Consider the following 72,089-nt stretch of genomic DNA (forward strand, 5'->3'; position numbering starts at 1 on the left):
TTTGTGGTTTTGTCTGTTCTTTTTTTTTTTTTTTTTTTCGTTTGCGATCTGCGGCAGCAAGATCAGCCAGGGCTCCTTCCTCCAAAATGAAGGTTGAAGACAGTATTCGCCAAGACATCATTTGTTTACAAAAAAACAAAGAAAAAAAAAACAAACAAACACACGTTTAATATGTATGTCAGGTTGAACTTGTAGTAGGGGATAATTTTTATGGCTGTACTCGTTATAGTCTATATTCGAGACTAAAGATTTATTTCAAATCCATTGTTCACAGAAGTGTTTCGGAGTGAGCTTTCAATCAGTTTGTCATAAAAATATCCCTAAGGTGTGACCAATACTGCCAAGAACATGAAACCTATACCTACCAGAGGGCAACACATTCCTTCAAGTGCCGAATTCTGAAACAGTTTCAAGGGATTACTTACAGTATGCAGTGACACAGTAAAAAAAAAAAACAAAAAAAAAAACATAAGCTTCTATAGGTTGGACGCATTGGACAGTATATCAATATTTTGAATCTTTGATATTTTTGGGGGTGTATTTTTCCTTTCTCAGGCTATAGCTGGACTAACAATCTTCCCTTACCTTTGACTTTAGATAAATATCACATGTTCTTGAGAGTAGCGTTGCTATCATATATATATATATATATATATATTATATATAAGAGAGAGAGAGAGCGCGCGAGCACACACACTAAACACTCGACAACAACAACAACAACTGTTCAAACGCACATACAACCGAATGACACTGCATACATTACGTACCATGGTTGCCCGTTTTCTAGACTTACACCGCAAACCAAAAACTGACCGAACGTTCGACGTAAAAAAAAAAAAAGAGATTGAAACTGATAACTATGACCATGAAAATAATGTCTACCCAATTCCTAGGATCACACAGAAACCGAGTCCGTCAGTACGTTTGAAGAGGGGGAAAAGATTGGAAATGATAAACAAAATAATAATTCAGACCATCAATCTGTACATCTTTACCCTTACCAACCATAATGTTATGGATGTTCATTGAATTATCAAATCTCAACGAGGAAGTAAAACCCAAGCTTTTCCCTACTTTTGCCGCAATTTTCTTTTCCTTCCCTATGAAATGAGAAAAAAAAATCTGTATCTTTTCCCTCGAGGGTAAATCATTTTCTACTCAACTCTCATCAAAACCGTCAAAGCATTACACATCAACGATTCTATTTGAACTGTCATCCATGGTCATGTAAGCCCAAGAAAATATCTCTCCATTCCATATCCTCTAAGTCAACTAAGTCATAACCCTCAATAGGAAACTGCCACGTCGGCTTTACTTTGACGCAACTCAAAAATATGTGTAAATAAGTTTCCGGATTGACAAGAACTATTATTCATGATTATCAGAAATAAGAAGGTTATCATTCACAAAACAAAACTTTAACAAATGTCTTTATGACAGCGTATATCATCCCGTGTTACAACTGTAAGTGAATTTCCCTGTGTTTACCCAATGTGCTTCTTTATATGATATTAAATAGTCTTGTTTCTTTATCAGGAATATCGTTCTTCCTTTCACCACGTTTTATTTCAAACTATGCAATTCTTGAAAATTTGTAACAAAGTACGCAGTAATCATTTTTGATTTTATATTAGAACATTTGATATCGTACCCGAAATCTTCAACTCTAATATTAGTTGATATATCAATTTGCTCAAATCTTACGCTTCCTATAGAATATTTCAAATTCTCTTGAAAAAAGAAACATTATAAATATCAATACGCTCACACACGTACAAACACACACACAAGAGTACTAGTATTGTCTGAAAAAAAAGAAAAGAAAATAAAGTCCATCTTATAGGAGTTGCTGCACCAGTCAGTCCAATACACCTTCCACATTAAACAAAATGAAACACAATCAGAATCTTTTTTTAAAAATCTACAAAAGGTTCTGCGGCTATGTTTTGTTAATAACACTACACTATCTACAATCTCTGCGCTTAAAAGATGAGGTTACATCGCCAAGATGCTCGCTTTATTCTGCTGTTGTTACAGGACGCCCTCTCAAAGGCGTAAGGGGCACTGGCGTAATCAGGAAGATTACTGACTTTCAATCGGATGCCTCGAGTTCGAATCTAAGCCCTAAGTCCTTCGAGAAGATGTACTCAACGGTTACACGACATTCCTCCTGCGGCGATTGTTCCAGTCTTATTTTCTCCCCGGACTTAGGGTTAGGGTTCTGATAGGTTTCTAGATTTTGTTTCATGTGACGATTAGGATTAGGGTCAGCGTTATCTTTTATTTCATAGGAGCACTGTCGTAGGAGCAAAATGTCATGGATCCGCACTCACCGTGTCTGTCTGAAGTCAGACACATAACTGGGTATCTAACAAGGTAAGGTAATAAATGTGACATATTACTCTTGTCTGCTTGTAGAGCAGTGACAACACTAAAGAGACTACTGCATGGTTTTGAAAACATATCATTATCGTCAGTCATTTCACAAGGCCAATCAAAAAGCATGCGCCCCTTGCAAGACTTCCCCTACGTGCTCAGGATTGTAAATGCGCTTCTCCATTCTCGTCTTAAGTCACCAAATATTGAGTACCTCCAAGTACCAGACCTTCTGATAGTCTTATCCATTCCTTCTCAGTATGCTGTCAGCCAAGAATTAGCACACACAAAATGGAGGCGTTGATAACCGTGATGTGGTAACCTTTTCTTCAGCTGCCTTTGCCTATCTTCTTTCCACTACAAGTAAATAAAGGATCATTCTTGGATAGGTTTGTCGGAATGATTGTACTAGCTCTCCTAAATCGAGTCAAATTTTACCGTCCATTGCGAAACCTACACATCTTTTTTGGCAATCCCTCGTATCTATTTTATGGCATTTTCGAGAAATTCGAAAAACAAGTTTCCATCTTTGCAACACTACAATCATTCTTGAAATTAATCACTTTTTTACATGACACGCCAACTGCATGTGGGTATAATGCAATTCTCTTTGTATTCGCACACACACGCACAGACAAAAACACACATGTAAATTGTTAAGTGAGTCATTTTCAGACATTTCTCAAGATATTCGAAATTTGATTTACCAACAATATTGCTGCCTTCTTTAGCATAGTTTTACCAGAAACGTGTTAACTCGATGAGCTTATGAAACCATGCACGTGGTATTTCGGTAATATATGTATATATATATATATATATATATATATAATAATTTTTTTTATTTTTACAATACATGTATATATATATATATATATATACCGGGTGTCCCAAAAAAAGCGGAACGGTGGATTTTCAGTACCTTGCTTTCTAAAAGTGATATATTTTTTGACATCATTAAAAAGAGCATTTGCCGCAGAAGACAATGATACCAACATCATTAAATTTGGTTCATTACTTTTTATTCTACGTCAGTTTCTTTAAATGCAGTCATTTTCAAATTTCGCCGGATTTTTGCGACTTAAGAGATAATAATTTGAGTGCGACACGCGATCCATACGGTGAGCATTGTGTAAGCTCGGTGATCCATGTCAACAAAAGATACAGCTTTCACATTGGGCGCGGGCCAGGAAAAAAAAACAGTGTGTGTGTGTGTGTGTGTGTGTGTGTGTGTGTGTGTGTGTTTCCGCGCCCAATATGAAAGCTGTATCTTTTGTTGACATGGATCAATGAGCTTACACAATTCGCCGTATGGAACGCGTGTCGCACCCAAATTATTATCTCATAAGTCGCAAAAAATTGAAAATGACTGCATTTACAGAAATTGGCGTAGAATAAAAAGTACTGAACCAAATTTAATAATTTTGGTATCATGGTCTTCTGCGGAAGATGCTCTTTCTAATGATTTCAAAAAATGAACTACTTTTAGAACGCAAGGTACTGAAAATCCACCGTTCCGCTTTCTTTGGGACACCCGGTATATATATATATATATAATTTTTTTATTTTTACAATACATGAATGTATATATATATATATATATATATATATATATATATACCCTATAACTGAAAAAATCATGCTATTTTGTGTCCTGACGGACACGTGGTATTCCCGAACTAAACAGCAATAACAGGTCATTTCATTGTTAAACTGGCGTGCACAATATTTGAGGAAAATCTGAAAAAGGAAAGAAACAAATATTTGCTCCATTTAGACGTTCAATATATATCTTCTCATACACCAAATGACTTCTGGATGTGTACTTAGATCTCTTACTCCCAAATAACTCTTGATGTAACAATTGTAAATAGAGATTTCTTGTAATTTTCGCCGAAACAACTTTTTCCGTTTTTTTTTTTCTTCTTCTCTTCTGCCTTTTATGTCCCCGGCTCTAATGGATTTCAACTTCCGATTGAATGTTGTTGCTTTAATGGCACATACAATGATACAATAAGACACACTCACACACAGGAATACACACTTGGGCTTAACTTGCACTCCAAAGTCGCTCTTTCGCGGGAACCACTCACTCTCACAGAAAAAAAAATACACGTATAAACAGTAACATTTGAATTTTGAAGCAAGCGTGATGAATCAAAACAAAAAACAGACAATAAAACAAACAAATAAACTAGACAGAACAGTGTTTTCAATGATCTTGGAAATCTAAGGCACATAATTACGAGGATGTGTAGAAATTGGTCTCACATAGAAAATAAAGTACATGTACAGTTATTTATCTTTACTATTATACATAGCAAGACACAATCTATATCCCTGCTTAAAATTGATCAAATTCTATTTTCATTATGTTCTCTACAATCGGTCGTTTTACTCAAGACCTCGCATAGAATCTTACCCATCTTCTCTCAAAGAATTTATTTCTCTCCGTTCCTTCACTTCAACCCGTTCTTTCTGTTTATCACAAAGATCACGATCATTTACCTATTTACAAATGTAGCTGTTAACTGGTTAAGAGCACACCGTATACGAAGCCGCAGAACACCTACCCGTTACCAACTGGCAGGGTTATCACTGAACATGACAACTATTCGTAACATCGACGACACCATCTTTAAAAAGCACGCAATCACTGAGGTTTCGTACAGTCTCAATGTGAAAGAAAAAGTTACTACATGTATAGGAATGTAGCTATATAACGACTGGTATGCCCCCACCATATCGCATTATTTTCCCAATAGGCAGTAATAGGTCTGCAATACATAATGTCACTGTGTGACAACAATTTCGCATGATTTGGTAAACAATAATACATGGTAATTATACACATTTGTTGTTGTTTTTTTCATGAAGATAAGTGCACCATCTTTCAAAACATGGGAAACGGGTGAAATTCAATATATTTGACTTCAAAAAATGATCTTTAGCCCCATGACCACTATAAACTTTCCGTACGTAATCAATTCAAAGTACTGCATGCAGCACCATACCAAATATGATTACACTGTAAACAAGCAAACGTGTACATTTCATTCAGTTCCATGCAGGGTATGGACAAAACAGTGAAATTTCAGCACAGTGTAATTTTAGCATCTTTACCTGATCATAGACCTTTGACCTCTGACCTTACTACCCAAAACCTACAACGACAATCAATCTCAGGCAATTTGTAGGACCTACTAAGTTTAATGAAGATACCTGAGCCATATCCAAGATATGACGGAAAACAACATTTCAACATTTACTCGTACCTTTGACCTTTTACCTTATGACCCAGAACTTTCCTCAGAGAATGGTAATGTAATAATACATGTATGCACTAAGTGTCATGGAAATGCATATAGGTATTGCGGAGATGTAGGGGCATGATATTTACATTGTGACAGTTCACACTGACATCAAGTTTGTATGTCCAAAAGTTGATATGAACAGCTACGTCCGCTCATACATTATGCCACGTTTCGTTTGGATATATCAAACCCTTCGTCTACATGATCGATTTCGGACTGCTGGACGGACGGGCGACACTTTATGGCGGAGTCATAACAAAAAACGATCTTAGGACAAGTAATCACATGTGCTTATGATTAATCAGGGCTTATAGGTATTTTAGGTAATTGTAAGTATAACATTTACCTGATGTTAACATGATTGACATGATAATATTGTGATTTACACAAAAATCTTGCAATGAAAGCCACTCTAACTTTGGCATTATATGGAAAAAAAAAACCACTCTGTGTGTCTAAAATTGGCATTTTTACACAAATTACTATGTTATATATGTCATGAATGACTTCCGACATCAAATTCACAATAAAAACAGGAAGACAAATAAAGCGTATTATAACGTTCACAGGAACATTTTTACTACTTAATGATACAGAATCAAATCACCTGTATTTATATTTACAAAAGACTTCCACATTCCTGAGGCACGTAGAGTTTCAGAATAAAAGTATGAAAAGTAAAAAAAAAAATGCAGAAATCAAAGCAAGACAGAATTTTATTAAAAAAAGTGAGAAAAACTGTATCGAAACAAACCATTACGTACATAATGTGTCAAAAAGATTCCATGCGGGGCATTTTCAGAAGAATTCGGAAAATGAGCCATTATACACTGCAGTTCACTTACAGGCGAAGATTTCCAAGACACTAACGTGCACATCGAGTACACTATGAACAAAGTAAGAATCACATTAGTAACACTTGTGCAACAGTAATCGACACTGTTATCTTTAGTGAAGGTTCAATAAATATTGAATTTGAAACATGATATTTTCCTTTACACAATTATCCTAATCATTTCTCGATACTACTCTTTATGCTTTATAACTGACTTTTATTTGAATATGCAAAGTACTGTACTAATATGAAACGTCACATTAAGTTTTCATTCTATTTTACAATCACTTCAGATACACTTCATCACTTGTAAATACATATCACTAACACAGATAATCTGACCGCTTGACCGATGTCTGACCGCTTACTACTATATAGCGTCTGCTCAAAACAATGTTTAACACACAATACTGAGCAGTTTCTAGCTGAAGTGATTGAGATCATTTTTGCATTTCATTTTTGCATCTCAGTTTTCCAGTTACTGTACACTCGTGCGTCAAACTTTCATGAAATACATGCAGCCCCCCCCCAAAAAAAAAAAAAAACATAGCTATTTCTAGCTATCTTATTGTTGGCGTTGATATCTCTCAAAAGAGGAAAATGCATCTTATAAAGTTCAGCTTCCAAGTCACCTAAATTGTGTACAATAAAAAGAAGATATAAACCAGTTGGGCCTTCTCCACAGCTAAGCTTGATCAAACAGGGTAATCCTGCCATTTTCTTGCAACTTTTGGACGTTAAAATGACCGTTAACCCTATTCCGGGGGAAGGGGGGGGGGGGGCATAAGCAGCCAGCATTATCAAGTTACCAGGATCAATAGAGGAGGAAATGTCATCGTGGTTTAGGTTCACGAGTCTTTTATAAAAGAAAATCCTCAAGAAATGTGAATGATAAATACACACAACAAACATATGGTGTCGGTCTTCGACCCTGTAAAAGGCTGAACATTATGGGCAGCTTAACCAAGTCTATTGCAAGTCAAGAATTGACGATAATACAATGTTGGTACAAATCTTGAACAACAAATTTGTCAAGAAATGTGGCCGGAATAATGCAGACAAGCAGACGCTAAAAAGTCGATCATTATGGTGTGCATAATGACGGAACAATTTTAGCGGGTGCGCCACTACCAAAAAGTTATAGACGGCTAGATGTTTTTGTCTATTTGTTTCATTTCATACATCTCCACACCAAATTTGAGTAACATCCGTCAAAAAATAAAATCATGGCCACATGTTCGCATGTGGCAAATTCGTACATTGAACGCATTGGAAACGCCTTAATTCATACGATAAGCTCTAATAAAATATCCACAGTACAATATTTCAATAACTACAGAATTTCAGTGCCAGTCGCTGGCTTTGAAGCCTGTAAAGTGGTATTCCAGGGTTTATCCATACTCCTAAATTCCCAAAGTACCCCAATCGTTTAATAATCAAACCCAATCACACCACTACTCCAATATTCCCACACCCTGTCGTCGACAGGTTAATCAGCAATGTTGGTTGCATGTATAACCTAAATAAGTGCCACCACTCTGTTCACACGGGGCTACATGCATAGGTATGTCCCTAAATTGTCATACACTCACATTTTCAAACTACATTAATAATAATTCTCAATCGTTTGCAATTATTATATCCTTTTCCAGCTATTACAGAAGTATCACTGCAACATTGTTCTTGACACTAACATGAATGAATAACATGATACATTACATATCGATGCACACCATGTCGAATAGCGGAAACAATGTTTAACATAACATGGCCTACATCGTGATACCGTTACATGCATTATGATAAAATCAGTAATTGTTCCTGGAAGTTAGTAATTTCCAATAAATACAGCCCACAACGAGGATAGCTGCAAGGCAGAAAGATATACCCTACAGGAGGACGTCCTTTGTCATTTTGATACGGCCATGTCATTAGTACTTGGGACCTTACTGTCAATACTTTAACAATCAATCCTCACAATATCAGACCTGTCTATTCTGAGAAAACCAAGTAAAGTTGAAATTAAGTGCAGCATTTTACAGAGGCTCAACGATTTCATATCAGTGACTAATGCAGACCGCTGGTGAAAGCAATGCTTGTGCCTTCCACATGATTTCATGGCAACCATCGATGACAAAGGCTGTTTTGCTCTAGCATTTGTTTTCTCAGGCCTTCCTTGGGTCACTCTAAATAACTACATTTTATGCTTAAACTCAAAACTCCTCAGACAGGACACTTTACACATGTAGCTGTTGAGATTTTGCAGAGCCTAATGGGTTGTTCTTTATTACACTGCTGACCACATTGTATCACAAGGTGGCGCTGTTAACTCAATATCAACGGAAGATGTGAACACTGCACATCAAATTCCATAACAGCAGTGATCGGGTAAATGTCGTCCACATCTCAAACAATTTGCAAACTTTAAGATATCATTTTAAGTAAGCAGCTAGCAGTCAGCACATGATGGTTATGTCTTAACAAAAGAAAAAAAAACCCAACAATAAACATATTCCGTCAACGTGACTGCATTCATTTCCCGATTATTGTTACTTGCTGATAATAATGCCGGAAATTCTGTCCACCCTACATAAAAGTATCTGATCTCCATTTGCGCAATACAATGCTTCAACCAGATATTTTTCAGTTTTTTGTCATGAGTGTCTCCATAACACGAAATATGTTAGACTTGTAAGATAATCATATGATAACGGTGATCACGCAAACAAAGGCCTCGTTATCTCAGATCCAGAGTACGATTCTCATTTCTTTCTTTCAGTTCAGGTTGAGATTGTTTATACCCAGAAAATTGTATCAGATTTAGCATGACATTTTTCAGTAACAACTACCTGTCTTCCCACAATTCATTAAATATTCCTTCAAGGTTTGACTCCTTCATGGCTTCCTTCAGCTTTTCCATCCGTTTTGCAGTCGGTGTCTTCGCTACAAAGATGTTGAGTACCTCCAAATAAGCTTCCTGATGATTGTTCAGATTCTTTATAAGCGTATTGTCAACCTCGGCGGGTTCCATTCCGAGTAGAATGGAAAATGTCTTGTAATCTCGGGGTGGCAACTTCTTCGACAGTTTAACCAACTTTTCGTGTGTCAACACTTTGAAACTGAAACTCAAGTGAACATGAAAAGGAAAAATATACAATATCATTTCTGGAGGTGACACTATTTATCAGCATTTCTTGTATCCCATGAGGTTAAAATAACAACAAATGTTATGTAGAATTGAAAGCACCTCTGGAATTGTATTCGAATACCTTATTTTGGTTGGATCAAAATAAACAAAACGAAGGGTTGCGTTGCCTATTTGTATGTTCAATTACGATCATTTATTTTTTTTTTAAATGACACATGTTTGACTCATGGGCCTTTGCTGAGGCCCGCACGATGTATTAGTATATTACGAACATTTCCATTACCTCTTTCATCCATCCCCACGTTGTTTGGTCAGTGGTCTCCCTTTTTGTTTTTAATCAAACGAGATGTCAAGAGAATACACTGCCACATTACTGAAATGTGTGCAGGCAACAAAGTATATACACTTACGGAGAAACAGCAGTCCCGCCATCTGCAGATGGGAGTGTTGCCGTTGGATTTGGGTTGGTATTACCTGTGTAAAAGGACGGTGTTGAAACGATTTTATCAGTATACAAGACGGGTGAGAAATATTGCGTCATCAAGGTACCTTTTAAGGGACATAAATAGATGAAATGAACTGTGAGATTACTACAGTCACGTCATTCTACAGAATCGTAAAACTCGCCCAGAATGAGGGACGTCGACCCCTTTTCAAGACTGAGAAGGGAGGGAGTGCCAACATTGGAGGGTGTAGGGAGTGAAACGATCGAGCTGGGAAAGGGTATGGCTGAAGGGTATAACCCCCCTCCAGCCATACCCTTTCCATCCAATCCTGGATGAGGAGACTACAACAGTATATGATGTATAGCATAATGACAGGGAACTTGACTTACCTCTTTTGGAAAGCACGGGGTATAATATTATTCTCAGTTATATCAATAGCAATTAAAGGGCACGTGCTATGTTTTTACAAAACATTAAATCTTAATGAATTTCCTTTACATTTTCTTAACATGGTTCTTCATGTGACGCTAACTGTAGTTTGGATGGTTGCACCTAACTGTAAGAATTTGTAACCTTTTAACGGATTGACCAATTATCCCCAAATTTCACTGTGTTTCATTAATATTGTTTCATTCACCCATTGTATACTTTGGTTCCATTTCAATTTAAGATTGAAAAAAAAATATTCACATTCAAATTGTTCTGCTCGTCATTAAAACTGGATACATAGCACGTCCGCGAAACAAAACATTTAGCTCGTTTATCTATTAATGTGTTCATCACATTGTCCTTCTGCATTCGTATGAGCTTTTTACAGGACGAGAATCACATTGTTTCACAAGGTAGGGTAACTCTCCATTTTTATGTTAAGTCCTAAAACACATTATGGTGAGAGATGTTCCATGTGAAAGGTGCATCTTTGGGGAACATTTAAGGTATGTGTTCTATTCTGTTTTTCTGAAAATATTGAATACACACAAGAATGTACATGGTTGCAAATGTATATAAACCATTTATATGATATGACAGAATTGGTTTGAATGTATTAGTTAAATCAAATCGAACTGAATGTTTTTTGTGTTTTACAACGAATATTTCGCAGATATTCAAAAATATTTCACTATCACTTACTTCCGAATTCCGCATTGAAGAGGACATTTCGCTTTCCATCAAGTGTTACTCGGATCCGGCTGTCATCAGGTTTGTTTTGGAAATTAACCGTGAAATAGACAGCCATCTCGGTGCCAATAGACGCTAGTTCCCTCTTATTCAATTTCTGTGAGTTTATAAAACATGGATGTTGATGTAATCCGTTGGACAGGTAAAATGTACTTATTCCCCTGGAGCAATTTCTTCATAAATCTTAATGAGCTGTAAATATGTCACCATATGCACACACACACACACACACACACACACACACACACACACACACGCAAACACAAGATATGCACAAGACATGCTTTACAAAACCCCGTGAACTCAGGAAGAAACATTGCAATCGAACAAAAAGTAGGACAGGTAAGTAGATACCTTCGTCTATGATACAACAATATGATGCTCAATAAATGCTACACCAACGGCAATTACAATCCAACAGCTCATCTTGGAAAGGTGATTCTAAAAAAATGTACAGATTCCAATCTTTTTGTATAGCCCTGTCACACACTTTGTCACAGCGCCCAAGTACATTCAGTTTGTAAAGGGATGATGTACTGAGATATGGTTACATAAGATATCAAGCAGCTCCATTTCGTATTGGCATATTAATTTCAGAAGTCAGTAAAATGTTCAGCTATTTTCTTACGCTACTTTTGCTAATGACTCATATGGCTGACAAAATTCCCGTTATCAAACTCCACCAGATTTTCTTATAGGTAGCATACCTCTTTCATCTCCTCTTCGCCATTCATCCGACACGTCACAAGCAAATCCTCAGTCTCCCCTGACAGCTGGAACTCGTGGCCCACAGTAAGTTGTGCGATTTTTCGGTCGCTCTCGTGCTGTTTGTACTGTTCAGACTGAACCAATACATGCAAAGTCGTTATCGATATTGACCAACTGACTAATCACGGGCACTTGCTTTGACAAACTCAATTATTACCTGACTGTATGAGAATATAGTGGTCACTTTCTTGATGAATACAGATTCATTATTTGATCGACAGTTCCAACATCGATAGTAACCTCAAAACGTACTCTGACATAGTGGAGTTGATATTTACGTGTAAAGCATGTCCAAGAAGAGCAACCACTCCTGCTGAAAATTCAAATTGCTCAGAAATGCATAATGACAACACGGTACAAACGCATGCATCCCCTGATCATACAACACGAAACAGTATGGTATATTAATACTGAAGTGAGATTAAAGTTTGAAAACTGACTAGCCCTGGAAGGTCCCTGTCAACGTTTGTTTGTTTTGCTGTTTGTATTTGTGTTAACTTATTTTTTTTTTCTACCTGTCCATATGTTCAATTTTACTCTAGTTATCGATGGGAACTTGATAACGGTACGGAAATGCACTTTCAGTCAACAAGTAAACAATGGATTTATGACTTGTCGAGATATCGTATATACAAGAGAGTGAGCTGAACTTGTACAGACTCTCCATATCAGATATGGAGATTCAAAAGGTAATTAGTTCCTAATGAACCGTTGCGTCGCGAAACAGTTTTGTGAATGCTTCCTGGGATGAAGCCTGCGGCACCAAATTTCCCGTTATAAGAGTGACTCATCGTGCGTGTTGCCCTGCGCTCTATCATATTTATTTGTAATTTCTAACGCATTTCATATTGACATTCATTCTCTATTGGACGGGTCGAGAAACTTTTGCAATCTGATTAGTCGACAGCCGTGCATCAATTTGTATGAGCAATACTTTCATTAACTATAGTCATTGCCACACGCGCTAGGGACAGCAACCTGTACACATCCTATCGCGACTAGTGGAAAAAAAGTAACTCATTTTGCAAACCTTCACACACATAGCATGAGTGTTGTGTGAAAGTTATTTGCTTCAGAATGGTCTCATATTCAAGCAATGTGCAGTTTAATGTTTCCAGGTTAGCATGTCTGTACAGTGACGGGGCGATCGGGAAACATTAAACATTAAATTCCAAAAATTTACTATATAAACCTATGGCGGGCCGAGCAGGTAGGATGTGAGACGTGGTGTCCCCGTCCCACGTAAGGGAGTTTTAGCACTTTTAGAATTGAAATGAAAAGTTCTGGTGCACACATTTAGTGGAATATCAGGGAAATATCATTGTTAATCCCCAAAATTCAGTCTTTAGGTTGGGCCAAGACGGGAGAGTCCCGTATAACCCCTCTCATACGAAGGAAATCTTGCATTATCCTAAATTTAATTCTCCAATGTGATGCATACTGTTGGTGGAATGTTACAAAAGTATTCAATCAAAATAACTTTAAAAAAAAATAATAATTACCAGATATTTTTATGCATTCTGTAAACTTCTGTTAGCACACATAACAAAGTAGTTTTACGATTTGTTTTTTTAATCCATATCCATATAAACAGACGTCTCATAAGTTTTAGGTTTTTTTTTTAATCGTTTGTGAGGAAATGTGTACACGCAGCACCCCTGAATTATCACAATAATTTAATAACAAACAATTCAGAGGTAATTTGCACTTATATTTCCTGCCGACCCATCCAAACCTATGCCTTATTTGTATAGTACATGACAAGTCGAGTAAACACCGCGATCTTATCGGATGAGAGATGCGTGTTGATCGTTACCATGGTTACTGGCCGCACGTTTCTTCATCGACTACGATATAGCCACTGTAAACATACTTCCCCCACTTGTAGCAAGAGTTCTCTCAAGCAAGCAAGGAAGGATGAATCAGTAAATTTCGTCCAACAGAAAAATAACAAACAAACACACAAACTTGCTGTCTACAGTAAGCCAAAAGGAAATGAATTTTGTAATTTTCCATCACGCTGCATGATCAAAATACATTATGGATTTCTCGCAAAAAAAAAAGCCCCAAAGAAATTAGCAAAAAGGTGCCATGTTCTTTAAAATAACAAATGATGCACATGTGTTTTCACGTAGATGTTTTGCACATTTTTTCGCGCGTCCGTATGAAGACTGTGCATGAGGTAACTACTGAATTTAGTCCAAATCCATCTTTATGCACACAATTCCTGTAGACGAACTTAGACCTAATAATTTGCATACTTACTCATGGTTTGCATCTTTGGCATGCCAAACGAAATACGCTCTTATAAATGAATATGTATCTTAATTTGCAAATGGTCGGTAAATGTTGGAAATACAACTTAAGTTAGACTAGTCGACATAATATCTGGCGAAAGTGACACATTAAACATGACACACTTGTCTTCCTGTACGCCAGAGGTAATAGTGTGCATGTGGTAACTATGGAATATAGTGTCAACAGTCCATCAATGTAACAAAGGAAAGGTTGTTCTGCTTAAAATAGCAGAGAGGGACAACACCTTAACACACATACTGTAACTGGCTCTGCTGGTCTTGTCTACATAGTTCAATTCGTTGACTTCTTGTCTGCAAGGCCAACAGCCCACTAACTGTTGGACAAGCCATGCAGTGTATAACACTTAATAATACTGGCCACATCATTGTTAGAAAGACAGAGAGTATGAATGCTCTACCTCCTTCACACCCTGGTTATTTTTGTAGAAGCACACGTCTAACACAGGGCAACGATCCGTGGGCATTTTTCTCGGTAAATACGGCATACACAACAGTTGTGTGCCTTGCACATACAGCCAGTCCCAAACTATGGCCATAAATCCCCTGGAAAAATGAGTCAGGAACACTTCGAATCGGTCTCCAAGTACATTGAATGATTCAGATGTTGTCTCCTGTCCCGGCATCCCCCCTGTAGAATTGAAATCGACGGAAAAACAAAACAAAACTAATGATATTTGCTTGAATTCCGTACCGCGTATAGAATTGAAAAAAAAAGGTTATGTCAGTCCATCATGCTTCATACGATACACAATTAGTCTATAAAAATGGTCTTCAATATTTTAAACAGAATTTTAGGACTGCTATAATCTCTTTTAATCAATGTGATGCAGGATAAACGCACTCATAGGCCGAAGTTACGTTTCCTCTCTTTTTATTCCGCTAAAAAATAAATAAAAAACACTGTGTTTGGAGTAAACAAACAAAACACAAATGAATATTTACAAAGTTACTGAAACACATTCAACATAGAGAAAGATAAAGACTGTAACATGTGTTACTGCACCAAAGAGGTTACATGTACTGTGAATAACAAACTGAACGTATGATGTTTACTGTACAATACATCATAGTACGTAACCATGTACAAGAAAAGAATAATTTCAATGAAAAATTCTCAGCTAAGCCAGCTATCAAACCACAATGCATCACTGCATAAGTCCATATGAAACAGTGTATGTAAAGACTATCAAACCCATCATTCACTCAACAAAAGTGAAGATAACAAACTGACAAAGCAAAAAGAATATCATGTCAACTAGACTTCAATATCAGTAAACTGTAAACTAGGCGTTAACAATGTTTACCAATACATTATATTCAATATTCCATAATGATTGTATCTTTGTAGTGTGACACATCAACTAGTCCCTCTATCCAAACACTATTTCCCATTTATCATAGCTAAATGCAAGTAAAGCATGAGAAACCATTGAAACAGTAAAAATAATCATAGCTCTGGATTGCTGTACAGATAATCCGACTGAAACATAGACACTTAGTGTACAGAATTGCATAAATTCTACTAACTGTCTACAAAATGTATGTTCACACCAATGATCTAATAAATCAACAAACATCTTTATGAGACTCACCATGGCTACCTAGCCTGTGCTCATATATATATAATATACAGTAACTGGCGTGGATGTCCAGTTACAGAACTACGAGAATTCTGCTGGCTCCATGTTTGCAGAACCTTTGGGCAGCAGATTTTCTGGGCACATTTCGGGTTTGAGGAGATGCTGAGTGGGAGATGTTCACCTTGGTAGAGCAGCTAGAACAATGGCAAATTACTTGGGCCTTTGTGCACCCACAAAAAACTCTCTAGCAGCTCTTAGCTGGCTTGAGATTAAATATGTAAATTAAGCTACTTGCCGACTGCTCCACTCTTGATGATGGGGGGGGGGGGTACATATTAGGAGGGGGCATCTGCAGGGTCAAACATACTGGGGACAACTTACTGCTAAACTTTTGCAATGCTACATCAATATTCAGCCATTCAATTGAAATACAACGTTTTAATGGTCATTCGTTATCTGACCTTCAAATGTAAGTATTACATAGATGTCATTCTGGCGCTGCATACGTTCCCCACATTTATTTTGTTTGTCTTTTGTTTTTGTTTTTCTCTTTGGCAGCAATCTTAATAGATTGCTTCTTTGAAGCAATTTTCGTAATCATACCGTCCCCTCTAGCAAGAGGCCAAACACTCTGTCCCTCTGAAAGGAAATTGTAGGACATAAACTGGAGGTCCCGTGTATGAGAGAGTATAAACAACTCATACACGTAAAAGATCCCGCTTTATTCATTCATCGCAAAGAGCAGGATGTTTAACCCGGTGAAATGGTCCCACCTCACATCCAACTGGACCCCATGGAAGACTAGCTTAGTGTAGCTGAATGTAGACTATCCATCCATCTTCTCAGATGGAAATGAACAAACAAACAAACAAACAAACAAGGTTTTATTTGTGCCAACCTACTTCAAAAGAAATTCTCCTGGCTGGCATGTTTGGTTGAAGCCGTGTTTTGTTCGTGCTTCGATTTTACACTTCACCCCGACATCGTCCAGCATTTTACGGATTGCAAGAAAGCCCTTTGCCAAAACCATTGAAAAAGTAGGGTCAAGAGGAACTTTATCAATAGTATCGCTTTACGCCTATTGGCTTTCGAATGTTACCTCAGACTTTACTGTTTACATTGCCCAGAGTTGAAAGATGCGGTTTGTTGTGTGTGCTGCTTCGTTTATCGAATGCATAATAACAGTGTTTACCATGCCTACACACAGGTCATCATTCTGGCTAACTTCCATACGTATCTCTTACACTGAATCAAGATTTAGTTATGATGATCCTCTTCTTGTCCTGTCCGGGATACGTGACCTTCCAAAAAGCTCATTATTTGAGATGGCAAACGCAAACAACAGTTAATTACAACTGCAAGGGAAGGCGTCCTTTCATACACATACTGTTAGATTGTTAGTCAGGAAAATGAAAAGACTTGGCTCGTCTTCGTAAATCAGTCAGGTTAGATGGTCATCTCACAGCTTTGTGTGTGCTTCCGATGTGTCACCATGCAGCCCACCAACAGCCAATAGTTCCGAACCTACCTCTGGATTTGCTTTTCCTGCATTCTCATAGTCTTCTAGAGAGCCACAACATCCGGAGTGAGTTGGAACACGCGGAAAACAGAATCGAAAACCATGTATCTGGAAAAGTAATAATTTTGAGGTTTATAGAAGGGAACTCCTCCGCCAACAGCCACCTGCTACGGGGACTAAATTGCATCACTCACCCTGGCTGTTGTAGCTGCTTGCTATACATAGGACAGGGGCGGATCCAGGAATTCCGTAAAGAGGGGGCGTGTTTACAAAATTAAAGGGGGGCGCACGCACCCCTCCCCCCATTTTTTCTTTTTTTTTCTTTTGTTTCAACAAAAAATAAAGGGGGGCGTGCGCCGATTGCGGTCCTCCCTGGATCCGCCCCTGTAGGATCTCGTGTACATTATGTCTCCTGCTTCGTATATGAAGGAGATTTCCACAAAACATTAACGGCCTGTTTAGAATACCGACCCTGACCTTGACCTTGACCTTTGCCCTTGAAGAATTTCATCAACACTTAAATCATACCAACGTTTTAAGGTCAGGTCCCTGCTATGGTGTGATTTTCATGGTCATGGCTCAAAACCAGTGAAAACTGTGGAAAGTAATTGAGAGTACAGCTACAAAAGTATTGATGACGCCGACGACAAAAACGACGCCACAGGCTATCCCGCTTCCGCGACGCAAGTGAGAAAATGAACGCGAAAAACGAAATTACAGCCATATTTCCACGAACCACAGAATCACCATCATACCTGATGGCAGAAGAAGGGCAGAGGAACCAATGCATATTCCACAAAGGAAAGGAGAGCAAAGGAACCAGGCCACCGTACAGCGTGTCGGAACAAATGACAACCTGGACACTGCAATGGATGCATATCGACGCCTGCTCCCATAAACAGAGAAGTCGGGCGCCAGGACTGTCGATGACCTGGAGGATAGCAAACGAGTCTCTTCCTGTGATGACGAAATAACAGGTGATCTGTCGGAATGAAACCATTTATTACTTGTAGACGGTGCTCAGTATAAAAGAAGTGGAAAATGAAGAGGCATTCCATGCATACTGCTATTGGATGACTTATATTTGAATGAAGCACTTGAATAATATTTACAAAAGTATTCTGGAGCTTGATTAGTCACGACTGACCTTGGAAGGAGCTAGCTTTTCCAGAGGAGGTAATCCTTCTATATCCAGATTCTTGAGACTGTCCATCATCGAATACCACTGCTATGCGCCGACCAATATTAACTGGTTTTCCTGTTATTATAGAACAGAACAAAATAAAATAGAATCGGAAAGAATTGAATAGAATAATAAATTTCCATTTGGGGTCTGGAAGTCCTTTCATCAGTCACTGATTTTCAAATGGACCCTTACAAGGACAGCCCCCCCCCCCAAAAAAAAAAAAAAAAAAATCTTACGTAAAAAGGCATGCAAAGAAGAAAAAAAATAGACTGAAATAATTCTGTATTATTTGTAAAGCGATTATCATCCTAGGGACTGGTATATTTTTACTGATACAATCTTATGCCGTAGATGTCAATCCTTTGTCTCGTTACTGTCTCAGTTTTCATGGCAGCAATTTTATCCATACACAAACACAACACCCCCACACACCCCACACACTCACACATGCACACACACACACACACACACACACACACGCATGCTCACAGATACACCTCTCAAGCGCCTCGACACATGTTCGAGATACAGTAAGAGGTTGTTTCCTCGTGCGTGGTAAGAATGGGAATTTAATATCTATTTTAAATCGTTTTGCTTTATATATGGAAGGAAGTGTTTTTGTGGCTGTACTTGTAGTGTAGTAATTGAATTTGTTCTGTTTTGTGTATGCATGTTCTTTGATCACAAGTAAGGGCATTTCAGCATGAACAAACACGCAAAATGCACGCACACATAACAGCATACACATTATATACACACATGTTTAAAGACACATCCCTCACGCTCCTCAGCAGATGTTTGAAATGCACCAAGAGGCATTTTGTAGCAAAGTATCGGAATGCTATGTATATTTTTATGCATTCTATCTGTATGTGTAAAGAATTTTATAATTATATGATTATAGCCATGTTCAGACGTTTTTTTTTTATTGTTCCATATTCCACATTTCAACAAATACATAAAACATAAACATCACAATACAAAAGCCTGGATGAATTGTCACGTACAGCTTATAAGACAATAAAACATGTGAAATATGAGGAATCTACATAGAAGCATTGCTTGTAGGTTGTAGATTCCCAGATGCGGATGTGAGATTATTTCTTACTTGGGTATGTAATTAAAGGAATGACAATTTCTGAATTGGAGAAATATAAACGCCAAAAAGTAAAAAGAAAAAGAAAAAAGAAAACAATGAAAACAATGTCCGCGGCACAGACTTCTTGAGTGTTGCGTGATCACCCGAGCGAGGTACAAGTCAGATGCAGTGTACAATAGCAGAGATACCAAATGTGTACAAAGGAAGTTCAGGAGATAATACAGAAATCACGAGCGAGGCACATGTTACATAATCGATAATGTCAGTAATGTGAAGTATGAAGAGAGAATATCGAGGAGGATTGAAGAATAGCTATAGATATGAATTCAGAAAAACTAGTTTAAGTTTATGTTTAAATGAATAAAGAGACTGAGATTGGATTATTTCTCTATCCAACTCATTCCAAAATTTAGGTCCTGTAGTGGTTATTGTTTTTAAAGCAGATACGGTTCGTACAGGAGAAAGATGAAAATAATCTTTTTGTCTAGTAGGATAAGAATGAACTTCAGTATTTTGACAAACATCGAAGAAAACACATCGAAGAAAACACACCGACGTATTTCTAGTCGGAGTAAAAATTTATTGCACGGCAATTAAAATTCAAATTAATGCACATCTTACCACGACCCTAGTAGCCACATGGCGGTCGTGGGAAGAAACTCCGACCAATTTATGTGCGAGGGTCGGTGCAACTTCCGAAAGTGGTAGCGCCGCATTCGTCGACCATGGGATTGTGTTTTTTACCAGTGGCATTTGTCTTCTCCATTCTTGTTGACTGAAATTTCTGCATTTCTGCATTTAGCTTCTTCGTCGTAATCGACTAGGTTAGATTGCACAACACGCGGACTTGTAGTCGCAAAATGTCAACATTGCGATTTGACCTAGGAAGTTTTACATAGGTCGTAAGGCATGTAAGTTCATAGATACTCCGAGGGCTTGTCCGCACGGGTAATTTACTCCGACCAGCTAGTCGTGGTAGCGAGATACTCCTGAGAAAACTCAGGAGTATCTCATTCGGAGGAAGAGGTCGTGGTAAGTTCCTCCGATCGAAGGAAGTTACCACGACTTTGTTCAGACGGGCACTATTTCGACCTATCCTCCGAAGTTACTCCGACCAAAACTGCCTCCATCTGAACACAGCTTAAATTTGCAGTACAGGTGTACAGGTATCAGAAAGTATTGTTATATCTATGTGTATGCATCACGTCGTTTATGTAAAATTGTGAGCAATTCAGCAATCTCACTGCTGCGAGTCACGATTTCGATAAACATGAATAATAATAATAATTGAAAAATTAAAGATAACGTATACATCAAATCAAACACATTGAAATAAGTTGTACCGCAGTGGTAATAAGATTGTAAAAACAAATTAAGGACACGACCAAGAAAAGCGGGAATCTATGATAGTTTGAAAAAATCTTATGTGAATTCGAATTCCTTATTGTAGCTAAAATCAAAGTAAATAAAAAGAAATAAAAAGTAAAGGGGCTCACAATACAGTGCACTGAAAAATATAATCGTGCATCTATGTTGACATCAGATAAACGAATCTTACGAAAAAAAAAATGATACCAGTAAAGCTGTGTCGAGGCCTACAAGGGAAGAATGTTGCTTTTACTCTTTCTAAGGATTAAATTCATATTGTAAGTTTCCCTTCTTTCCGGAGGTAAAGAATAAAATATTTGGGAGCCGTATAGATATAACAACGACTTAAGAATTCGGTCTGTGGTTTTAGCAGGAGTATCTGAGAATAGCAATTACGTAGCATAATGTGCCTTAAGGATTACACTTCATTTGAAATCGAGTGGAAAAAAACCCTTAATCTGAGCTTTTCATAGGCACATTGAATTTACACTCGGTTTAATGATGGTACTCTGGACATGACGTTTTTAATTTTCTGCGCTATTGTTCCCTCCCGCAATCACATCCTTGGCGCACCTCCTGCACACCATCGTGCCCCAACGTTGAATATTTCTAGTTGACTTCATGGCTGAATTATATCATATATAGAGATATATACATATCAACGTTATTTGGGGGGCAGTTGGGGAGTTATATGAATTGTTAATATTTTGTTACATTTTTATACATTTTCATATTATTATGAAAAATCTAATTATGCTATTGACGTCGAATAGTATTACTTCGCACTACATCTGGAAATCTATCGGAGAAGGTGGGGGGGGATGGGGGCTATAGACCGAGGACCCACGACTTAAAAAGAAATCAAATTTTCCAAAAATGAAATAATGATAACAGGTAGGTCCTAAACGTTGAATGTTTCAACATAATCATCGTCGCTCCATGAAGGTCTGTTAGTTGTTTGTTTTCTTTAAACACGGATAAAAAAAGGCTATGACCCATGGTCCCATGGTCCACAATTCTTCAAAGCACTAACTGGTAACATCCATTCTCATGACAATAATTTGGACTATTTTTAAACTATAGGGGAAATGGTGACATTTGAAAATTTCCCTTGACCTCTACCCCACGGCCAAAATCTTACTTAACTATGGACCTTTGTTTACTTATTCTATGCATTAAATAACCACCAAGGCATGGAAAAGCGTGTAATTTCGGCATTAAATAGAATTTAAGCATTTGAACCCGACCTTTGACCTTTGATATCTTCGACCCCATGACCCCTAAAGTCCAAGAAGAATCACTGTCAGACGGTACATGCATGTGTGCTTGACCTTTGACCCCACAGCCCGTAACTTTCATAGAAAATGTTTATCTGAGTGGTAATGCATGTATACGATAGGTTCCGAGAAAATATCTTCAGGCATCGCAATAATATGGGGGACATACAGTAGTAACATTTTTAGAATTTCCCTTTGACCTTACCATGTGCACCGCAAAATTTGATTGGCACGACTTCGTCCACTCATATGCCTAATCTTACTGAGATACCTCAAGCATTTTTCTTTTCTTGTTTTAGCTACGCTGTTCACAAATTATTTACTACGTTTATTATGGACGGAAGGACGGAATTACGGACGGACGGACATTATGAAAACATTATGTTTCTGGCGACACCTCGTGGCGAAGGTATAAAAATAATACAATAAAAATAAGGACAGTATAACTGTTGGCAGACTCTGGGGAAAGTGCTTGTTAGAAAGTCTCCCTCATCTAAATCGACGATGTCTGATGCCGTGACTGAAGATCTTCAAGGAAGTTTACCAGCTGACCCTGCACCACAAAACCAACAAGAAGTCACCAGTCATGAATTTCTAGTCAAGGACAGAGCCTGAAAGAACATATTCTAAGCTTTAAAATGATGTAAAACTCAATTCAAATACTAGTAGACTGTTCTTACCCCTCTAAAGAATAGAAAGAAAACACACACTCTGGAAAAGTGTGAACTGAGCAAAAGGACTCTAAAATACAGTGTCTAATGTAGCGCTTAATCTTTACCAAGTCGTGCTAGATGTGCGATGAACGTGACAAAAAACAAGATGTAACCACCGAAGCAAAAGCAAAAGGGGATTACCAGATTACGCTGATATTGAGCATGATGTACTAAAATATTATGTCCGTGATTAATCAAAGCTTTCAAGGCAGTAGCATTATCTTTTCAAAGTTAGTAGAGTTAAAAGTCAAGAGTGTGCTAAGAATTTTCGAGAACTGAAAAGGGACCTCCGAGATCTCACTATTCTTTACCCCCCCCCCAAAAAAAAAAAAGTTGCAGAAAAACTGCTCAAAAATATACTTTCCCATTCATTTTATGATCACAAACCTAAGAATACTGTAGACAAAGAGAAGTTCTTACAAAAATTATTAAAAGAACTTAAAATTGACCTGGTTGACCCGTTTCACTTTTCTTTTTTGAGTTCTCATATAAACTCAAGGGGTGCGACTTTTTGTTGGTTTTATGATGTACGGTCACATATTGACCGATTCGGGTTCGTTTAGGGCAGCAGACATTTCATAGCACTGGGCGCAGCCATAGTGGGTGTCTCAGCCGACCCCCCCCCCCCCCCCCCTGCTCTACCCCACCCTGGGCAACATGTTTATCACGCACTTGTAACAAAGGTTCGCGCACTAAGCAAGCATTCGCGCACTCAGTACGAGACGCCCATTGGCTAAAGCAGTTTTTCTTTCTGCGCGCGTGCTAATGTGGGGAGAGGGGTGGGGAGTTGGAAGGGGGGGGGGGGGGAGGGTCGGCTGAGACACCGAGTAATGGCGCTGCCCATGCCAAAAATACACATAGCGCGTCACAGAATCGGTCAATAGTCATGAATAAATAAAGAAAAAAAAAACAAGATAAATCCAAAATCAACGAGATGTTCGTGAGCAAAATCAGGGCTTGGTATTACCATTCTCATCACTCAGGTAAAGGACCGTCTCGACTTTGGCAGGATCAGTCAGGACTGCACAATGAGGGATGGTAAGGCGGACTGGTGCCAGAAATTTCAGTCCTGGTGGAGAACACCGGAAGCCATAACTAACGATCATTTCATCGTCCCGCAGTTTGAGGTCCTCTGGTTTCTCCGTGAGGATTGTTAGCGTGATGATCTCGCTAGTGCCCTCTACCAGAGCTCCGGGAGGGATGGAGAGTGAGATGCCAAACGTTTCGTTCCGAAGCTCACCTCCATGGTGATCGATTCTCTTCTCAACTAATAGAAGATCATCCTTTGCTGAAATCAAATGATTTGCGTTCATTCTCGAAGTTCATTGGTACAAACAAAATGAAGGAATTATAAAATACAAATAGGAACCCATATATGGCATATTAATAACAATTACATTACGTAAAATAAGACGTCTGTTCATTGCGAATCATTCTTGGAGGAAGAGAACGAGAAAGGTAGGAAATAAAGAAACTTCACGTAAATGATGATCTAGGTGCTCACAATAGATGTTTCGGAAGTGAGTCGACCAAAAAGATCATAGTTTGCACAAATTTAAAAGACTAGTGGTCATTAACTAATTACTCCAATTTGATGAGTGGACAGACACAGACGGGATAAGATTAAAAAAACAAAAACAAAAGATGAAAGCGTTGATACATAAACACCTCAGTGGGTGTGATAATGTGTGTGTAATAATATTTCAAAAGGATATTAGCATTTTGATAAGGCGCTGCGGTAGCAGATAATCCCCATCTCAATTGATGTTTGTACATGATATGTATGTATAAAAAGATCAACGCCTTCACCAAGAATATACCTTAATTTAAATCCATAAAATGATCGATTCAAGGAGCGTCATTCGGATGACTTGATAAATAAGAAACAGTTTTTTAAAACTACAATTACCTAAACCTAAAACAGAGTTTTTAAAGCAATTTTTTTTTTTTACAGCAGCATTAAGTTATTCAATTCTTTATCTCAAGTTGAAAGTTGAACAGATAATTGTGTTATTTGTTACTTCTTCTCAGGTTAAGGTAAGGAAACCCCACTAGCGTTCACTTCGTAGTTGTTGAACTCAAATGTGTTCTATTACCAACTTCTTTTCCTCTCTGTACTTTACATTTTCACACTTGTTTCAGTCAAATTGTTTGCTTGCTTGTTTGTCTGCTATTGTTTGTACTTTGGATGTTTCACAAATTATAAAATTTTGGTTAACTACGTTAAATTATCATACTGTCATTGAAAAATATATTTATTTTGTGTTCTAGTTGTAATTATATTGTGTTAATTTCATCAACGCTTTTGCAAATCCTCTTCATGTTTTATTTTATGTATTCTCTTGCCTTTAACGAATTTTACTAACCATTTGTATCACCATGCCGATCTTATATTGTTTTTTTTTTATATTATGTAACCAAATTTTGTCTTAAAAACCGTACCCGTTCATTTATGACTCATGATTTTTACTTGAATATTCTTCAAATTACGAACTTATTTTTATGATTCCTAACAACGAAGTTGGTTTTATCTTGAAAGTATTAATTAATTCAGTTGCATGATTTCATATTGTTTCATGTAGTCCTTTTTATTTATCATTGTTTTATCCTGTTTAAACCATTCCTTTTTTATTCCGTAGATATACTAGGTGTTTCAAAAAACATTTCCCACTTTTGATCATTAATAGCTCAAAAACTATTCATTCGATAAAACTGTCATTGATATAAATAATAGCTGAATAGTGTACAATTTGGTCGGAGGTAATTTGAATGTGAAAACGTAAATCAGTTTCATTAAATCTAAGATTGATTTTGAAGTGAGGTTTCAGATTTTGGTCAATTTTTAACCCTCTGTACAAAAATTGAACCTTGCACAGAAACCAATGATGTGTATGTGAGTGTGTGCTGACAATGGCCCTGAACAATGGACATGCCTGAACCACCTGTTGACTTGGCGTCAGTCTCGTGCTCCCAGGCACATGAATGCTTAATCAATAATTCATGTGGATTGCCCTGGGCACTGCTAGTCTGGATTCATGCACGGTAAAGAGTAAACTGCATGCAAATGGAAAAAGGAAGCACACGTTTCCATGTGCTTGCAAACACCACATTCCATTCCAGCTGGCAACCATTTTCAATTTTTGCTTCACATATCACTAAATTTTGGGATATAAATAAGCAACAAATGATCTAAAGTTCCTCATTTTAATACATCTGTCTACTAATTAAATAGTCTGACAAATTTTTCACTTTTTGATTAAAAAAAATATATTTTTGGTTAAGAGTTCAGCAGCATTTATCATTGGGGCGATATGTTTCACAGTAGATTTATTTCAGGCTCCATTTACACAAGTGTATAATCTAATTGATTTTCTTTGCTTCCTGTCACCATGTTTACGATAGAACAGAAGGTATTCATTGTAATTTCGTTTTTCAGAAGTTTGGAGAGCACTGTCGAGACCCAACGACAGTATCGGCAGGCGTTTGACTTTACACAGATACTGCCGGAGGCTGAAAAAGACTAGTTGTGATAGTGGAATTTCTCATGAATAAATAATGGAGCATTCAAACCCTAATCATTGTTTAGGACCATTGTCATGGTGTTAACCACACACTCCCATACACACTCATTGACCCATGTGCAAAGTGAAATTTTGTACAGAGGGTTGAAAATAGAGCAAAATCTGGAACCTAACTGTGAAATTAATCATGGATTTCATGAAATTGATGTATGTTTTCATATTCAAACCACCTTCAACCAAATTGTACACTATTCAGCTATTACCCATATCAATGACAGTGTTATCTGATATATAGTTTATAAATTATTAAGAATCAAAAGTGGAACATGTTTTTTGAAACACCTAGTACTTGATATGTAATTTGCAAAGCATTTTATATTTAATTTCATGATTTGAATGTTATTCATATTTTACATCGTTCATTTAATTTGTTAATTACATATTTTTAATTGATTTTTAATTTATTTTACCCTTAATAAATATGATTTAATTCAATAAGATGATTCAGTGCATGTATATATTTTTAAAATTTCTTCTCAGTTATTGTTTTATTCATCGTTTTTGTATTTCGTTTTTGTATTTCGTTTTTGTATTTCTTAAATCTGTTAGATTGTTATAACCATATTCGATTAACAATTGGCAAACTATCGTATGATTCATTTCTTCATTTAATGTTTCAGACTTTATTCTTACATTTACTTTGTTTTATCTATTTGTTAATTTCTTTTTTCCAATTTTACCACTGTACAAAATCGTATACATCTTTTTTTTTCAGTTTGCTGTTATGTATAGAGTTATTATATTTGTTCATTATTTTGTATACGTTGTATTTTTACATGTATGTGGACCCCTTTGGAAATCAGTCTTGAGCTGAAAGGGCTATCCACTCTATGAATGTAAATGAATAAATAAGAATAAATAAATAAATAAATAAATAAATAAATAAATAAATAATTTACTCTAAAAATCAGAGAATGCTTTCCCTACCGGTTACCGGGACACCTCAATCAATTCCTTGGGTTGCTCTTACCGCTCTCCTGCTCAGGTCCATGGGATTTTTGTCTGTCATCCTCTGGGATCTCATTATGAAGTGACAGCTTTTTAATCATGTCACCTACGTTTGTTTCCTCTTCACTCTGAAGAGAATAACTATGAGGAGCACCAGAGGGTGGCCTTCTCCTGGCATACTTGAGGCAAAACGATACCAAAAGAAGAACATGTGAAAGACAAGGCATTGTTCGGCATTCAATCATTTAAAAGAATGCAATCTTGAACGACATGGCTGTCAATAAAATGTCTGAATAAGCTTGTGTATTTCTTAAATGAATATCCGTTCTCCGTTTCTTTTTAACAAACACTGACTACTCGGGGATTACGGCCAAACCAGCTTGCTTTTAACTAGGTCCCGTCATACTTCTCTTTGTTCAACCCCACTCGATTTCGACCAGTCATCATTTCAATTGATGTGATATTACCATGTATATTGTTCGTTTTTGCACATTGTTTACAAGGTAAAGTAACCTGTATTATTATTTTTGATGTGACATGCATGTACGAGAAGTATGAAAACAAATTAATTGAATTGAATTGAATTGAATATGATGGACTGTGTACATATAATTCATTCCACAACACGTCATCAATCAGTCCCCTTAGTTCTGCATTCATCAGAGCTTTCTCCAGGCCCTGGATCCGCTTCGGGGGGTCAGTCTTCACAGTCCAGCGAAAGAACATGTCCGTATAAGCCTTGTCATAGTCCCCTTGATGCTTTGCTAGTATCTTGCTAGTGACAGCAAGCCCAAATCCGAGATGAATACCGAGGCGACCGTACAACTCGGGTCCTAAATGCGCTATCAGCTTGTCCAGCCTTTCAGGGGTTAATTTCTTAACCTTGCTTTCACTGCATGTAAATATTTGTAAAGAGGTGAGAGTCCAAATTAGCGTATAAGACATCACAGCCCAACTCAAAATAGAACATGTAAGCCAGTGAAACCAAACCAACAGAAACAATGAATATACGTTCATATTTTCATTGCCTTGTGTGTATATAATCCATCAATGCATAGGCACTCGCATCAGACATGTGTACGGACTAAGGGGTCATTACAAGGAAATCTGATATAGAAATCGTACAGCTGACGTACCACCCATGTTTTGAATGCAAGAAGTGGAACAATAGAAAAGATAAGTCGAGTTGCATTACTAATGTAGTATGATTTGAAAAAAAAAAAGATAATCAACCTCCTTCAGAGACAGGAAGGATGATATCACTCTCAATGTATGGCAATAACAAGGGGATTGTGTATAGTCCTAAAAAATAAATTTCCCGTTAGCTTTTAAAAACTTAGAATAAAAAACAAAGAAAACCCCATAGTCCCTTAGGTCCCCCTCTCTCTCACCCTTTTTCACTCACTCTGATATTTTCTAAACTTATAATTGATAGGCCTACCGCATTTGTAGGGGTCGGACATACAAATCAGTTGTCAAATTCCACACACTCACACACGCACACACACACACACACACACACACACACACAAACAAACAAATAATAATCACGCGTTCATCAAAACGTGCGTGCTCAACACTTCCCTTTGTGTTAGTCTGTAGCAAAGCAGTTCTTACTTACATGGAAAAAATGTGCCATTTCCATTGAATTTATTCATTTTTCGTGATATGAATAAGATTTTATTTTGTCGCTTTCGTAAAACTTCTGATGCTAAAAAAGGTCCTCTGTACAGTGTATATTAGAAAATGACTATTGCTCTCGGACTTACCGCATGAAAGTTTACGGATTTTTTTTTTTTATTAAACGGGCTCATGTTCAACTGTATATTAACTCTGGATTGAAATTCGACGCTATATCTGTCTTGCTTTAATCTTAACAAGAATATGGTATATATCGAATATAAGGACTATTAATAAGCATAAGCATTTTGATGAATAAAAGATATTGTTAGATAATCAAAATAAACAACAAATCTCTGTAATAGGTTTAACAGAAACATGGTTATCATCTGGTATCAATTTACCGTATGCACTGAATAGTTATGATTTGATTATAAATAATGGAGTGAATTGGACCGATGGTGGGGTTACGATTTATTTATCTAATGAACTTGAGTTTAATGTTTGTAATGATGTAAATATAATGAATGATATTGTAGAGTTTTTGTTTGTTGAAATTTTCATCCCTCAAAGTAAAAATATTATAGTTGGTGTTGTTTATAGACCCCTAACTCCAGTTCTAAAGATTTTTTTAAAATAGTATCACTAATTTATCAAAAAAACCCTCTTTTTTGTTAATAAATGTATTTGTATAATGGGTGACTTTAATATTGATTTAAGAGTTTTGACTATACGTCAAAAGAATTTTTTGATTTATTTTTGCATCCCTTTTTTCCATTAATTTCCAAACCTACACGTGCTACAAATCATTCCACCACCCTCCTTGATGATATTTTTACTCATTCTTTACAAGTTTTGAATTCTTCTATAATTTTATCCGATATGACCGATCACTTTCCAATTATAACATGTTGTGATCTCAAGCATTCGGTTAAAATGTCTTATTTTCCTTCATTTATACGTAGAGCCACACTAGAAAATTTAGCTAGACTTTGTGCTAGCTTAGATAGGGTTGATTGATCTCGTGCTTGTGATAATGATGATGTTAATGTATCATTTGATAATTCTATGGAGATATGATAAACATTTAGATGATTATTAAAAGATAAGTCAGTGTATTATAAAACATCCCCTAAACTTCCATGGATTTCGAAATCTCTCCTCCGTTCAATTGATAGGAAAAATAGTTTATATCATAAATAAAAAACAACTGAGGAGTCAAAGAATGAATATACATCGTATAAGAATATTTTGACTAAGGTCATACGATCGGAAAAGGGGAAATATAATATGATTCAGGTAGAACAATTTAAACATGATATAAAAAATACATGGAAGATATCAAAGCAGGCCATGAATATATCAAAAAATTGAAAATTACGAAAATTAGATTTAATAATAAATTTTTTGAAGATTCTGGTAATAAACAAATATTTTTTATTCTTATTTTTCAATGATTGGAGAAAATCTGGCAAAAGAGAAACCACAGTCTAATACGCATTTTGCAGATTGTTAGGTCATTCCATTCCCAGTTCTATTCTCTTTGCTCCAACTACGAATTTTTTTCTATAATTTTACCTTATCTTAATTGCGGACTCCTAGCTTGGGGTAGTGCCCATCAAAATTTAGTAGATAAACTACTATTATTACAAAAAAAAGGCTATTCGTATTATTTGTGGCGTCCCGCCACGTTCCCATACAGAGCCACTATTTACAAAATATAAGATTTTGAAAATTAAAGATTTGTATTTATTTCCACTTGGTCAGTTTATGTTCAATTACAATATAAATGCACTTCCCAGTATTTTCAATTCAATGTTCCCACGGAACCAGTCTTTTCATACTTATTCCACTAGACAATCTAATGAGTTTCATTTTCCTCTCCTGAGAACTTTATTGGCTCAGAATACATTTATATACACCGGTCCTAGATTTTGGGACTCACTAAGCTGTGAAATAAGAAATTCCACATCTCTGTATTCTTTTAAGCGCAAGTCGAAATTTTTTTTCTATTAAATCCTCTCTGATATACTTTTTTTTAAATTAGCTATAGGTTTCGTCAACCTCAGGGTTCATCATCCATCCTCCAATCATTCAATCACTGAATTCATTATTACGTAATGAAGTAGCTATCACAATCCTTTTACAGCTGCATGCAGCGCCAACTCTGAAACACATTCTCTACCATCCCCTGTTCCATTTGTTCAGCGTGTAGGCATTATCTCATTCTCTCTTTTTCTTTTTTCTTTTTTTCCTTCCATTCTGTTCATCTATTCTGGCAAGTTGTGTCATGTTGTTGTGTTTCTTCTGTTTTATCCCGTCCTGTCTTATATCATATTTGTGACAAGTGTTTGTCAATGAGTAATTCAAAAGTTTTATGAGTGGTTCACAATATACAAGCTTTGCTTTTTAGTGGACCTCCCTATTCATTTTTTTTTCCAACTGAAGCATGACTTTGATCATCATTTTTGCCAGTATGCGCTCTTATATGTTTATCGATTTCATTTATCTATAGCAAAGGCAATGTTTTTATGTAATACCTGATTTATCTTGTGTTATGTTTTGTTGGGAAAAAGAAGAATGAAAATAAATGAATTGAATTGAATTGAATTGAATTGAATATGAAATAATAGACATTGTTAATGCAATGAATAATAAACGAAGTGCCGGTTATGGTGATATAAGTAATTTTATTATAAATGGAATTGTATTTTGTATTGCTCATCCACTTTATCACAGCTATCACAATCCCTTTACAGCTGCATGCAGCGCCAACTCTGAAACACATTCTCTACCATCCCCTGTTCCATTTGTTCAGCGTGTAGGCATTATCTCATTCTCTCTTTTTCTGTTTTTCCTTCTATTCTGTTCATCTATTCTGGCAAGTTGTGTCATGTTGTTGTGTTTCTTCTGTTTTATCCCGTCCTGTCTTATATCATATTTGTGACAAGTGTTTGTCATTGAGTAATTCATAAGTTTTATGAGTGGTTCACAATATACAAGCTTTGCTTTTTAGTGGACCTCCCTATTCATTTTTTTTCCAACTGAAGCATGACTTTGATCATCTTTTTTTGCCAGTATGCGCTCTTATATGTTTATCGATTTCATTTATCTATAGCAAAGGCAATTTTTTTTATGTAATACCTGATTCATCTTGTGTTATGTTTTGTTGGGAAAAAGAAGAATGAAAATAAATGAATTGAATTGAATTGAATAGAATTGAATAGAATATGAAATAATAGACACTGTTAATGCAATGAATGATAAACGAAGTGCCGGTTATGGTGATATAAGTAATTTTGTTATAAATGGAATTGTATTTTGTATTGCTCATCCACTTTCTCATATTTCTAAGAAATCCATATTATATGGTGTTTTTCCTGAATGTATAATAATTGCTAAGTTTTTTCCTTTATTTAAAAAAGGAGATAGTTTTGATATAAGTTAGTATATACCTATTTCTTTACTTTCATCCCTACCTTAAGTTTTGAAAAATTGATATTTACAAGAACGATTAAATTTCTTAATTTTTATGTTTTTTACGAATTCCCAATTTGGGTTCGTCAGAAACACAGCACCATCCATGCTATTTTGAAGTTTATTGGTAACGCTGCACACTATAGATAACCATTCTCATCTTGTTGGTATCTTGCTGGACTTCTCCAAGGCCTTCGATACATTTAATCACGAAATTTTACTTCATAAATTGTATACGATGGAAGGCCTTTTAGTGGTTCAGGAGTTACCTGCAAAACCAAAAACAATATGTATCTTTGAACGAGCACAGCTCTAGTCTTGATGTCATTAAATGTGGCCTCCCTCAGGGTAGTATATTAGGACCTTTATTTTTCATCATTTGCATTGATGATTTTTTGCAGATCATCCGACATACTTTCTTTTATACTTTTCGCCGATGATTCAAATATTTTCTTCTCCCACCAAAATCCAATCACCCTTGTCGGTACTGTCAATTCTGAATTAAAAACAAAAAGTGACTTAATGGATAAGAGCCAATAAATTATCACTAAATCTTCAGAAAACCAAGTGTAATGTTATTTACTAAGTCTACAGAGGAGTTAAGTACAGATATCATTCTTGATGACGTTCATTTCGAATGTGTATCTCACAAAGTTTCTCGGTATCACAGTGGACGACAAACTGTCGTGGAAGCCTCATATTATCAATATTAGTAAAATAATTTCGCGTAATATTGGCATTATTAATAAACGTAAATCTCATATCCCGTTGTCTTCTTTGTTGACGATGTATATTTCATTAATATTACCTTATCTTAATTATGACATTTTAGCATGGGGTAGTGTCCATCAACTTTATTAAATAAACTATTGTAACTACAAAAAAAGCACTTCGTATTACTGTATTTGTGGCGTTTCACCACGTTCCCATGCAGATCTATTATTCGTGAAATATAAGATTTTAAAAATTAAAGATTTGTTTTTCTTTTAGCTGGGTCAGTTAATGTTTAATTATAATGTAAAGTGGTGGAGTAACAAGCCCACTTTACTGTAGAGATTGTAATGGCAGAAGGCTGGAATATAGTAGCTTTCATGCCAAGACATGTCATATAAGTTTATGGAGCAACTTGCCCATTTTACTGTGCATATAGTTTTTGTAGAACAAGAAAGCTGAAATCTATTCATTACCAAGATACAATAGCTGCTTGGTACACAATGTATTATATAGTGCCACCACGCAACCTAAAGGTTGAATGAGTTTATGAAACAAAAGAGGCACCGCCATCCTGCTTGAATAGTGGATTTAGTGGCAATGACTGGACAGTGGCAATGACTGGACAGTGACTTAGAGATAGAAAACCACATAAAAGTGGCTGGTATTGTTCTACATTACTTTGAAGTTTGCCACCTTATGATGCCGTTCAAAGAACCAGAGTACAGCATGCATGTAGAATGCTTTGTATTAAGTTTCTTTTTCAATCTCTCTCCATCTCTCCCCGTATCATTCATAGTCAGTTTTTGTATAAAGTTTTTGTATAAAGTTTCTTTGAGAAGGGTTAGTCAGGAAAGCTATGGTATGTTACAAGAGATGAGTATTATGGGATAGTAGGAGCAGGAGAATGTACATAGTATACATTGGAGTTGATACTTCTGGGTTCAGTCTCTCTCCCCAAGCCATGTGAAGTGGAAGAACGTTTCCAGTTTCTCCGAGACCAAGCTGTTATACTTAAATGTTTTAGTGGAGAAACTCAACCTTTTGCATCTATACACGAAGTTCCATCCTGACATAACCAAATCATGTCCACTGTACGTCAGTTCAAAGACGATAACAAGTTGTTAATGATATTTTATGGATGATTTGCTGTACATTCGAAACTATCTGTTATATGTTGGTCGATCTAAGGAGGAGTCAAATGATTACTTAGTGCTTTGTGGACCATACATACAGCTTTCAGAATTTGCACCAAGCCCGAAGTAACCTTCATTTGGACAAGGACCCCCCCCCCCCAACTGTGAGTAAACTCAACGCAGAGATGTCTTCTGGTCCTTACTTCATGAACTGAGCGCCCCAACGAGATTCGCCATCAGTTAACATGTTAATTCGACCGCGAGGACTGCATCTATGAGCATTTTGCGCGAATATTGAATGGTAGAGACCCAATCCCCTCCATTGAATATCAGAGTGGACTTATATATGAGTACATTCTTATCTCTGTCATTTGTATAATAACTCTTTTTATTTTTCATGGTTAAAGGAGATCATTTGACTCCTCTTTAGATCGACCAACGTGGTATTATAACAGATCATTTCAAATGTACAGCAAAGCGTCCATAAAATATCATTCAAAACTTCTTATCGCCTTTGAACTGACGTACAGTGGACATGACTTGGTTATGTCCGGACGGAACTTCCTGTATAGATGCAAAAGGTTGAGTTTCTCCACTAAAACATTGAAGTATAACAGCTTGGTCTCGGACAAACTGGAAATGTTCTTCCACTTCACAGGGCTTGGGGAGAGAGACTGAACTCTTTATCTTTGAATTCGTTTAAGCGTAAGTTGAAACTTTTTTGTTTGAATTCATACTAAGATGTATATTATTTATTACCCAGCTAGTCTCTACAACCTAAGAGTTCATCGTTAATCATTGAATTCATCATTGTGTATTTTCTACATTATCTTATTTGTACAAACTTTGCTCAGCTGCTCGAGCTCTGAAGCACCTCAATTCTCTCTTTCGATCCCGATGTTCAGTGTGTTGGCTTTTCCTTTCATTTCCTTTTTTTCTCTCTTTCCTTTCTTTCCATTATTCTTTTGTGCTTTATTACTTTCAATGGTATACCATTCTGTAAAGTCATGTCGTGTGTTTCTCCTGTCTTGTTCTGTCCTGTCTTTGTAAACAAATATGTTCACAGAATCCTTTGAGTGGTTCACAATTTACAAGCATGCTTTTCAGTGGACCTTTCAATTCTTTTTTTTTTCAGACATATTTTTGTATTTTGCCGGTTCCCATATATAATTTTGTATTTGTTAACCATTATCTACCATGTAAAGTCGAGTACATACCTAACATCTGATTCATTTCGTGTTATGTTTGCCGAAAAGAAAGAAAGAATGAAATAAATGTAATGAAATAAAATGGCGCTCCAAACGTATTTGAAATATCTTTAACAATCGTAGGAGCCACAAAATAGGGTCAGTATGTGCTAGATAATGGGAGCAAGCACATAATCCGTTTATTATCATTATTCTTATTTTATTTTTATCTCTTTTTCTTTTTTTTTTTGGGGGGGGGGGTAAAGTTTGCTAATGACAATTTCGGAATACAGTAAGTAAACTTACGAGGAAACATCTGCAAGTGGAAGTGTTGAGGTTGAAGATGTGTCGATGTTAGATGCAGCAGCAGCAGCAGCAGTAGAGGACGGTGCTGGATTGACCTCTTCAATGTTTATACAGACCAATGCATCCGAGACAGAGACAATACGTCACCAACGGTTACAATTCGTTTTTCCGAAGGTCAACGAACCATATTTCATTTTCCGAATCAAAAGAATTTGGAGTAACGAACCTTGTTTCATACTCTCACATTAAACACCCATCGAAAAATGAACCTTTGTGTTAACATTTACATAACATATTCTAACGAACCCTATTCATTTTCGTTTTGACGAAGGCTTAGATTTGGGAAATTTTTGTGTTTCAGAATAATGGACATTCGGATTAACGAGCATCACCCTCACATATCTGGTAAAGAAAACAAAGACCCAACAAAATATGCTACAAATCACACTGCAATAGTGGTAAAGCAGCATCAAGACTACATACCCTTACAGCAATGAAATCACAGCTCCTTTCCGAGCTTCACATTATAAGGGCCATTAAGCGAACTGTTTGGTGCGTCGTCTTGTGTAGGGGGTGATACTGATTTGACCAAAAACCCACATTTCTCAGTGTTACTGATGGCTTCAAGGTACCGCATATCAAAATATTGTCGTGCCACTTTTTACCAGATTGTATGGCCTGATCACTTACTATGTTTTCATCAACTGAATTAACGCCGTATGAACTTAAAACATGAAAAACAGAGCGAAGAGGTGTTCCTCTCTTCAGGTAGTGGTGTTGTGTACTTACGCTTATATACGCGCATGTTATTGTTGTTTTACATATAAATTTATTTGTTAAACGCATTTCCCTTCGCGTTTGACAAATAAAACAAATATTACTCGGTCGGCATCATAGTTATTTGAAAGTAGCGATATGAAAGCTGAAAAAATGTATTGTTATCATAATACATAAATTTTACACAAGATATACACACACAAAGATAATTATATTCTCACGTCAATTTTACCTTTTAGATAATCGAAACGGACTGAAAATCAAGGGAATATTATCCTTAGTAGTGTGAGGTTTTCATCATACGTTAAGGGGAACTACCGAGTTCAAAGTGTTAGCATAATTTATAACTTAAGATTGATATAGAATAAAACAGAAAGATTCATCAAATGACTCATCACTCCATGAACACCATTGTTGACTATTCGAGATAAACTTCTTCTACTTACCCCCGAAAAACGCACAAAATTTTATCTTGTGTTCGTCATCGAGTGTTAGAACGATCTGGCTGTCTTGCGGTTGGTCTTTGAAATCGAGTGAGAAATATAAAATCTTCTTTATCTCCATCTGCGCTAAATCATGTCGCTTTACCACCTGTTAAAATGTGAAACGCAAAGGCTGAGTTTGTTCGGTTCACAGATGATACGAAGACTATTATTATATCAAGTCTTCCCTCCTCTCATCAGATACATCCTCCTACATCTTGAAACAGCGAATGAATAATTCATTGTTATTTGATTACAGATACGCGAAAATAATCTACAAAATATTAGCATGTTGCCTACTATATTGTGTCTCTTACACTGTTCTAAACTCATGAGAACGATGCAATGCTAAAAACTTTCAAGAGTGTCAATTATCATACGATTTTCAGTCATATTTTGGGCAGTTACCTAGAATATCTAGCTGGAAAATATTACTGAAATTATTGCAGCACAGAAAACAAAACAAGTGTGGCACTAGATGATTTCATAATTGATGCGTAACATGATTTCAGTTCATACATACAACGGCGTAAATCCGTACTGTGGAGTGGGGGGGATGATTGGTGATAGTCACCATCACCACGATTACGAGCCCATAACTGGACCGGCGCAGCCCCTAGGGGGGGGGGGGGGGGGGGGGGGGGGGGGGGGGAGAAGCTTGCCCCCCCCCCACCCCCCACATACACATACTTTACAGGGATCAAATGTCCCACTCTTTTCCATGCAAAGTGGGAGGGAAGTGGTAGCAAAAATATGAAGACTTTTTCTTCTTGTTTTTTGTTTGTTTGTTTGTTTGTTTTTTGCTTGTCAGCCGACTTTCGGCAGAAAATAGACCTTAAAAGTATGAAGACTTTTTTGTTGTTGTTTCTCTTGTCTTTTGATGTTCTTTCTTGTTGACTGACAGGCGATTTTGACACCCCCCCCCCCTTTCAAAACGTAGCGCAGCCCTGAATAATGCCCAAATAAATTCAATAAAATGCTAATAAGGATATCCATTTCTTTGTATGTAATAACGTAGAAGATATTTTCCTGTAGCTATTTATTGTATTCTTCAATTTTCCTGATTTCAGTCAGTAAAGCAATCATCCCAGGGGCATCGCTCCGTTTTAATGACGGGGGGTAGGGGAGGGACTTTGAGTTTGAATATCTGTGCGAGGGAGCGGAGCGGCCTAGCGGGGGGAGGGTGTGGGAGGGGGGTATCCCCTCCCACACGAGGAAAATTTGGCATTTTCAGACCTGAAATTTAGCGATCTGGTGCACACTTTTGGTGAAATTTGGGGTTTTTTTCTATCAAAAAAACAAGTAAGAAAAAGAAATATTCATAGATAATTGAATGACTACATCGTGGTATTTCAGCTCTTGCTCCGCCTGTGCGACATCACTGTGAAGGCCTACTAAATAGTGGAGCCTATCACCGGCGTAGCCAGGATTTGATCTTAGGGGAGCGGTTAGATGCGAAGGAGTGATGCGAGCGAGGGGGGGGGGGGGGTCAAGTGGGAGGGGGGTTTCCCCCTGCCACAGTGAGAACTTTTTGCATATTGATGTTGTAAATGGTGTAATTTGATGCATTTTTTTTGCGTGTTTTATCGACTTGAAACAGTCCAATATGTTTAAGTTAGCAGTACATTTTATGTAGATTACTATTGAACAATTTTGCCTATAAAATGGTATTATTTAGAGAAACTTCTTGTATTAATTCTCACACTGAAGATCATGAACGCGATCATGAATTTTGACATTGTGCAGTCCAAAAACGGCCGTTTGTAGCTATATTTTTTTCGCTTGGGAAATAAGGGGGGGGGGGGGGGCGCACCGGGCGCAACTGCTGGCAATTACCCGGCAGCAACATCAGGGAGAATGACATGACGATTAAATGCAATCGAGCTTAAAAAATTGACATTGTACAGTCCCAAAACGGCTGTTTGTAGCCAAATTTTTTGCTTTGGAAATTAAGGGGGGTGGGGGGTGCGCACCGGGAGCAACTGCTGGCAATTACTGGCAGCAACATCAGGAGAATGACATAACGATTAAATGCGAGCGAGCGAAGCGAGCGAGCTTGAAAATTTTGACATTAGACAGTCCAAAAACTGCCGTTTGTAGCTATATTTTTTTCGCTTTGAAAATTAAGGGGGGGGGGGGGAGGCACCGGGCGCAACTGCTGGCAATTACCCGGCAGCAACATCAGGAGAATGGCATGACGATTAAATGCGAGCGAGTGAAGCGAGCGAGCTTGAAAATTTTGTCATTGTACAGTCCAAAAAACGGATGTTTGTAGCCAATTTTTTTGCTTTGGAAATTAAGGGGGTGGGGGCGCACCGGGCGCAACTGCTGGCAATTACTGGCAGCAACATCAGGAGAATGACATAATGATTAAATGCGAGCGAGCGAAGCGAGCGAGCTTGAAAATTTTGACATTTTACAGTCCAAAAACTGCCGTTTGTAGCTATATTTTTCCGCTTTGAAATTAGGGGGGCGGGGCACCGGGCGCAAACTGCTGGCAATTACCCGGCAGCAACATCAGGAGAATGGCATGACGATTAAATGCGAGCGAGTGAAGCGAGCGAGCTTGAAAATTTTGACATTGTACAGTCCACAAACGGCCGTTTGTAGCTGTATTTTTTCGCTTAGGAAATTAAGGGGGTGGGGGCGCACCGGGCGCAACTGCTGGCAATTACTGGCAGCAACATCAGGAGAATGACATAACGATTAAATGCGAGCGAGCGGAGCGAGCGAGCTTGAAAATTTTGACATTTTACAGTCCAAAAAGTGCCGTTTGTAGGTATATTTTTCCGCTTTGTAAATAAAGGGGGGGGGGGGGCGCACCGGGCGCAGCTGCTGGCAATTACCCGGCAGCAACATCAGGAGAATGACATGATGATTAAATGCGAGCGAGCTTGAAAATTTTGACATTGTACAGTCCAAAACGGCTGTTTGTAGCCAATTTTTTTTTGCTTTGGAAATTAAGGAGGTGTGGGGCGCACCGGGCGCAACTGCTGGCAATCACTGGCAGCAACATCAGGAGAATGACATAATGATTAAATGCGAGCGAGCGAAGCGAGCGAGCTTGAAAATTTTGACATTTTACAGTCCAAAAAGTGCCGTTTGTAGGTATATTTTTTCCGCTTTGTAAAATAAAGGGGGGGGGCGCACCGGGCGCAGCTGCTGGCAATTACCCGGCAGCAACATCAGGAGAATGACATGACGATTAAATGCGAGCGAGCTTGAAAATTTTGACATTGTACAGTCCAAAAACGGCTGTTTGTAGCCATTTTTTTTTTTTTTTTTTTTTTTTTGCTTTGGAAATTAAGGGGGTGTGGGGCGCACCGGGCGCAACTGCTGGCAATCACTGGCAGCAACATCAGGAGAATGACATAATGATTAAATGCGAGCGAGGCGAAGCGAGCGAGCTTGAAAATTTTGACATTTTACAGTCCAAAAACTGCCGTTTGTAGCTATATTTTTTTCGCTTTGAAAATCATGGGGGCGGGGCACCGGGCGCTAACTGCTGGCAATTACCCGGCAGCAACATCAGGAGAATGGCATGACGATTAGATGCGAGCGAGCGAAGCAAGCGAGCTTGAAAATTTTGACATTGTACAGTCCACAAACGGCCGTTTGTAGCTATATTTTTTTTGCTTAGGAAATTAAGGGGGTAGGGCGCACCGGGCGCAACTGCTGGCAATTACTGGCAGCAACATCAGGGAGAATGACATAACAATTAAATGCGAACGAGCGGAGCGAGCGAGCTTGAAAATTTTGGCATTTTACAGTCCAAAAACTGCCGTTTGTAGCTATATTTTTTTCGCTTTGAATAATAAGGGGGGGGGCGCACCGGGCGCAACTGCTGGCAATTTACCCGGCAGCGACATCAGGAGAATGGCATGACGATTAAATGCGAGCGAGCTTGAAAATTTTGACATTTTACAATTCAAAAACTGCCGTTTGTAGCTGTACTTTTTTCGCTTCGGAAATTAAGGGATGGGGGCGTACCGGGCGCAACTGCTGGCAATTACTGGCAGCAACAAATATCTCGTAAACACATTTATGATGTAATCTGGGGAAATTTCAATCACAGAAGTGTATACTATTTTTTTTTTTTTTAAGGGAGGGGGACCCTCCGTTAATTGAAAGTACATCTCCTCCCATCCAAGGAACATTTGCATTTCTTTAAACTGAAGTAACAGACCTGGTGCACACTTTAGATGAAACATTTTGAAATCTGTCAATCTAAAGTGTATTAAGTAGAAATGACTGAACGAGGAGGGTATGGGAGGGGTTAGGCCTATCCCCCTCTTACGCGAGGGAGATTTTGTATTTTCAGAATTGAAATTCAGCCATCTTTGGGGTGAAATATTTAGACAGTTTTCTATCAAAAAAGTAAGAACATTTCCACATCTCGGGAGTTACGAGGAGGAGCAAAATGATCTGTTTGTCCCCAATGCTTCTACGGGGGAACCATCCCCCTCCCCCTCCATCGACGCCTCTGCATATATGAGGGAGTTTTTGTAAGTGAAAGATCTGCTGCACACTCTTTGATAAATATAAGGAAATAAAACGTCAATCTCAAAAGTGTACAAAGTCTATCGAAAGGGACCCAGTAGTGGAGCTTTTGCATATTTATGATTGCAATTCAGCGATCCGGTGCATAATTCTGGCGGTAGTTGTCCAATTTTCCATAAAGAAAGTTCGAGATTTGTCCTCATCTCGGGAATTGCTTGGGGGACAAAAGATTTGTCTGCCCCCAACATTTCCGTAGGGGCGGGGCAAATGCCCCTCCCCCCCCCCCCCCCGAGATAGATTCGACGCCCCACATCATCCCTGGGTATGCCCATAGATGTATCAGAGTCATCATCGTTTCAGGAATGATTCAGGAAATGGAGGGGGGGGGTCAATTATGGCGGTATAGTTTTTGTTATTGTTTGTTTGTTTTCGTACATAATTTGCAGATGGTCCCGAGTTGCTCGCTTCATAGCATGTTTACATGTAAGCCTATGCTATTTGACGTTGTCAACGTCTGGACCATACCTTATGTCGATATTACTTTCTTCGCGAGCGAGCGAAGCGAGCGAGCGCTTGAGAAAATTATGTACGGGTATACATTATCCTACAAGATAAAATACTGTTCAGCTCTGTAACCTGTCTGAAGGCGGGCGTACGAACGTCATGCAATATGGCAAAATTGATACAATCACATTTCTGCTTCCTCCATTTTTTTCTCAAATTTCAGGGGGGGATGATTGTACAGGCCATCCCCCCCTCCTCATTTCAGGGGGGGATATATCCCCCCCCCCCATCCCCCGGGATTTACGCCCATGCATACATATCAATTTCGTATAAGATTTAAGAGCCTTTGTTATCAAGATTGAACCGCTTAACAGGGCTTGCATCTAGGTACCTTGGAATCTTCGTCGCTGCCATTAAGGCTACACGTGACTCTCATGTCGTCTGTGAACTTGGACAGTAGGAACACTAATCTGTCAGAAGGTTGTCTGACCCGGCTCATCCTCTCTTCGTAGTGCCTTTGGAACTGGATCAGGGCAAGAAAAAAAAATCAAAACAGTAGGCCTATATCAAATTGACTATCGTTGACAAAGTGGTCCCATAGGGATAAATTACACATGCCCAGGGGTCCGTAAATAAACCTGCATTTAATGCAATTTTCTAAAATTGCTGGTACAAATGACAACATTAAATTAACACACTGATATCTACCTGGAGTGGTTCAGTTCTGGTCCGATCAAATATTGAATAAAGCAGGACTACAATTTACTCTTTCAGGAATAAGATATACACTGAAATCGGGAATTATCCCACGAGACCGAAACCCACAAGTTCGACACAGAAGAAAAAAAGTCAATGAGTTATACAGCCCACGAGCTCGACGCTTTAGGCAAATAACCCCATGAGTCCGACAGTAATTTGATTTGACTTATTGGTTCCTGCATTACCATTGTACATGCACATGTTCCTGTACACATTAATATTTGGTGCCATACATACACATAAACATAAGTTGTTAACAAAGTATTTTTTCTTCCTTACCTTTACAATGTACAGCAAAATCTATCAGGGATACCATGTATAATACAGAAGGACTACAGCCTAAGCGTAGCTTGTTTTGCATGCTGCCTATGTACAAGACACATACCGAAAAAAAAAAATAGGATGGAGGGATGACTTGCGTAGAGGTAGGAAAGAAGAAAGGAGAAAGGAAATGAAAGGTTTGTCTGCTTTCATTAAAGGCTTACACAAAGTTAGATCACCTTTACAATGGATCACTAATCATTAATAACATTTTGTCATCGAGGTACAGGTGTAGATTGTCAGGTCATGGCAGGGATTACGTAATAGATTCAGTACGGCGATACTTTCACAGAGGAATTTCATGCATAATAAAACTACTGTGACATACTTAAATCACTGATATGCAGAGAGCAACATTGTTTTACAGCTTTCTTAAAAGACTACATAAATTATAGACTTTGAACTTTCAATTCCAGAAGGAAGAGTGTATTAGATAACGGGTCCGGTGTGTAATAGATTTCAAAGCCATAACCGTTTTAGGATGATAAAAATGAAATTTATCAATTTGTCTTGTGGGATAAGAATGAATGTCCTTGTTTAACTTGAAGTCATGAGAAAAAAAAAAAGAAGATGGCAACTGACCGTTATGTACGCGAAACATAAGAGTGAGTTTTGCGAAAAAAATTGTAATAATGACCTTGAGTGTTTTTAATTCTGCGAATAGAGGATCTCCCGATATCCTTGCGAGTTGGTGCATATACTTACATATACGTTATAAAGCATAAATAGCATATTGTTAGGGGCATAATACTTAAAGCTTATTGAGGGTACCAACGTTACGAGACACTTTAATTGCACATGCGCGTTTCATTTCATATTTCCGTCCATATAAATTTACATGTATCCCAAGAAGTTTGATTCTTTTGTTCCAATGAAATAAAATCCACCATAATTTTTAGATTTTGTGTTTCATTTTTATGCTTCCTATTACGCTTCTTATTATGAAAAAACTATAAAAGTTGAGTAATAATTCATTGCTCTTAAGCCATGTAATTTCGGTAATTCAATTTCAAGAGCTCTTAGGGGTAGCTGAAAATCAGAATTGGCAGAGAATCAATTAGTGTCATCGGCAAACAAAATATATTGCATTGACATGAACAAGTTTGAAATATTACTTATATACACTTATAGAAATAGTAGCGGTACCAATAAGGATCCTTGTGGGACGCAACATTGTATCGGTAATACTTCAGAGTTGAGAGATTCATAATATAGATACTGCTTCCCATTTGATAAATAATCTTTAATAATTGTATGTCACAAACTCCACAACACTGCAATTTGCTTATAAGGATTTGGCGTGGTCAAGAGTGTCGAATGCCTCGCTTAGGTCAAGGCACACACAGCTATGGCAATTATTGGGCTAATGCCATATCTTTATAGAATGAAATTTCATGAAACCATATTTGTCTTGGTTCAGTATATCATTTTGCATCAAAACAAAATCATACAGTCTATTATAAACAAGCCTCTCCAGCCCTATAGAAAGACTAGGAAAATTCGAGACAAGAGATGAGTCAATTGTTTTGTCGCAATTTTATATGCGTTCGGAAATACGCTAGTTGAGAGCGACAAATTACAAGTATGTACTAAGAGGTGTCATTATACTACAAATTGTACCAATAATTTGTGTTCATTATATCATGACCACTTGTATATCTTGATTTTAATAAATGTACAATGTCAAGGATGTCACTACAATCTGTTGGTTTAATAAATAATGAATGACTACTTGACGTTCCTAAATACTGCGAGATATCTATTTGTGTATATTAGGAAGTATTTTCGAAGTTTGACTAGGACCTAAAGTACTCATTAAAACAGCATGCCACATCTGTAGGATTAGAGAGCGCTTGTCCGCCATGTGTAAATTGAAATAATGGCATCTTCTTTTGCTTAACCAATGACCTCATTAATAACTTTTTTCAAAGCGGCTGTCATGTTTCCAGTAGCATTTGTAAAGACTTCCTTACAATAAATTCTACGAGAAAGCCTAATAATTTGTATCAGTTCATTTATGAATAAGTTATATAGACTAACATGATCGTCTTAATCATGTCAGTAGGCAAACAAAGTGGCAAACGAAGCAGGCAACACATTATCATTCTCCATCAATAAATCAAATCAAATCAAATCAAATCAAATCAAATCAAATGTGATTATGGTCGCGAAAGTGTTTTATCTTTTCAAAAAACCCATGTTGTTTTCAGGGTTTTAGTTCATTTCTAATATCTATTTGCATACGAACGCTGACATCAATATCTTTGTCTTATCTATCATCTACCCATTACATATATAATTAAAATAGGGGAACAAGACTTGGAAGTGCAGTTCATTCTTATGTATCAAACATAATAATTATCAAGAACATTCAACCCTAAAATTGAGTGATAATTACATGACTTCACTGTTATCTTCCCTGTTTTTTTTATTTTTGAGGACTGCCAAAAAAAAAATGTTTGTTTCATTGCTATGATTTATTCTTACAGATATCAATGATTTGTGAATCTTGTGAAAGACTGGGTGCTAGTGTACTTCACACCACCTATCTAAATGATTCCTCAACACGCATGAACTCACGAGAAAAACTGAATGGTCTAAAATAATTCCATCAGGGTCAACAAAGTCCAGTAAAATCTACGTGTTGACCTGTTTTTGTTTATTCTTCTTTGTTTCATAATCAATATATGTATCATTCTTTCTTTCCTTTTCACGAGTCTTTTCCCCTTCATTTTTTATTCATTTCTCTTTAATTCAATGTTGAATATACTTTTGTGTGTCCTTTTTTGTTCTCCTTTTCAACTCTTTTCAGTCAATCAATCTCTTTTTCTTTACAATGTTAGTTTCTCTATTTTTTAATCCTTGTTTTATTTTCAAGTCTATTTGCTATTTTGTTCATTTTTTCCAGGTTTGCCTTTTTGGTACTATATCCTGTCATTCATTTCCTTCCTCCCCTTTTCTTGTTCTTTCTTTTATTCTTTCACCCGTTACTTCGTCTCTCTACTCTCTACACACACCGACCGCTGATACCGATCGAATTCTAAATTGTACATTGATGTTAATTTTTTTTTTGTAGACACCTCACAAGAATTTCTCTTTGAACTATTTTTGCCGCCCTTAATAATTATTCTACAAAAGACCTTCATAGAAAAACAGAAAATGTTCGAAGTCTATCTATTTCGTGACTCCCCTATTCATCATTGCCCTACCTCCTCTACGCCCTTGATGTGTTTGAAGATGCACACGTCCAGCACTGGACAGCGATGCGATGGCATTAATCTCGGTAGATAGGGTAGACACGACAGCCTTACATCCATCACAGATAGCGAGTTGTAAATCATAGTCGGATATCCGGAAGAGAAATGTTCCAGGGACACCTCGAAAGAGGTCCAATGTGCAACACATGATTGAGATGTCTCTTGCCGAACTATCATTCCTGAGAGCATTAAGAATGAAAAGAAATCCTAAGAAACTAAAATACTATTGTACTTATAATTCCATCATGATAACGAAGATGAAAATAATGCTATAGAGAACAAGTAACAGTGACAATAAAAATAGTACAAAAGAAGACTATATGAAGTAAATTCTACAGGGTTTATAATTTTATCATTCCCCTTCCACGGAGCTAGCATTGTCATTATTACCAATCATCCTTGCAATTGATTACAGGCCCACTATAAAATGGTATACAGAAACTCTAATACCGAATTGATATAGATACTGAACAGATCTACCACATACGTGCTGTATTCTAATTATACCGAAGACCATCCTACTGATATCATGGTCAAATTTATTAAAGATTATGTTTACAGTGCATTGGCAATATCTTATCACCCCACTATGCAGCTCAATAAGATTATACTTTTTTTATTCATACACATATAGAAATTTGATGAAAAATATTCGTCTATGCAGTTAACAGCCTGATCAACAACTCAGAACCAGATAATGATAACGCTAATAATTCAGCCTACGTCTTCATATCGCGGCGTGGTGCTCAAAATGCTTTATGACATATCACGCCGATAACTGAACCCATCGTGACACCGCGCCTCTTAGTACGGTCTGCTATGTCGAACTATTGGATCCCATGAGATTTCCCGGCCAAAATTGATTTTTTTTTTTTTTAAATTTAACTTGGTCAATTTGGGGGTGCTGAATCCAAAAACTAATTTGGTTCCATTTTTTTCGACCACGTCTTCAACCGCCATTTTGAATTTCAAAATGGCCGCCATAGCTAACTGTATTTTGACCCAGTTCTCATAATGTTAGCATCATAGAAGGTTCAAGTTTGATGCATAAAGCATGTTTGTGATGTTAGACATTCTGATACACCATTTTCTGATATTGTTTGTTGTTTTAATAAAATTTAAGACTGCCATCTTGATATGACCTCCATTGCTAAATTTGTTTTTAATGTATCTCAGGTTGTAAGCATTACGAAAAGTATAAATTTGGGGCAAAAAAGCATGCTTATGATGTCAGAGATGCTAATATATACATTTTTGTTTTAAATGATGGATTATTTCGGTTGGCGTCCATCTTGAAATTCAAAATGGCCACATAGCAAATGTGATTTGGGCATATATCTCATATCGTATGCATTGTGTAAGGTTCTAACTTGGGGCAAAGAGCTTGCTAGCACACTTTCTGAAGCATCTTTTTCTGAAATGATCGTCCATATTGATATTACAGGTGGCCATCTTGAAATTCAAAATGGCCGCCATACCAGAATGTATATTTTGACCCATATTTCATGTTGTAAACAATACAGAAAGTTCATATTTCGGGCATAAACTGGTCTCATGATGTTCAACATTCAGATGCACTTTGATCTCCTCCCTAAAATTGCAGATCTTTTTTGAGGAAGCCATTTTATCATTCAAAATAGCTGCTTTTCAGCTAATATCTGTGATTACAAGGAACTTTTAGGCATATCAATGTTTATGGTGGTATGCAAGTTGTACATTACAAATTCTTTTACAAACACACACACACACATAATTATTCATTCTGTGATAATGGATTATTCGCATTGGCCGCCACTCTTGAAATTCAAGGTGGATTTCGACCCATATTTTGTGCTGTGAGATCTTTACCATGCATACTAAAGCATGTTGGAGCACAAGTCAATCCCTTCAATAAATAGTATTATTATTGCATAGGCAGGACTGCTTCCTGTAGGTACATGGGAAACATTCCTTTAAGAGCATTGCATTTGGGTAAAACTTGAAAATGGGAAATCATGCGATTCTGGTGTCAAAGCAAATGACTTCCAAAAGTACTTCAGTAACTGTGTCTGCGTGACTATAAAATGCCCCCATTTAGACGATTTGGTTGTAGAGTTTAAATAAACAACCTAGCCATGTACTAGTATATTTATCTGAAATTTGCGTAGTTAATATCTTCTAGGCTCTTTCCCTCCATGTGTTTTTGAAGTCACATCACTTGTATAGGGCTGTACACAAGGGAGAATTGGTTCTAAATTCTTCCAGAAAAAATGACTTTTGCATTTCTTGTCATATAAACATGATAATGAATTCTGTGGCTACCGTTGGTGAAGGAAGCAGAAAACATTTAATTGCACAGTTTGTGTATATCCCCTAGAAATAACTGCAATGTACCATATACCCCTGTAAAAAGAGGCACAAATTAGGCTGTGAAGGTTTACGAGATTTGCTCTTTGGATGTGTTGTATCAAGACTCAACAAGATCAAAATGGTTGAAGTCATCCACGCCCAACTTCTGGAAGGCATGGACTGTGTTATTGCACATTCTTCATGATTCAAGGCTTAGAGAATTCTTGATCCATCTGCTCTTTAAGACGTCCTCAAATTTTCTACTTCAGCCTGCGCCATGAAACGCGTGACCAAGCAGACCTTTGTTTTTCGCAACAATTTGCAGAACATAATCTGCCAACAATGTCAATTGTACTTTTCCAGTGATGGAGCAGACAACATGCGATGTAGTGTTACAAGTAAAGTCCATTAGGAGAATAAAAATATCATTGTCTATACATAATAATCATCAATACCTCTGAAATTCCCTATTGCTCTGGAACAGTGGCGTATCTAGGAAAAACGGCGCCCGGGGCAAGCGCGAAAATTGCGCCCCTAATTTCTGAAAAAGTGTTCAACCCCAACCCCATCCCGGTAGGGACTTTAAAAAGCTCCACATGATATGCTTTTTCATAGGGTCTTTTGAGGGTGACTTAAATGTAATAAATCTAGATAAATTTTGGCGAGCGAGCGCAGCGAGCGAGCTGAAAATTTGTGTATATTTCCGCGTCATCGTCACGTTTTGTTCAAATTTTATGAATATAAATTTTGGCGAGCGAGTGCAGCGAGCGAGCCGAAAATTCTTGTATTTCAGCTTACAAAACATGGAATTCTTGTCATATTTTGTTTATTAAATCTGACAATTCTAATCAAGATATAATGACGGCTTTATATACAACGATTTATACCAACAAACTGAGGACTCGAAAAAATACTACAAATCAGTACGCACGAGTGAGCCAAAATTTATAGGCTATATTTCCGCGCCATCATCACGTTTTGTTCTTATCCTTTTTTTGGATAAATTTAGGCGAGCGAGCGCAGCGAGCGAGCCGAAAATTTTGTATTTCAGCTTAAAAAACATGGAATTCTTGTCATTTTTTGCTTATTAAATCTTATCATTTTAATCAAGATATAGTGACGGCCTTATAGATAACGATTTATACCACCAAACTGAGGACTTTGCGCCCCTCCCCTGTATGTTCGACATCTAAGGCGCCCTCGCTTGATCCAATGGGTGATCGCTTCAGAACGAAAGAAATAAAATGCAGCCGCTGCTCCTTTTAACTTTTTGCCTTCTAACGATGGCATGTGTGATCACAATATACATTGTCATTTTGTCCGCGTCATCATCACGTTTTGTTCTTCTCTTCTTTATATATATATATATATATATATATATATATATTATTTATTTATTTATTCATTTTGCTGAGCGAGCGCAGCGAGCGAGCCGAAATTTCAGCTTACAAAACAAGGAATTCTTGTGTGAACACAATAGACATTGTCATTTTTTTGTTTTTATCCTGTTTGATTTGGTTTTCTCTCCCCCCCCCCCCCCATTCTCTCTTCCCCCCCCCCCCCCCCCCCCCCCCCCGCCCCCTTCCCGGTCCGGGCGAGGTGTTTTTTTTTTTTCCTTCTTCTTCGTTTTTTTTTCCCGTTTTTTATTTTCGTCGCCCCCAAGGAGTGGCGCCCGGGGCACGTGCCCCCCTTGCCCCCCCCCCCCCCAGATACGCCACTGCTCCGGAAGTAGCGTCTAATAGATGCTTCCTCGTTGTGACGGGTGACAGTTCCCATGGCATCTGGGATGAACCATTTGTTTTCCCCAGTTCTGTGTCAGATTGAATTGACTGATCAGTATTTCAACTTTCAGGCTGATTATTTGGCTCAGTTTTGTGGGTTTCCAAGACATTGGTATGAAATATGAACCTCTGTTAGTGAAAATGAGGAGAAGGCCATAAGATTGTGAGGTGAAGAGTGACATTCAGTCATCAATTCGAACAGAAAGGGACTATTGGCAGAACCAAACGTTGTTCGAAGCCTGTTTTCAATACTTCAACTTAATTGGTAAGTCTTCAAATCGAAGAAATTTTTGGATTTTAAGTTGACATTTACCCGCGATACTAATTCTGTCATGATCCTATATGCTACAATGCGAAGCCCCATTACGCTATGCGTATGGGGCTGCTGGTCGCAGTTAGCTATGCGTACAATGGGCTGCACGCTGCTGGTCGCAGTCAGTGGTTTCGTACAATAGTTATCGACGCGGTACCGCGACGGCTCTGGTACGAAACCATCATTGCATGGTTACTAAGACATGAGAGCACTTTGGGGCGAGTCATTCTCACAGACAACGTACTTTAACCTGAAACACAAGCCAAGACAAGGAAATTCAGGGAAACTTTTGAGGTACCAAAACTTTTTATTATCTTTAAGAGATCGCTGTCGTTCTGCGTTACCTGAAACTGAATTCGGTCCCTTTTAGCAAATTTATCTAAGGCGCTTACCACAGTGTTATATGTTTTTCTATGGCCACCATCTTGAAATTCAAGATGATGACCTGTCTAATGATCCACAATAGGAAACAGCTGTACTGGAACGTTGGACACCACAAGCATGTGCATTACTGGAAATTTGATGCTCCTACAATAATTGCAACATGAGATATGGGTAAAAACGCTATGGCGGCCATTTTGAATTTCGAGATGGCAGCTTGTAAATTGTATCAAAACAATCCACAATATCAGAAAATGATATATCAGAGTGTCTGGCATCACAACCATCCATTTTGCACCAAATTTGAAGCTTCTACAATGCTTACTGTATGAGATATTGTTCAAAATACTGTTTACTATGGCGGCCATTTTGAAATTCAAGATGGCAGCCTACAAATTGTATCAAAACAATCCACAACATCAGAAAAAAAGAAAAATCAGAGTGTGTGACATCACATCCTTGCATTTGCACAAAATTTGAAGCTTCTACCATGGTCACTTAATGAGATATGGATAAAAATACAGTTTGCTATGGCGACCATTTTGAAATTCAAAATGGCAGCTGAAGACGTAGTCGAAAAAAAGGAACTAAAGTTTTTTAGATTTAGCACCCCCGAATTGATAAAGTTAGCAAAAAAAATCAATTTTGGCTCAAAAATCTCACGGGATTACATATTAGCCTCTACTTTATGATTTCCCGGGCATTTGAAGAGATTGTAAAGCAGCGGCGGATATAAAAACAAAACATATTGACCGTGATTGATCACAACCCATTATGATATGAGGAAAGAAGACCAAGGCGCACCCTTCTGATATCTTGCATTTCTAATTCTGCAACAGGCGCGTGACTTACAAAAGAAGAACCCTAAAAGAAAAGAAAAGATACAGTAAAAAGGATGGCAATGCGCAAGTCGTAGAGTTAGGACGTGTTTCTGGATGGTCTCCCGCCGCATACTTGCTCCGTCATTTACACACATCGAAATACAACCTCTACTTGTCGTCAAGGGTGCAATAACATACGGAATACCATTTCATTTTGCAAGCTGTGTCAGATATTCCAAAAACGTATAACCTACGAACCCATATCTCCACCCAAAAATCTGATAAATCTGCCAAAGTCACGTCGAAAATGCCGGGGAAGAGCAGTGCAAAGAAATCTACCACAGTAGGCACCAGGACGCGCTTATTGCAACCGGCGCAACCGGCGCCTCAACTGGAGCCCCCACAAGCCACCGGTATCCTGGCAACGCCGACGCCAACTCCGTCTCAAGTCCCTGTGAATGTCCTCCCAGCCACAGGTGCTGGAGATCCCGGCGACTTTCGTAAATGAACATCCTCCCCCACCATCCAATCCCGACTACGGCGTATCTACCACAGTGAACGAGTTGAAAGGTATGATAACTGAACTATTCAACAAGTTGACAACGAAAATGGATCGGTACTGCTGGAGATAAATACCGTGAAGTATGACCTGGCAGAAGCGAAGAGGTATGTGTCCGAAATTGAGATAACCGTGAACTTCAACGCTGAAAAAATACAGTCGTAAGAGAAGGAAACCATACCTAACATAAATGAGTCACTGGAAAACAAAATAGACGACCTTAATGAAAAACTGATATCGCTGGAGCTGCACCAGAGAAAGCAAAATTTCCTTATCTACGGGATTCCGGAGGATAGGAATGAAGATGTCTATGATACGATTGCTTAATTATATCTTTTGACACTACCTTAGCACTAATTTAGAGGAAGCCCGGGCAATCCTGGTCATCAATGCCCACCGATTAAATGAACATTGTTCGGGGATGGATAACCAGTCACAATAGTTAAGGTTTAGGCAAACTTTATGCTCACGCAACACAAACTGCCGGCCGAAAGGGGCGAAGGTTGTAAAACAACAATTTAACATACTTCTCAAACACTGCCCGTATGAGGGCAGTATAACACACTGGCGCAACCTAAAATTGTCAGATTCGGTCGAATGGCCGACAGAAATCGTCCGCTACAGGCGTACGAGCATCCCCGAGCCCGACCAGTCCCCGCTGCCCCTTCCGGAAGGCGACCGGACCCAAGACGCCCATTGACCAGTCAACCCAATCCACTCTAGACGGTTAGCAGCCCGAGCGGCACGGAGAGAGTCGACAGTCCAACCCAGCTGGGATCCACCAGCTACGCCCGGAGCTATGCCGACAGTGTATCTCGGAAATGCCAGGCAACCATAACTGAACTAACTGAACTATTCAACAAGTTGACAACGAAAATGGATCGGTACTGCTGGAGATAAATACCGTGAAGTATGACCTGGCAGAAGCGAAGAGGTATGTGTCCGAAATTGAGATAACCGTGAACTTCAACGCTGAAAAAATACAGTCGTAAGAGAAGGAAACCATACCTAACATAAATGAGTCACTGGAAAACAAAATAGACGACCTTAATGAAAAACTGATATCGCTGGAGCTGCACCAGAGAAAGCAAAATTTCCTTATCTACGGGATTCCGGAGGATAGGAATGAAGATGTCTATGATACGATTGCTTAATTATGTCTTTTGACACTACCTTAGCACTAATTTAGAGGAAGCCCGGGCAATCCTGGTCATCAATGCCCACCGATTAAATGAACATTGTTCGGGGATGGATAACCAGTCACAATAGTTAAGGTTTAGGCAAACTTTATGCTCACGCAACACAAACTGCCGGCCGAAAGGGGCGAAGGTTGTAAAACAACAATTTAACATACTTCTCAAACACTGCCCGTATGAGGGCAGTATAACACACTGGCGCAACCTAAAATTGTCAGATTCGGTCGAATGGCCGACAGAAATCGTCCGCTACAGGCGTACGAGCATCCCCGAGCCCGACCAGTCCCCGCTGCCCCTTCCGGAAGGCGACCGGACCCAAGACGCCCATTGACCAGTCAACCCAATCCACTCTAGACGGTTAGCAGCCCGAGCGGCACGGGGAGAGTCGACAGTCCAACCCAGCTGGGATCCACCAGCTACGCCCGGAGCTATGCCGACAGTGTATCTCGGAAATGCCAGGCAACCATTCAACTTCGCCAGAATGTCAGTACGCACAGATTTACCTGACAATATGAAACGGGAGCGAGCACGATTAGCAACTATCGCCTATAAACTTCGACGAGAGAAAAAAAAAATTCATCCAGAATCCGGCTGAATGGAACCAAGGTGTACACTCAAACGCGTAAAGCAAAATCGAATGGAGCACCACAGCCAATTCGGAGTGACTGGAAAGAGTAAGCTCATTTCATTCAACACGTATACTACAGTATAATCATGTTGAAATTCGATGTCTGACAACGTGTTTTTCGTACACTGCAACAAAATAAAAGGATAATGGTGAAACTGTAGATTTTAGATTTTAGATTCTATTCGACACTTCCGACCCCATTCCGGAGTGTGAGAGTACAACACATAAATACAAGATATGGTCATTACAATATAAAAGAATACATGTTTGTGATATATTACAATGATATATATATAATAGTCTATACCTACTAAACGTATATACAGTGATATACAAATTGGCAAGCAAGGTTAACTAATCGTATGAACCATACGACCAAACAATCGTGACATACAACTACAATGTACTAGAGATCGAGTATCACTGGATGCCTTTCTACCACTACGAGTTACAATATTTTCTTTCTTGACTAAAGTACACTCAACTTGTTCAGGCTTCTGCAAATTGCAAAATATGACATGATCAGCCTCACAAATAATACTAATTTTTTTAAGTTGTCACAAATGCGGACATGAAAATAATCTGGACATGTGTACTGAGCAAGGACGTTTAACCAAATAATGATTGCTTAAATATAACTGTCTTTCCTTTTCAAAGAAGGGGCATACGAAAACATAGTGAAATTCATCACCTCGTTTACGGCTGACATGTGAATAGTCCGTAAGTGTAATATTGCTGTTTCTACGTCAGGCAAAACAGCTTAAATTTGTAAGTGACAGGGGAAAAAAAAATCAATACCGGATGTATGAGGCATTAATCTCTTAGCCAGTTTTTATTTTTAAATGTATTTTTTTTTCTTCATGACGGTAAAATGTTTTTTGTTGTATTCATCAATGATAATTTCCCCCTGAATTCATACAGGAAAATCCATAAGATGTATAATATGAAAATTACTGCCCCTTTCAAAAATAAAGATATATATATATATATATATATATATATATATATATATATATATACACAGGGCTCTACACTAACGGTGGCCTGGTGGCCCGGGGCCACCAAAAATGCAAGGCGGGCCACCAAATTTTTAAAAAAGAGAGAAAATTTTGTGGCCCTCCTCCGGCCACCGAAATTTTGTGAAAAGTATGTCAATAAATTCGTATCTTTTTGCGCCGGAAATGCATAAATACATGTAGTGAAAAAAAAATAACTTTTAATGTTTTCTATTGATTTTTTTTCGGGCCATCAAATTTTTCTCTTGGGCCACCCAAAATTTTGAAATTGATGATTTTGGTGGCCCCATCGGGCCACCCAAAAAAAAACAGTTAGTGTGGAGCCCTGATATATATAATATTGTTAATAGGGCGTTAATGTCTGTGAGACCAACGGACGTTCAAGTCCCTGAAAAGGTTAAACCTAGACATATTCTCATTTGTTCAAGTATACGGCGACTCTCTCGGATTCGCCTTTTGTATCTTGCCAAACTGACTATGGTGTTGTAATCGTTAATGATACTTTTTCCCATTATATACATACATCTTAAAAACTAAAGGAGGTCTAAATGAATTTGCAATTTTTGATGAATATTTTTGAATTGAATACTGATCTCATTTTTTTCGGCAATGTGCAACATTTTTTCATATAAAATCCTTTTTTTTTATGTGTGGTGGTCACCTCCTCCCCCCTCCCCCCCCCCCCCAAATGGAAAAGGGGAGGGGGTAATTTCCGACCAGGTCGTTGCCGCCTGTTAGATGAATGAACATTTCAATCTTTTAAAAGGTTAAAGTGCGAGAATTTTTTTTTTTCGTTTTTAATGCTAAGGTACAGCGACACTCTTTGACTTGCCTTTTGTGTGATAGTGGAAGAGATTGGAGCTGTACTCCTCAGTTATATAATATCCATCCATATGTAAACAAAAACCAGGGTAATGCAACAAACAACATGGAAGTTTCTAGCAACATTCACGTTGCCTGTTACATCTTAGCCATTGTTAGCTGCCACCTCTTAGATTCATCAGTGATTGTTACTCTTCTCGAAAATGCATCCAATCATTTGTGTGTATGTGTATGTGTGCGTGTTGCATACCATCTTCTTTTTGACCATCTGTCTATTTGTTGCATTTTAACAGCTTGCGTTGTTTTCCCTTCAATATCGAGTCAGAATGATGGCTCTTCAGTCTAATGAATGGATTGAAAGGCTGTTGTAAATTTGACAGCTCATGTCGAGACGCACACATCCTGATTTCCTTTTTTCTCTAAACGAGCGACTTGGGACTTCTTAGTTTTGTGCTTTCAATTAAAACAACTTAATACCACTTCAGAGGATGAACCAAAGTGTGACAGGTTTTTGCAGTATACATAACTCCATTCTTTTGTAAAAAAAAAAAAAAAAAAAAATGAATTCCTTACAATGGATGCACTCTGTGGTACACCCAACTTAAATCGTAGCTATTGTGTCTTAACGCCGGAGGTTGATACACGCCCATCCTTACTATCTTTCCCCGTGTGATTTGGGATTCATAAGGCTGCGTTTACATAGAAGTATTCGGTATACGGTATTCGCTATTCGCTATGCGCCGTAAAGTCGACCCAGTACACCATTACCCGCACCATCCGGATTTCTTCCTCCTACACAACCATCCCAGCAATCTTATTAACAATTTCTACACTACATCAGAATGTCAGTCTACATGCTTATTTTTGCTAAAGGGCAAATCCAGACCAAAATTGTCATCATTTCATAGACGAGAGATGGTATACGCTGTTCGATAATCGAACAAGCACGATTCCCGCTATGCTATACTATTCTAGATGCTATTCGGCATTTTCGAATAGTGCTCTCTTATGTGAACCGGTGTTAGGAAATCCTATCGTTCGATTCAAGCTATTCGCGGCCCTCGAAAACGAGCACCGTACACCCGAATAGTATACTTCTATGTGAACGCAACCTTAGCCCTCATGGTTATTAAAGCAACTTAAAGCCCGTTCCGATAATTGATTGTAACTTTCTGTGTTACTTTTCTGTGACAGGTTTTCGCAGTGGATGTAACCCCATTCCTTGTAAAACTGCATTCATTGTTCTGCACGCACCCTGTGCTGTTTGGGCTCTGACGAATTTTCTTACAATGTAAAAGAATTCTTGCATTTACAAGTGAAGTGCAAGTACAGCTGAAGTACGCTTTTAACTCATGTCATTACCATTTGCTCCTTGCGTTTACAAGTGAAGTGAAAGTACGCTTCATCTCATATCATTAACCTTTGCTCCTTGTATTTACAAGTGAAGTGAAAATAATACGCTTTTATCTCATGCCGTTACCCTATGCCATGACGTCTGTAATTCTTATTTGTGTCAATCCTTTCTGTTCATTTCTCGTGAAAATATTCCCCGGATCCCTTGAACTGGACATGAAGTACACATTATTAGCTATCTCACACTGGCTTGCTAAGGTCTGTAGAGGACCAAAAGAGTTTTGTGAACATAGATATGCCCTATTATAGCCAATCTTTCCTTCCCGTTTTATCCTGTCACCACAATTCCTTACAAGACAGTGGCTTACCGTTTGTCAAACAATGCAATGCATGCAGGTTTCATTGTTTTCCGAACGCACTGAGCACTATAAATGCACTTTTTTTTGTATCAATCTGGGTCTTATAATTGCTACTGATGTTTCATGTATTCACCGCAGAGGTGACGTGCCTTGTAGCAAATGTAACGCGAACATCTATAGTGTATGGTCTGGCCGTGTTACCTATGTGGGTTTTCTTTTCCTTTTCTCCTCCTCCTCCTCTTGTTTTCTTCTTCTCTCTCTCTTCTTGCTCCCACAGACCCGTCTTGCAGACAAGTGCAAAATTGTCCCACTTCACTCAAAATCCTAATACTCGTATTGCTAATTATAATAGCTACTGGTGACAGATTTCGGGTATTTCGCTGGGACAGTGTGTGGTTTCTGCGTGTCCCGCGGGAATTATCGTTTCATTTGCTTACAGTTTAATCACTTTTTGTTCCTATAAACTAAAGTCACAAGGTACAATTTTGCACTACCCCTTAAATACCTGATTTTTCGTGCGGATATTACATCCCATGTTCATACATACTGCTTATTTCAAACTGCATTTTCTGTACATTGTATATTTCTTCTCCCTTTTTATTTCCATGTCGGCTTACACTTTAGCCTTAGCAATGTGGATGTCACAGTGTGGGGACGCTAGCAGCTCCCCAGAGCCTTCTTAAGAAGGCTCTGTAGCTCCCGGCGATATGCCGCCCTCTCTTGCTTGCACTAGCTTGGCCTCTGACTCCCCTGCACTGCATACACGGTATACTGGCAAACAGCACAAATGTAATGTTTTGGCTGGATGATCCATCCCATGAGCCAATGGGGGCATCCCACGAGACCGACACACACGAGTCATACGGTCCACGAGACCGACATCAATATCAATACATGTAGGTTCATGAGTCATACAGCCCACGAGTTATACGGCTCAGGAGTCATACAGCCCATGAGTTCGACACTACGCACAAAAGACTCGCAAAACCGACACTAAGCAAACACAGCCCACGAGACCGACACTAAACAATAAAGGCTCACGAGACCGACACTAAGCAAAGATAGCCCACGAGACCGACAGTAGGCGCTGAAGTCCGAAACGCCACCTCTCTTCAAGCGTTCGTAAGAGCATACATATCTCACTTGGGGTAGAATTCGGGTATTTTTTATATTCCTGGTTGATGTTAAGGTATTTTTTTTTTTCAAATAATATGAGTTTGTGTATTATTATCGCCAAGGATTAATTTTGTATTTCTTCATTTATATAGAGTATTGATATTGTGTTGATGTTATGATATAAAAAGGAATGTCCTCGATTTGTTATTTTGTGTTTGTTGAACTATTATAATTTATTCTGTCATTCTGTTGCAGGGCCCCATAGGATAACAGTGTGTAAACCACGGATGGGGCTACCCTGGGTAAAGAAAACTAAATAAATAAATAAGGCCCACGAGACCGACACTAAGCAAAAAAGGCTCACGAGACCGACATTAAGCAAAGAAAGCCCACGAAACCGACAGTAGGCAAAGAAGGCCCACGAGACCGACAGGATAAACAGCGCCATCTACACGTCAATTACCTGTACAGGGTGTTCCATGAACGGAAAAATAACATACTGCGGGTGCAATTTCGTCACGCTATCAAGTGAAAGATGGCAACCATCTACATATGAACGATATCATATATGTACTTCTCCATACTTCGGGGGGGGGGGGGGAAGGTCTGTCAGGGAGCGACATTGCTATCAATTAGAAAAATTGTATCCTTCATGCCCCCCCCCCAAAAAAAATGAATTAATAAAAGAGGACAAGAACGATGTATGGATTAATTTTAGAGCTGTGATAATGCCATCGTGCTATTTTTAATATGCTTTCCCAGTTTTTAGCTAGAATATGGACAGGATGTACTTTTTACCTCTTCTCTTTCTCGATTCACTAGTTTCTTAGGCTATATTAGATATCCTACCCTCCTGCTTAGACGTTTTGGAGTAAGATCTATTTGTAATTTTTCTCTGTAACTATAATGTAATTCAACTGATTAAATCGTGTATATCACAGGGATTCATCTCGATATGTGGCTTACGTTATTCTCCTCCAAACAGTACATTTTCGTGACATACAATAGCTGTTTTCATGGATGCATCTTGTTTTTTCCGAATCCCTAAGGCTGCCTAAATAAACGATTACGATATTTTTTTTTTGTAAATATTAATACTAAATCAACATCCTCGCAGGTTTATCGTGGAAAGATCTGTGGCACACTTTTGCTGAATTTTGTTCATTTTTTTCACAAACACACACCCATGGAAACACAATTAAAGCTCCTAATCATTTTAGGGGGGGGGGGGCAACTTATGGGGTTACACCCTGGCAACTCTTCTTTTCCTTCTCTCATATCTTCTCATCCAATTATCAGGACACCCTATACAATTTATTGGTCTATAGGTGGCGCTGTTAATCCTGTCGGTCTCGTGGGCCTTCATTGCTTAGTGTCGGTCTTGTGAACCTCTTTTGCGTAATGTCGGTCTCGTGAGCCTTGTATGCGTAGCGTCGGTCACGTGGGCCTTTTCAGTGTAGTGTCAGTCTCGTGGGCTTTGTTTGCTTAGTGTCGGTCTCATGGGTCTTGTGTGCGTAGTGTCGGTCTCGTGAGCCGTGTAACTCCTGGGCTTATTTTACTTGATGTCGAACTCGCGGGCTTTATTTACTCAGTGTCGAACTCGTGGGCTGTATAACTGGTGAGCTGTATGACTCGTGAGCTGTATGATTCGTGGGCTGTATAACATGCGTGCTGTATAACTTGTGGGCTCTATGACTCGTGGGTGTCAGTCTCGTGACGTGCACCCGAGCCAATTGTAAATGGAAGAATCTGCATCAGCAGTACTGTCTGTACATCAGCTTGCTTTGGGCATCACTAGAGCTGATGCTGATCTGTCCCTTTCATTCTGAGTTCCATGTGTTCGATTCCATATGCCTTATGCTCTTGGTCTCAACATATACCAAGGTACGAGTTTTGTACACCTTTGTATGTAATCCAGTATCACAATGCAGAATCATTGATGCCCAGTTCACTATCAACAGTTTCTTCAAGGTTGGCATGGGCAGCTGTTTGATGCCATTGGTTGTATGATGCCATTGGTTGACTTTAGATTGAATGTCATGAATTTGAATTCACCATGTCATCTTCAGTCGGCAGATCACGGGCAGGGAGATAATCAGACTCTCCTCTAGTCAATAGAAGAGTCAAGTTAACCTTCATTTCCACCTCAGAGATTTGGTATCAAGACCTTATACACATGTGGGTGCACAATAATCTCGATGGGATATGAGTGCGGCATGACAGCTCTCCATGTAAAATACAATATAGCTTTGAGTTTGGTGGGATCTTTGGTACCAGGCATTCCTTGAGTTTGTCAACATTGTTAATGGGCCTCCCCATGTTTTACATTCGTGTAACAGATAACCTATGCACATATAACTGCTTGTTGTGGTTGGGCCACATTTTGGAATTGGATAAGAGAACTGGTTGTAACTGATAAAGTAAACAGATATTAATTACCTCAGCTTCAGGCACTTCCAGTAACAAAGAGTGAGATGATGACTCTACCATTATGATGCTATGTGAGGAACATACATTGTACATAACATTCGTTTGTCATAGAACTGGTTGGATAATCACAATCAACAAATGTTATCAAATTCCCATCAAACGCGAGGACTCTTGCTTCATAAAAGTACAGCAATATACCGTACATGGTAGGGAAAAGCAGCCATGAGGAATAAGGGACTAAGTGGTGATGGTGAAACATAAAAACTAGGCTAAAAGATGAAAAAAAAATGACTGAGCTATGGTAAAAAAAAATGCGGTTTCTAGGTGTTACGAGTGGATATAGAATGCCGAAATAAAGAGCGCCCCCTGGTGGAGGGCAGAGGAGAATGGGAGAGCTCCACGAAAATGGACTCCTGGGGGGCGTTTCATCAACGAGTTCGTCGGAGTTTTCACCGACGAATTTGCTATCAGCCAATCAGACCAAGGATTTCATTAGCTTTTAACAGTTGTCAGTGTAAATCCTTGCGTCTGATTGGCTGATAGCAAATTCGTCGGTGAAAACCCCCGACGAACTCGTTGATGAAACGCCCCCCTGATGTAAGTTGTATTTGTCACCTAGTCTGGGAATTTCGAGTGATTGCGAGCTGATGAATGATTGTCAACGATTCTGTCGAGTGAGATCCCGCGTCACAAATGGTGGAGAACTCGGGCAGGACAGTTGAGGATGGACAGAACCATGAAGCTTTTATGATTGTAAGCCAGGACTGGAGGACAAGGTGCCTGTGCCGTGGTACTCCACTAGCATTAGTAATCTGTGCCTACAATACAAATGTACGGTACATGTACGTACGTGTATTGTGATGCGTGCAGTCTGCAGATTGGCTTCGACTTCGTCGCGTTGCACGTGCGCTACATACACAGTGTCAGTGACTACGTTCAGCGTTCGGTGAGCTTGTTGAAATGACTGTCACACTAGCGTCAGACTGTGATTTGGCATGACGCTAGACAAATACAACTTTTCTTTTTTATGCCTCCGCCAACGAAGTGGCCGGAGGCATTATGTTTTCGGGTCGTCCGTCCGTCCGTCCGTCCGTCCGTCCGTCCGTCCGTCCGTCCCGTTTTGTTTTTGTCGATATCTCAAGAACCGTGTGGTGGTTTTACATCAAACTTGGTATGAGGGTATATCCTTGGGGGATAATACTTTGTGTGGATTTTAGGGTCACAGGGTCAAAGGTCAAAGGTCACAGGTTATTTTGTGAAAAAAAAATTGACATTTCATGTTTTTCTCCATATCTCGCAAATGGTTCAAGGTATCTTCATGGAACTTAGTATATATGCTTGTACCGATGGGCAGTGATTATCTAGGGAAGTTGGGGCTCATGGGTCGAAGGTCAGGGGTCAAAGGTCAAGGTCAACTCTTCAAAATATCACTACTTTCCTTATATTTATGCAATGCCTAAAGGTTTTTTTTTTTAACTTGATGTATACATGTATTACCCAATATATATTCTGTGGGAAGTTTCTTGCCCAAAGGTCAAAAGGTCAAAGGTCAAGTGAAAGTGCTGAATTGCACTTTTTCCTCCATATCTCAAAAGTAACTCAGGTATCATCATGAAACTTACATATTTATGCATGTTCAACCTAACAGTGATTCTCTTTGGAACTGTGAGGTCAAAGGTCAAAGGCCAGGTTTAGATAATGCTATTTTCCCATTTGATACTGAAATTATATTTTTTCTCAATACCGTGAAACTAAATGCATTTAAACTTATAAAAGGGCCAAAAGTCAAGTAGAAATCATCAGTTCCCCAAATACCTGCACTCTGACATTTTAATCATTCATCCAATTGAACCTAGTTCTAGGAAAGTGAACATTCAGCACATTAAATGTGTCAAACCGGTCATTTTAATATTTTGCCAATTGTGTGAAACTGTCATCACACATTGTCAAGACATTGTACTATAGACCTATTAGGAGAACCATGAATTATTGCGGAGGCATATCAGTCGCCATAGCGATATATCTAGTTCTTTTTTTTTCCCCAAATGTTTGAGCCTTGTAATAGTTTGATTACTCAAGTGGTCGAAGACAACGGAACCTCAGATACTTTATATACAGATACTCCAGTAATAGTGCATGATGATGTGAGGGTTTCTCCCTTAACATCTGTTTTTCAGGAAGAATCAACTACATCTTCCAATTTCTGTAGTGAACAAAATGAAAATGTTGAAAATGAAGAAACTCACTCAAGTGTAGTCAAGTATTATCTGGCTAACGAGTTTGATGTAACAGTTCAGCAATTAATGTTAACAGATAATTTTAGTATGTTACATTTTAATGCAAGGAGTCTGTCCCGAAATTTTGATCAAATTCACAGTTATATCTCAAGTATCCAATTTTCGTTGTCAGTGATAGGAATATCAGAGACATGGATAAACTCATCTTTGACTTTACCATTTGTGATTGATGGCTACAAATTTGTCCATGTGGATAGACCCAGTGGCCGTGGTGGTGGAGTTGGTTTGTTTATACATGAAAGCTTGAATTTTACGTTAAAGAATAATTATGAGGAATGTGAAGGTGTTGATTATCTGATTGTAGAAATTGAACGTAAATCCCGTAATAATATAATTGTAGGAGTTGTGTATCGACAGCCCAAATCATCAGTGTCTGCATTTACATCTTTCTTTGATAACTTGTTGAACAGTGAGGATTGGAAGAGTAAAAAAGTGTACCTTATGGGAGATACTAATATTGATTTGATGAAAAAACAAGACAATGCACAGGTATTTGATTTTGTTAATACAGTTGTTTCATCCGGGTTTTGCTCAACTATAGACAAACCCACAAGGGTGAATTCATTATCGGCCACTCTTATCGACAACATCTATACAAATGATGTGGGATAATGTAATCTGTGTGGTATTTTATTGACTGAAATATCAGATCATTTTCCTGTATTCTATTTATCTAATGAAGCTGTCTGTGATGATAATGTTGAGCAGGTGTCCTTTTGTTACAGGAATGTAACGAGGGCAAGTATCGGTGAGCTAATAGAAGGGTTGAAAACAACAGATTGGTCAGATGTGTATAACGAAGATGATCCTGATGCAGCATATAATGTATTTTGTGCAATATTTACAGGTTTATATAACACACACTTGCCGAAAATTATTAAGCATGTGAAGACATGTAAGAAAAGTAAGAAACCATGGGTAACCTCTCGTATTTTAAAGATCATCAATAAGAAAAACGAAGTTTATAGAGAATATCTTCAATGCCCGTCAGAATATAGATATGAAAAATACAAGAAATTACGTAATCATGTTACAGCTTGTTTGCGAAGAGCAAAAAGGAGTTATTATTCTAGTAAATTTGACTCAGTAAAAAATAATTCAAAAAAGATGTGGTTTCATATAAATTCTATACTCGGTAAGAAAAATAATGTACAAAGTGAAGGTATCACATTTGATGTTAAACATTGTAGAGATGCTGATGTAATTTGTGAACGTTTTAATGATTTTTTGTTCATACTGGATCTAAAGTTAGTGAGATTGACAGTGGAAGAACTGATGATTTTTATGGATATCTGCAAGAACCACTGTCTCATTCTTTATTTTTTTAAGCCAGTGACAGAGGAAGAAATAATCAGAACTGGTAAACTGTTGAAGAACGGGAAGAGCAGTGGATATGATGACATCAGCCCAACTGTTGTCAAACATGTATTACCGTATAAAGTTCAACCTTTACATCATATTTTTAATTCCTCACTCAGTACTGGTATTATACCATCTGAAATGAAAATTGCCAAGACCGTTCCAGTTTTTAAGAAAGGTGATCCAAGTTTGTGCAATAATTATCGCCCAATATCAATTTTACCCTGTTTTTCTAAAATTTTAGAGAGATTGGTGTTTGATAGATTATATTTATTTTTAATTAAACATAATGTGTTGTATGACAGCCAGTATGGTTTTCGTCACAATCATTCTACGGACCTTGCCATTATTGAAGTTCATGATCGAATCCTGGATGAGTTAAATTCGGGGAATGAGGTCATTGCAGTCTTTATGGATTTATCAAAAGCTTTTGATTCTCTTTCACATTATATTTCGCTGCAAAAATTATGTTATCATGGAATACGAGGTGTTTGTTTTGACTGGTTTAAATCAAATCTGTTAGATAGGAAACAATACACTGTATTTAATTCTTGTACATCCACACAAAAAATCATTAGGACAGGAGTACCCCAGGGCTCAATTCTTGGTCCATTATTGTTTTTATTGTATATTAATGATATTGTAAATGTTTGTTGTGATTGTCGTTTTATTTTATACGCTGATGATTCTACAGTCCTTGCATCTCATAAAGATATCAATGTGTTGATTTGTAATTTGAATAGAAGTTTGGCTCAGATATCGTCATGGTTTAAAACAAATGAATTATTTTTGAATATCAGCAAGACACAGTGTATCCGTTTTAAATGGAAAGGTGTGCAACAGGAAATTGGCAATCTGTCTGTTAAAATAGATTCAGATTCTTTAATGTTTTATGATTCTGTAAATTTTCTTGGTGTCACATTGACTAGCACTTTAATTTGGAAGGAACATATTGATTCTGTTTGCCAAAAAGTGTCTGGTTTTGTTGGAATTTTAAACCGGTTGAAATATGAATTGCCAAAGTCTATATTATTCATCTTATATAATTCTCATGTTTTATCACATTTGACATATTGTAATTCTATCTGGGGGAATACATATTCTTCCCACTTGCAAAAGTTGATAGTTTTACAAAAGAAGGCTATACGTATCTGCACTGGCTCTACATATCAAGCGCCTACATCTGAATTATTCAAATCATTGAAAACTCTGAAGTTAATAGATATAAATAAGATGCAAATTGCCTCGTTGATGCAACGTTATCATTCACAATCTCTCCCTCCGTATTTTATGAATATGTTCATGATTAATGCTGATGTTCACACTCATTATACTAGATCTTGTTACCAGATTCACCGATGGTCTTTCTCAAATGATAGGTCCAAATATTCATTACGGTATACTGGACCTGTATTGTGGAATGATTTGAACGTGAACCATGTTTTTAATGTACAATTTAATAATATTTTTAAAAAACAGTATAAAAAGATTCTTCTGAGTTTATACTGAAGTTCTATGTGAAAGTCATGTCATGGTCCATGTGTTGTTCTTGTTTTAAATATGGATGAAATTAATTCATATTCACATAAAAATGTCCAATGTCGGTATTATTCACCTGACGAGTTCAATTCAGAATTTATTAATAATGAGCATTCTTTCAGTTTATTACATGTCAATGCCCGCAGCCTGTTAAGAAATTATGAAAATATGCAATTATTATTGTCTACGATAAATATGAAATTTTCCGCTATTGGTATCACCGAAACATGGCTTAACGACAAATCTCCCCCTTTATATAACATTGATGGATATTCTGTTGTCCGTTCTGATAGAAAATGCGGACGAGGAGGCGGAGTCGCCCTGTTCCTATCACACACGTTATCGTGTAAAGAACGGCCTGATTTGATGTACAATGGAAATGAATTTGATTGCACATGTGTGGAAATTAATATGTATAATAGAAAAAACATAATACTTTGTGTAATATACCGGCCCCCTCATACAGATAGTAATTCATTTTTGGATAATTTTGATGTCTTATTAGAGCTGATTAACCAAGAAAACAAAGATGTATATATTATGGGTGATTTTAACATTGATCTCTCGAGAGAAGAACATATTCTTAGAAATAAATTTTGCAATATTTTGCAAGCAAATTTTTGTAATATTACAATTGATAAGCCCTCGAGAATTACGGTCAACTTATCAACGTTGATCGATAATATTTTTACGAATATTGACACAGATTATTCGAAATCTGGTCTTTTGTATAGTGATATTTCTGACCATTTACCTATATTTTTCATTTGTGGCGACACACAGAATTCTTATGTTAAGCAAAAACAACGTAAGAAAAAGCGGAAATTCACACTAGAAAATATATCATTACTGAACGATGATTTAATTACGGAAACGTGGGATGATGTATTGCTTTCTGCAGACCCAAACAGTGCTTATGACACCTTCTGGAATATATTCCTTTCTTATTTTGACAAACATATCCCCACAATTGAAAAGAAAAACAATAAAAAAATCAATAATCCGTGGATAACAAAGGGAATTTTTCGTTCCATTAAGAAAAGAAATGTTTTATATAAAAGTAGTTTACGGTATCCTGATAAAGATAATGTTAATCGATATAAATTATATAGAAATAAACTTACACAGATTATTAGGCTCTCCCGCAGAATGTATTATACGGAAGCTTTTGTAAATGCTACTGGAAATATGTCAGCCACCTGGAAGGTTATTAATGACGTCATTGGTAAGCAAAAGAAGGTGTCAACATCTCAAATTACGAATAATGGACAAACGTTTTGTAATCCTAAAGATGTAGCATGTTGTTTTAATGAGTACTTTGTTAATGTAGGTCCTAGTCAGGCTTCTAAGATTGATCATACACAGACAGATTTCTCGCAGTACTTGGGCACGTCAAACGATAATTCATTATTTTTCAAACCAACAGATTTTAGTGAGATCCTTGATATTGTGCATTCCCTAAAATCAAGTCATACATGTGGTCATGATGAAATGAGCACGTCTCTTTTAAAACAAATTGTTGGGAGTATACTGACACCTTTAGTACATATTTGTAATTTGTCGTTGTCAACTGGTGTATTTCCGAACGCATGTAAAATTGCAAAAGTTATTCCAATATACAAAAAAGATGACTCTTCTTTTGTTTCGAATTACCGACCTATCTCTATTCTTCCTAGTCTTTCTAAAGTCATAGAAAGACTCGTTTATAACAGACTGTATGATTTTTTGTTACAAAATGATGTACTGAACCAAGACCAATATGGTTTCAGGAAATTTCATTCTACTGATATGGCACTCGCCCAGTTGTATGATAGAGTGTCGACTGCCTTAGCTGAACAAAAACATGTTATTGGTGTGTTCATGGACCTAAGCAAGGCATTCGACACTCTTGACCACACTATCCTTTTACGCAAATTACATTGTTATGGAGTTCGTGGCATTCCACTGGAATGGTTTGATGATTACTTATCGAATAGACAGCAATATGTATACTATGAATCGGTAAATTCTGAAGTTTTACCTATACATTGTGGCGTCCCACAAGGATCCATATTGGGACCACTACTATTTCTAGTGTATATAAATGATATCACAAATTCTTCTAAGTTACTGCAATATATTCTGTTCGCTGATGACACCAATGTATTTTGTTCCAATTCTGATTTTCAGTCGCTTTTAAGAACTCTTAATACTGAATTGCCGAAATTATCTACATGGTTTAAGAGCAATAGATTGTCACTCAACTTAAAAAAGACAAATTTTATTCATTTTCACAATAAGAAGCATAAAAATGAAATGCACCATTTGAATATTATGGTGGATGGTATATTATTGGAACAAAAAGAAAGTGTCAAATTCCTTGGAATATATATCAATGAAAATTTGAAATGGAATGCTCATGTGCAATATATCTCAGATAAAGTGTCTCGTAACGTTGGTATACTCTGTAAGCTTAAGTATTATGTCCCAAAGAATATTTTATTTATGCTTTATAATTCCTTGATATTATCGAACATCTCATATTGTAACATTGTTTGGGCAACTGCGAAAAGTCACATTGACAGTATATTGCTTCTGCAAAAGAAAGCTATACGTATATGCACCAATTCAGGTTATCGGGACCATTCAGATCCTTTGTTCGTAGAATTAAAAACACTAAAGGTAAATGATATTAATTTTTTTGCAAAATTCACTTTTTATGTTTCGTTTGTATAACGGTCAGTTGCCATCTTCTTTTTTCTCATTATTTCATTTAAACAAGGATATACATTCTTATCCCACAAGGCAATCTGATAAATTTCATCTACAAAATCCTAAAACAGTGATGGCTCTGAAATCTATCAGACACACTGGACCTGATATTTGGAACTCTCTTCCTTCAGAAATTCGAACTTTAAAGTCTATGTATTCTTTCAAGAAAGCTGTAAAGACAATGCTGCTCTCTGGATATCAGTGATCTTATAATGTCAATGCAATTGTATTGTATATGAAATTCCCTCGTGGAATTATCGTTGTTCTGAATTTATTGCGTAATGTTATGTAACCGACCATGACCTGTAACTGTTCACCTGTACCTCGGTGAGAAAATACTTTGCCATGCTTTGCTCTTCAGAGATCCAGGTGTTCTAACTTTGTGTAATAGTGAAAGCAGACAGACCTCTCCTCTCTCATTTCTCCTATCCCTATCTCTATGCAAGTCATCCCTTCCCTATTTTCCTATATGTTATGTATTATGTACGAGGGCTGCATGCAAATCAAGCAATGCTTAAGCTGTAGCCCTTCTGCGTTATTCATTGCATCACTGTTCTGTTGGACATTTATGTACAGGCAATGAAGAAATGTATTGCTGTATATTCTGAAGGTAATGAAAAAACTCATTTTGTCAGCAATTAGTGTTCATGTATATCCATTTATATGTATGGTACCATTAATGTATATGATATATGTTTATGTATCTGCATGAGCAATGATATAATGCAGGAACCAATAAAATCAAATCAAATCAAATCAAATCAAAGTATCGGTTTTAGATTTTGGGTGATATCCTTATGTATTTTGACCTTGTTAATTTGTTTGTTTGTTTCTGTATGTTTTTGCTTGTTTGTTTTCTCAATTCAAATCTGTTTCTATACATTATTAGGTATGCACAGTCTTACAAGCCATTTAAAGGCTTTCTTATGTGCATTCCATTTTTCATCATTACAGTTGTGTACTTTGTGCTGATTTGTATAGCATATGAATGTAACAATACCTTGTGTTAACGTTGTTTTGTTTTTTATATGTCATGTGTTTTTTTTTTTTTAATCCTTGTGGAATGATGGAAATAAACGAAATGAAATGAAATCATGAATCCATTTTCGTGGAGCTCTCCCATTCTCCTCTGTCCTCCACCAGGGGGCGCTCTTTATTTCGGCATTCTATATCCACTCGTAACATAGGCAAGACGGCAGATACAATGTACATCATCCAGTCAAGTACCTTTGTGCTGGACAATTGGCATATAATTTAAGGCTTATTCAAGTCATTTTACAAAATTGTACACCTACAGTAAAATTGTACACTTTGACTATTGTTAAAAGTCTAATGACCAAATGTCAGTGGGCACTATTAAGCAGATACAGTATTAGCACTGGTTGCACAGTTACCATGCATCCTGAATGCACCAGCCACATATATCGGTATCTGCATGACACATACATGTATAACGTAAAATTTGTATATTTCTTGTTGTATCGTTAGTAGAAAACACCAGATTGATTGCTAGAACTTGTTATTAAGAGCAATACACAAAAAAGTGCAAAAATGGCGGGTGGGGTAGGGGTTAAAGGACAAGGAAAATTTAACCCTAAATATGGGAAAAAGGTTAGTATTACTATGTGGAAGATCTGGTTTTACACTAAAATTATCTTTATATTCCATTTCTTTGACCCCTAAAACATGGGGTTAGACACCAAAACCATAACAATTGACCAAAAAATAGCCGAGTTAGAGCCAAAAATGTCTTTTTTAAGCCGGAACGGCGGCCATCTTGGATTTTTTTTTATGATTTCGGCCGGGGCACCCTGGATTTCGCAATTCTTTTTCCGTTCTTTAAAAAAAAAATGGTTTCAGTAGGCACAAAGTCATCAAACTAAGGTGTGATGAGCATGTTCTGAAAATGTCACCCTCTATAGCCCACCTCTACTGTGAATACCTTTCTGCTTGACGGCCATTATTGTATTACGTTTTCGCCCAGTCGATTACATTGTTATATCGTACAGTTCAGGATGACCATTTGGTTTTTGGATGCAATGTATGAATGTAATTATTCTTTTTTTTATATCATAAAGAAATCGTTCTGAAATGATTCATCAGTAATTGAAAGGTAGATTTATTTAGATGTCCTTACACATTTTCTCTTGCGGTCAAAATCGGCATACTATTATTGAAGGATTATTATTCATTATGATTTTTATTACATCTAGTGTAAAGATTTTTTTCCTCTTGTATTTTCCGTATCTGGCGGGAGTCCTCCCCTAAACACACTCCAGCATGGTTATGTTATCCCATCTTCTTCGCTGTAGGATATCGGCTAGCCTCTCGCAATCTTCTTTATC

General features: G+C 37.7%; 1 protein-coding gene across 1 annotated transcript; it reads right to left on the reverse strand.

The window, feature by feature from the left end:
- Positions 1-18,622: 18,622 nt before the first annotated feature.
- LOC140245761 (uncharacterized) lies at positions 18,623-46,779 on the reverse strand. The gene is made up of 5 exons (XM_072325285.1): positions 46,648-46,779; positions 42,750-42,881; positions 27,681-27,837; positions 24,097-24,417; positions 18,623-18,744 (listed from the first exon to the last, which is right to left on the reverse strand). The coding sequence occupies exons 1-5, from the start codon at positions 46,777-46,779 to the stop codon at positions 18,623-18,625; spliced, it is 864 nt and encodes a 287-aa protein (XP_072181386.1).
- Positions 46,780-72,089: the final 25,310 nt, after the last annotated feature.

Source organism: Diadema setosum, unplaced genomic scaffold (genome assembly GCF_964275005.1).
Source record: "Diadema setosum unplaced genomic scaffold, eeDiaSeto1 scaffold_31, whole genome shotgun sequence".
NCBI classification, from domain to species: domain Eukaryota; kingdom Metazoa; phylum Echinodermata; class Echinoidea; order Diadematoida; family Diadematidae; genus Diadema; species Diadema setosum.

What these genes read in the sequence shown, in the direction of transcription:
- LOC140245761 (XM_072325285.1), bottom strand. Translation starts at nt 46,779, where the DNA reads ATGATTTACAACTCGCTATCTGTGATGGATGTAAGGCTGTCGTGTCTA. An exon ending in ACATCAAGGGCGTAGAGGAG is followed by an intron (nt 42,882 to 46,647) that starts GTAGGGCAATGA and finishes GCCCTGATCCAG; the next exon opens with TTCCAAAGGCACTACGAAGA. An exon ending in TTACCTGAGTGATGAGAATG is followed by an intron (nt 18,745 to 24,096) that starts GTAATACCAAGC and finishes CTATAATAACAG; the next exon opens with GAAAACCAGTTAATATTGGT.